The sequence below is a fragment of the Cyanistes caeruleus genome, unplaced genomic scaffold (assembly GCF_971803275.1).
Source record: "Cyanistes caeruleus unplaced genomic scaffold, bCyaCae1.hap1.1 HAP1_SCAFFOLD_96, whole genome shotgun sequence".
In the NCBI taxonomy this organism is placed as follows: Eukaryota; Metazoa; Chordata; class Aves; order Passeriformes; family Paridae; genus Cyanistes; species Cyanistes caeruleus.
The window spans coordinates 6,931-79,019 of record NW_028255898.1 but is presented as its reverse complement, the minus strand read 5'-3'; the positions used below and the strand labels follow the sequence as shown (position 1 = coordinate 79,019).

General features: G+C 41.6%; 1 protein-coding gene across 1 annotated transcript; it reads right to left on the bottom strand.

Annotated features, from left to right (window-relative positions):
* Positions 1-30,121: 30,121 nt before the first annotated feature.
* Positions 30,122-36,245, bottom strand: LOC147646464 (maestro heat-like repeat-containing protein family member 7). The gene is made up of 16 exons (XM_086873400.1): positions 35,615-36,245; positions 35,357-35,515; positions 35,023-35,087; positions 34,764-34,913; positions 34,426-34,574; positions 33,974-34,121; positions 33,537-33,724; positions 33,310-33,447; positions 32,916-33,030; positions 32,606-32,743; positions 32,216-32,392; positions 31,924-32,079; positions 31,664-31,765; positions 31,191-31,293; positions 30,854-30,910; positions 30,122-30,564 (listed from the first exon to the last, which is right to left on the bottom strand). The coding sequence occupies exons 1-16, from the start codon at positions 35,736-35,738 to the stop codon at positions 30,365-30,367; spliced, it is 2,169 nt and encodes a 722-aa protein (XP_086729526.1). The 5' UTR covers positions 35,739-36,245; the 3' UTR covers positions 30,122-30,364.
* Between the last annotated feature and the right edge of the window lie 35,844 nt (positions 36,246-72,089).

Genomic DNA, 72,089 nt, shown 5'->3' with positions numbered 1-72,089 from the left:
ATTCCCTCAAAATTCTTCAGGTCTCCACCAATTTCCACAAAATTCAAGAAAACTCCCACAAAATTCTTGAAAGCCCCTCAAAATTCTGGAAAATCCTCACAAAATTCCCTAAATCTTCTCCAAACATTACAAAATTCCAAAGACATCTCACAAAATCCCCACAAATTTCCACCAAATCTAAGAAAAATCCCTCAAAATTCTTCAAGTCTTCTCCAAATCTCACAGAATTTGAGAGAAATCCTCAAAATTCCAGGAAAATGCTACAAAATTCCTTGAATCATCTGAAAACCTGACCAAACTCCAGCCACATCCCACAAAATGTCCACAAATTGCCACAAAATTCAAGAAAAATACCTCAAAATTCCCTCAATCTTCTCAAAATCCCACAAACATCTCACAAAATCTCCTCAATATCCCACAAAATTCTAGAGAAATTCCACAAAATTCCAGGAAAAATCCCACAAAATTCCCTCAATCTTCTCAAAACACAACCAAATTCCTGCACCATCTCACAAAATCTCCAACAATTTCCAGAAAAATCTAAGAAAAATCCCTCAAAATTCTTCAAGTCTCCTCCAAATCGCACAAAATTCTGGAAAAGCCCCACACAATTCTCTAAATCTTCTCAAATTTCTACCAAATTCCTGCAACGTCTCACAAAATCTCCACAAATGTCCACAAAATTCAAGAAAAATCCCACTAAAATCACAAAATTTCCTCAATATCCCACAAAATTCCAGAACCATCTCACAAAAATCTCAACAAATTGCCACAAAATTCAAGAAAACTCCCACAAAATTCTTGAAAGCCTCTCAAAATTCCAGAAAAATCCCACACAATTCCCACAATCTTCCCAAAACATTACAAAATACCAGACATCTCAAAAAATCTCCACACATTTCCACAAAATCTATGAAAATTCCCTCAAAATTCTTCAGGTCTCCACCAATTTCCACAAAATTCAAGAAAACTGCCACAAAATTCTTGAACAGCTCCTCAAAATTCTAAAAAAAACCCACAAAATTCCCTAAACCTTCTCCAAACATTACAAAACTCCACAGACATCTCACAAAATGTCTACAAATTTCCACCAAATCTAAGAAAATTCCCTCAAAATTCTTCAAGTCTCCTCGAAATCCCACAAAATTCAAGAGAAATCCTCAAAATTCCAGGAAAATGGTTTAAAATTCCTTGGATCTTCTCAAAACCCTACCAAACTCCAGCCACATCCCACAAAATGTCCACAAATTGCCACAAAATTCAAGAAAAATCCCACAAAATTCTTCAAGTCTCCTCAAAATCCCACAAACATCCCACAAAATCCCACAAAATTGCAGAAAAATCTCAAAAATTCCCCAAATTTACTCAAAACCCAACCATATTCCTGCAATATCCCACAAAATCTCCACAAATGTCTAGAAAATCTAAAAAAATTCCCCCACAATTCTTCAAGTCTCCTCAAAATCCCACAAACATCCCACAAAATCCCACAAAATCTCCTCAATATCCCACAAAATTCTAGAGAAATTCCACAAAATTCCCGCAACATCCCACAAAATTCCCTGAATCTTCTCAAAACCCAACCAAATTCCTGCAACATCTCACAAAATCTCCACCAATTTCCACAAAATCTAGGAAAAATCCCACAAAATTCTTCAAGTCTCCTCCAAATCCTAGAAAAATCCCACAAAATTCCAGAAACATCCCACAAAATCTCCTCAATATCACAGAAAATTCTAGAGAAATTCCACAAAATTGCAGAAAAATGCCACAAAATTCCCTAAATCTTCTCCAAACATTACAAAATTCCAGAGACGTCTCACAAAACCTCCACCAATTTTCACATTATCAAAGAAAAATCCCACAAAATTCTGGAAAAGCCCCACACAATTCCCTAAATCTTCTGAAAACCTTACCAAATTCCTGTAACATCCCACAAAATGTCCATGAATGTCCACATAATTCAAGAAAAATCCCACAAAATTAACTAAATGTCCTCAATATCCCACAAAATTCCAGAACCATCTCACAAAAATCTCAACAAATTTCCACAAAATTCAAGAAAACTGCCACAAAATTCTTGAAAGCCCCTCAAAATTCTGGAAAATCCTCACAAAATTCCCTAAATCTTCTCCAAACATTACAAAATTCCAAAGACATCTCACAAAATCCCCACAAATTTCCACCAAATCTAAGAAAATTCCCTCAAAATTCTTCAAGTCTCCTCCAGATTCCAAGAAATTCAAGAGAAATCCTCAAAATTCCAGGAAAATGTTACAAAATTCCTTCAATCTTCTCAAAATCCTACCAAACTCCAGCAACATCCCACAAAATCTCCAACAATTTCCACCAAATCTACGAAAATTCCCTCAAAATTCTTCAGGTCTCCACCAATTTCCACAAAATTCAAGAAAACTCCCACAAAATTCTTGAAAGCCCCTCAAAATTCTGGAAAATCCTCACAAAATTCCCTAAATCTTCTCCAAACATTACAAAATTCCAAAGACATCTCACAAAATCCCCACAAATTTCCACCAAATCTAAGAAAAATCCCTCAAAATTCTTCAAGTCTTCTCCAAATCTCACAGAATTTGAGAGAAATCCTCAAAATTCCAGGAAAATGCTACAAAATTCCTTGAATCATCTGAAAACCTGACCAAACTCCAGCCACATCCCACAAAATGTCCACAAATTGCCACAAAATTCAAGAAAAATACCTCAAAATTCCCTCAATCTTCTCAAAATCCCACAAACATCTCACAAAATCTCCTCAATATCCCACAAAATTCTAGAGAAATTCCACAAAATTCCAGGAAAAATCCCACAAAATTCCCTCAATCTTCTCAAAACACAACCAAATTCCTGCACCATCTCACAAAATCTCCAACAATTTCCAGAAAAATCTAAGAAAAATCCCTCAAAATTCTTCAAGTCTCCTCCAAATCGCACAAAATTCTGGAAAAGCCCCACACAATTCTCTAAATCTTCTCAAATTTCTACCAAATTCCTGCAACGTCTCACAAAATCTCCACAAATGTCCACAAAATTCAAGAAAAATCCCACTAAAATCACAAAATTTCCTCAATATCCCACAAAATTCCAGAACCATCTCACAAAAATCTCAACAAATTGCCACAAAATTCAAGAAAACTCCCACAAAATTCTTGAAAGCCTCTCAAAATTCCAGAAAAATCCCACACAATTCCCACAATCTTCCCAAAACATTACAAAATACCAGACATCTCAAAAAATCTCCACACATTTCCACAAAATCTATGAAAATTCCCTCAAAATTCTTCAGGTCTCCACCAATTTCCACAAAATTCAAGAAAACTGCCACAAAATTCTTGAACAGCTCCTCAAAATTCTAAAAAAAACCCACAAAATTCCCTAAACCTTCTCCAAACATTACAAAACTCCACAGACATCTCACAAAATGTCTACAAATTTCCACCAAATCTAAGAAAATTCCCTCAAAATTCTTCAAGTCTCCTCGAAATCCCACAAAATTCAAGAGAAATCCTCAAAATTCCAGGAAAATGCTACAAAATTCCTTGGATCTTCTCAAAACCCTACCAAACTCCAGCCACATCCCACAAAATGTCCACAAATTGCCACAAAATTCAAGAAAAATCCCACAAAATTCTTCAAGTCTCCTCAAAATCCCACAAACATCCCACAAAATCCCACAAAATTGCAGAAAAATCTCAAAAATTCCCCAAATTTACTCAAAACCCAACCATATTCCTGCAATATCCCACAAAATCTCCACAAATGTCTAGAAAATCTAAAAAAATTCCCCCACAATTCTTCAAGTCTCCTCAAAATCCCACAAACATCCCACAAAATCCCACAAAATCTCCTCAATATCCCACAAAATTCTAGAGAAATTCCACAAAATTCCCGCAACATCCCACAAAATTCCCTGAATCTTCTCAAAACCCAACCAAATTCCTGCAACATCTCACAAAATCTCCACCAATTTCCACAAAATCTAGGAAAAATCCCACAAAATTCTTCAAGTCTCCTCCAAATCCTAGAAAAATCCCACAAAATTCCAGAAACATCCCACAAAATCTCCTCAATATCACAGAAAATTCTAGAGAAATTCCACAAAATTGCAGAAAAATGCCACAAAATTCCCTAAATCTTCTCCAAACATTACAAAATTCCAGAGACGTCTCACAAAACCTCCACCAATTTTCACATTATCAAAGAAAAATCCCACAAAATTCTGGAAAAGCCCCACACAATTCCCTAAATCTTCTGAAAACCTTACCAAATTCCTGTAACATCCCACAAAATGTCCATGAATGTCCACATAATTCAAGAAAAATCCCACAAAATTAACTAAATGTCCTCAATATCCCACAAAATTCCAGAACCATCTCACAAAAATCTCAACAAATTTCCACAAAATTCAAGAAAACTGCCACAAAATTCTTGAAAGCCCCTCAAAATTCTGGAAAATCCTCACAAAATTCCCTAAATCTTCTCCAAACATTACAAAATTCCAAAGACATCTCACAAAATCCCCACAAATTTCCACCAAATCTAAGAAAATTCCCTCAAAATTCTTCAAGTCTCCTCCAGATTCCAAGAAATTCAAGAGAAATCCTCAAAATTCCAGGAAAATGTTACAAAATTCCTTCAATCTTCTCAAAATCCTACCAAACTCCAGCAACATCCCACAAAATCTCCAACAATTTCCACCAAATCTACGAAAATTCCCTCAAAATTCTTCAGGTCTCCACCAATTTCCACAAAATTCAAGAAAACTCCCACAAAATTCTTGAAAGCCCCTCAAAATTCTGGAAAATCCTCACAAAATTCCCTAAATCTTCTCCAAACATTACAAAATTCCAAAGACATCTCACAAAATCCCCACAAATTTCCACCAAATCTAAGAAAAATCCCTCAAAATTCTTCAAGTCTTCTCCAAATCTCACAGAATTTGAGAGAAATCCTCAAAATTCCAGGAAAATGCTACAAAATTCCTTGAATCATCTGAAAACCTGACCAAACTCCAGCCACATCCCACAAAATGTCCACAAATTGCCACAAAATTCAAGAAAAATACCTCAAAATTCCCTCAATCTTCTCAAAATCCCACAAACATCTCACAAAATCTCCTCAATATCCCACAAAATTCTAGAGAAATTCCACAAAATTCCAGGAAAAATCTCACAAAATTCCCTCAATCTTCTCAAAACACAACCAAATTCCTGCACCATCTCACAAAATCTCCAACAATTTCCAGAAAAATCTAAGAAAAATCCCTCAAAATTCTTCAAGTCTCCTCCAAATCGCACAAAATTCTGGAAAAGCCCCACACAATTCTCTAAATCTTCTCAAATTTCTACCAAATTCCTGCAACATCTCACAAAATCTCCACAAATGTCCACAAAATTCAAGAAAAATCCCACTAAAATCACAAAATTTCCTCAATATCCCACAAAATTCCAGAACCATCTCACAAAAATCTCAACAAATTGCCACAAAATTCAAGAAAACTCCCACAAAATTCTTGAAAGCCTCTCAAAATTCCAGAAAAATCCCACACAATTCCCACAATCTTCCCAAAACATTACAAAATACCAGACATCTCAAAAAATCTCCACACATTTCCACAAAATCTATGAAAATTCCCTCAAAATTCTTCAGGTCTCCACCAATTTCCACAAAATTCAAGAAAACTGCCACAAAATTCTTGAACAGCTCCTCAAAATTCTAAAAAAACCCCACAAAATTCCCTAAACCTTCTCCAAACATTACAAAACTCCACAGACATCTCACAAAATGTCTACAAATTTCCACCAAATCTAAGAAAATTCCCTCAAAATTCTTCAAGTCTCCTCGAAATCCCACAAAATTCAAGAGAAATCCTCAAAATTCCAGGAAAATGGTTTAAAATTCCTTGGATCTTCTCAAAACCCTACCAAACTCCAGCCACATCCCACAAAATGTCCACAAATTGCCACAAAATTCAAGAAAAATCCCACAAAATTCTTCAAGTCTCCTCAAAATCCCACAAACATCCCACAAAATCCCACAAAATTGCAGAAAAATCTCAAAAATTCCCCAAATTTACTCAAAACCCAACCATATTCCTGCAATATCCCACAAAATCTCCACAAATGTCTAGAAAATCTAAAAAAATTCCCCCACAATTCTTCAAGTCTCCTCAAAATCCCACAAACATCCCACAAAATCCCACAAAATCTCCTCAATATCCCACAAAATTCTAGAGAAATTCCACAAAATTCCCACAACATCCCACAAAATTCCCTGAATCTTCTCAAAACCCAACCAAATTCCTGCAACATCTCACAAAATCTCCACCAATTTCCACAAAATCTAGGAAAAATCCCACAAAATTCTTCAAGTCTCCTCCAAATCCTAGAAAAATCCCACAAAATTCCAGAAACATCCCACAAAATCTCCTCAATATCACAGAAAATTCTAGAGAAATTCCACAAAATTGCAGAAAAATGCCACAAAATTCCCTAAATCTTCTCCAAACATTACAAAATTCCAGAGACGTCTCACAAAACCTCCACCAATTTTCACATTATCAAAGAAAAATCCCACAAAATTCTGGAAAAGCCCCACACAATTCCCTAAATCTTCTGAAAACCTTACCAAATTCCTGTAACATCCCACAAAATGTCCATGAATGTCCACATAATTCAAGAAAAATCCCACAAAATTAACTAAATGTCCTCAATATCCCACAAAATTCCAGAACCATCTCACAAAAATCTCAACAAATTTCCACAAAATTCAAGAAAACTGCCACAAAATTCTTGAAAGCCCCTCAAAATTCTGGAAAATCCTCACAAAATTCCCTAAATCTTCTCCAAACATTACAAAATTCCAAAGACATCTCACAAAATCCCCACAAATTTCCACCAAATCTAAGAAAATTCCCTCAAAATTCTTCAAGTCTCCTCCAGATTCCAAGAAATTCAAGAGAAATCCTCAAAATTCCAGGAAAATGTTACAAAATTCCTTCAATCTTCTCAAAATCCTACCAAACTCCAGCAACATCCCACAAAATCTCCAACAATTTCCACCAAATCTACGAAAATTCCCTCAAAATTCTTCAGGTCTCCACCAATTTCCACAAAATTCAAGAAAACTCCCACAAAATTCTTGAAAGCCCCTCAAAATTCTGGAAAATCCTCACAAAATTCCCTAAATCTTCTCCAAACATTACAAAATTCCAAAGACATCTCACAAAATCCCCACAAATTTCCACCAAATCTAAGAAAAATCCCTCAAAATTCTTCAAGTCTTCTCCAAATCTCACAGAATTTGAGAGAAATCCTCAAAATTCCAGGAAAATGCTACAAAATTCCTTGAATCATCTGAAAACCTGACCAAACTCCAGCCACATCCCACAAAATGTCCACAAATTGCCACAAAATTCAAGAAAAATACCTCAAAATTCCCTCAATCTTCTCAAAATCCCACAAACATCTCACAAAATCTCCTCAATATCCCACAAAATTCTAGAGAAATTCCACAAAATTCCAGGAAAAATCCCACAAAATTCCCTCAATCTTCTCAAAACACAACCAAATTCCTGCACCATCTCACAAAATCTCCAACAATTTCCAGAAAAATCTAAGAAAAATCCCTCAAAATTCTTCAAGTCTCCTCCAAATCGCACAAAATTCTGGAAAAGCCCCACACAATTCTCTAAATCTTCTCAAATTTCTACCAAATTCCTGCAACATCTCACAAAATCTCCACAAATGTCCACAAAATTCAAGAAAAATCCCACTAAAATCACAAAATTTCCTCAATATCCCACAAAATTCCAGAACCATCTCACAAAAATCTCAACAAATTGCCACAAAATTCAAGAAAACTCCCACAAAATTCTTGAAAGCCTCTCAAAATTCCAGAAAAATCCCACACAATTCCCACAATCTTCCCAAAACATTACAAAATACCAGACATCTCAAAAAATCTCCACACATTTCCACAAAATCTATGAAAATTCCCTCAAAATTCTTCAGGTCTCCACCAATTTCCACAAAATTCAAGAAAACTGCCACAAAATTCTTGAACAGCTCCTCAAAATTCTAAAAAAAACCCACAAAATTCCCTAAACCTTCTCCAAACATTACAAAACTCCACAGACATCTCACAAAATGTCTACAAATTTCCACCAAATCTAAGAAAATTCCCTCAAAATTCTTCAAGTCTCCTCGAAATCCCACAAAATTCAAGAGAAATCCTCAAAATTCCAGGAAAATGGTTTAAAATTCCTTGGATCTTCTCAAAACCCTACCAAACTCCAGCCACATCCCACAAAATGTCCACAAATTGCCACAAAATTCAAGAAAAATCCCACAAAATTCTTCAAGTCTCCTCAAAATCCCACAAACATCCCACAAAATCCCACAAAATTGCAGAAAAATCTCAAAAATTCCCCAAATTTACTCAAAACCCAACCATATTCCTGCAATATCCCACAAAATCTCCACAAATGTCTAGAAAATCTAAAAAAATTCCCCCACAATTCTTCAAGTCTCCTCAAAATCCCACAAACATCCCACAAAATCCCACAAAATCTCCTCAATATCCCACAAAATTCTAGTGAAATTCCACAAAATTCCCGCAACATCCCACAAAATTCCCTGAATCTTCTCAAAACCCAACCAAATTCCTGCAACATCTCACAAAATCTCCACCAATTTCCACAAAATCTAGGGAAAAATCCCACAAAATTCTTCAAGTCTCCTCCAAATCCTAGAAAAATCCCACAAAATTCCAGAAACATCCCACAAAATCTCCTCAATATCACAGAAAATTCTAGAGAAATTCCACAAAATTGCAGAAAAATGCCACAAAATTCCCTAAATCTTCTCCAAACATTACAAAATTCCAGAGACGTCTCACAAAACCTCCACCAATTTTCACATTATCAAAGAAAAATCCCACAAAATTCTGGAAAAGCCCCACACAATTCCCTAAATCTTCTGAAAACCTTACCAAATTCCTGTAACATCCCACAAAATGTCCATGAATGTCCACATAATTCAAGAAAAATCCCACAAAATTAACTAAATGTCCTCAATATCCCACAAAATTCCAGAACCATCTCACAAAAATCTCAACAAATTTCCACAAAATTCAAGAAAACTGCCACAAAATTCTTGAAAGCCCCTCAAAATTCTGGAAAATCCTCACAAAATTCCCTAAATCTTCTCAAAACATTACAAAATTCCAAAGACATCTCACAAAATCCCCACAAATTTCCACCAAATCTAAGAAAATTCCCTCAAAATTCTTCAAGTCTCCTCCAGATTCCAAGAAATTCAAGAGAAATCCTCAAAATTCCAGGAAAATGTTACAAAATTCCTTCAATCTTCTCAAAATCCTACCAAACTCCAGCAACATCCCACAAAATCTCCAACAATTTCCACCAAATCTAAGAAAATTCCCTCAAAATTCTTCAAGTCTCCTCCAAATCCCACAAACATCCCACAAACATCCCACAAAATCTCCTCAATATCCCACAAAATTCCAGGAAAATTTCCACAAAATTCCAGAAAAATCCCACAAAATTCCCTGAATCTTCTCAAAACACAACCAAATTCCTGCATCATCCTACAAAATCTCCACAAATGTCCACAAAATTCAAGAAAAATCCCACAAAAATCACTAAATTTCCTCAATATCCCACAAAATTCCACAGACATCTCACAAAATCTCCACAAATGTCCCACAAAATCTAAGAAAAATCCCTCAAAATTCTTCAAGTCTCCTCCAAATCTCACAGAATTTGAGAGAAATCCTCAAAATTCCAGGAAAATGCTACAAAATTCCTTGAATCATCTGAAAACCTGATCAAACTCCAGCCACATCCCACAAAATGTCCACAAATTCCCAAAAAATTCAAGAAAAATCCCACAAAATTCTTCAAGTCTCCTCGAAATCCCACAAACATCCCACAAAATCTCCTCAATATCCCACAAAATTCTAGAGAATTTCCACAAAATTCCAGGAAAAATCCCACAAAATTCCCTCAGTCTTCTCAAAACACAACCAAATTCCTGCACCATCTCACAAAATCTCCAACAATTTCCAGAAAAATCTAAGAAAAATCCCTCAAAATTCTTCAAGTCTCCTCCAAATCGCACAAAATTCTGGAAAAGCCCCACACAATTCTCTAAATCTTCTCAAATTTCTACCAAATTCCTGCAACATCTCACAAAATCTCCACAAATGTCCACAAAATTCAAGAAAAATCCCACTAAAATCACAAAATTTCCTCAATATCCCACAAAATTCCAGAACCATCTCACAAAAATCTCAACAAATTGCCACAAAATTCAAGAAAACTCCCACAAAATTCTTGAAAGCCTCTCAAAATTCCAGAAAAATCCCACACAATTCCCACAATCTTCCCAAAACATTACAAAATACCAGACATCTCAAAAAATCTCCACACATTTCCACAAAATCTATGAAAATTCCCTCAAAATTCTTCAGGTCTCCACCAATTTCCACAAAATTCAAGAAAACTGCCACAAAATTCTTGAACAGCTCCTCAAAATTCTAAAAAAAACCCACAAAATTCCCTAAACCTTCTCCAAACATTACAAAACTCCACAGACATCTCACAAAATGTCTACAAATTTCCACCAAATCTAAGAAAATTCCCTCAAAATTCTTCAAGTCTCCTCGAAATCCCACAAAATTCAAGAGAAATCCTCAAAATTCCAGGAAAATGGTTTAAAATTCCTTGGATCTTCTCAAAACCCTACCAAACTCCAGCCACATCCCACAAAATGTCCACAAATTGCCACAAAATTCAAGAAAAATCCCACAAAATTCTTCAAGTCTCCTCAAAATCCCACAAACATCCCACAAAATCCCACAAAATTGCAGAAAAATCTCAAAAATTCCCCAAATTTACTCAAAACCCAACCATATTCCTGCAATATCCCACAAAATCTCCACAAATGTCTAGAAAATCTAAAAAAATTCCCCCACAATTCTTCAAGTCTCCTCAAAATCCCACAAACATCCCACAAAATCCCACAAAATCTCCTCAATATCCCACAAAATTCTAGAGAAATTCCACAAAATTCCCGCAACATCCCACAAAATTCCCTGAATCTTCTCAAAACCCAACCAAATTCCTGCAACATCTCACAAAATCTCCACCAATTTCCACAAAATCTAGGGAAAAATCCCACAAAATTCTTCAAGTCTCCTCCAAATCCTAGAAAAATCCCACAAAATTCCAGAAACATCCCACAAAATCTCCTCAATATCACAGAAAATTCTAGAGAAATTCCACAAAATTGCAGAAAAATGCCACAAAATTCCCTAAATCTTCTCCAAACATTACAAAATTCCAGAGACGTCTCACAAAACCTCCACCAATTTTCACATTATCAAAGAAAAATCCCACAAAATTCTGGAAAAGCCCCACACAATTCCCTAAATCTTCTGAAAACCTTACCAAATTCCTGTAACATCCCACAAAATGTCCATGAATGTCCACATAATTCAAGAAAAATCCCACAAAATTAACTAAATGTCCTCAATATCCCACAAAATTCCAGAACCATCTCACAAAAATCTCAACAAATTTCCACAAAATTCAAGAAAACTGCCACAAAATTCTTGAAAGCCCCTCAAAATTCTGGAAAATCCTCACAAAATTCCCTAAATCTTCTCCAAACATTACAAAATTCCAAAGACATCTCACAAAATCCCCACAAATTTCCACCAAATCTAAGAAAATTCCCTCAAAATTCTTCAAGTCTCCTCCAGATTCCAAGAAATTCAAGAGAAATCCTCAAAATTCCAGGAAAATGTTACAAAATTCCTTCAATCTTCTCAAAATCCTACCAAACTCCAGCAACATCCCACAAAATCTCCAACAATTTCCACCAAATCTAAGAAAATTCCCTCAAAATTCTTCAAGTCTCCTCCAAATCCCACAAACATCCCACAAACATCCCACAAAATCTCCTCAATATCCCACAAAATTCCAGGAAAATTTCCACAAAATTCCAGAAAAATCCCACAAAATTCCCTGAATCTTCTCAAAACACAACCAAATTCCTGCATCATCCTACAAAATCTCCACAAATGTCCACAAAATTCAAGAAAAATCCCACAAAAATCACTAAATTTCCTCAATATCCCACAAAATTCCACAGACATCTCACAAAATCTCCACAAATGTCCCACAAAATCTAAGAAAAATCCCTCAAAATTCTTCAAGTCTCCTCCAAATCTCACAGAATTTGAGAGAAATCCTCAAAATTCCAGGAAAATGCTACAAAATTCCTTGAATCATCTGAAAACCTGATCAAACTCCAGCCACATCCCACAAAATGTCCACAAATTCCCAAAAAATTCAAGAAAAATACCACAAAATTCTTCAAGTCTCCTCGAAATCCCACAAACATCCCACAAAATCTCCTCAATATCCCACAAAATTCTAGAGAATTTCCACAAAATTCCAGGAAAAATCCCACAAAATTCCCTCAGTCTTCTCAAAACACAACCAAATTCCTGCACCATCTCACAAAATCTCCAACAATTTCCAGAAAAATCTAAGAAAAATCCCTCAAAATTCTTCAAGTCTCCTCCAAATCGCACAAAATTCTGGAAAAGCCCCACACAATTCTCTAAATCTTCTCAAATTTCTACCAAATTCCTGCAACATCTCACAAAATCTCCACAAATGTCCACAAAATTCAAGAAAAATCCCACTAAAATCACAAAATTTCCTCAATATCCCACAAAATTCCAGAACCATCTCACAAAAATCTCAACAAATTGCCACAAAATTCAAGAAAACTCCCACAAAATTCTTGAAAGCCTCTCAAAATTCCAGAAAAATCCCACACAATTCCCACAATCTTCCCAAAACATTACAAAATACCAGACATCTCAAAAAATCTCCACACATTTCCACAAAATCTATGAAAATTCCCTCAAAATTCTTCAGGTCTCCACCAATTTCCACAAAATTCAAGAAAACTGCCACAAAATTCTTGAACAGCTCCTCAAAATTCTAAAAAAAACCCACAAAATTCCCTAAACCTTCTCCAAACATTACAAAACTCCACAGACATCTCACAAAATGTCTACAAATTTCCACCAAATCTAAGAAAATTCCCTCAAAATTCTTCAAGTCTCCTCGAAATCCCACAAAATTCAAGAGAAATCCTCAAAATTCCAGGAAAATGGTTTAAAATTCCTTGGATCTTCTCAAAACCCTACCAAACTCCAGCCACATCCCACAAAATGTCCACAAATTGCCACAAAATTCAAGAAAAATCCCACAAAATTCTTCAAGTCTCCTCAAAATCCCACAAACATCCCACAAAATCCCACAAAATTGCAGAAAAATCTCAAAAATTCCCCAAATTTACTCAAAACCCAACCATATTCCTGCAATATCCCACAAAATCTCCACAAATGTCTAGAAAATCTAAAAAAATTCCCCCACAATTCTTCAAGTCTCCTCAAAATCCCACAAACATCCCACAAAATCCCACAAAATCTCCTCAATATCCCACAAAATTCTAGTGAAATTCCACAAAATTCCCGCAACATCCCACAAAATTCCCTGAATCTTCTCAAAACCCAACCAAATTCCTGCAACATCTCACAAAATCTCCACCAATTTCCACAAAATCTAGGGAAAAATCCCACAAAATTCTTCAAGTCTCCTCCAAATCCTAGAAAAATCCCACAAAATTCCAGAAACATCCCACAAAATCTCCTCAATATCACAGAAAATTCTAGAGAAATTCCACAAAATTGCAGAAAAATGCCACAAAATTCCCTAAATCTTCTCCAAACATTACAAAATTCCAGAGACGTCTCACAAAACCTCCACCAATTTTCACATTATCAAAGAAAAATCCCACAAAATTCTGGAAAAGCCCCACACAATTCCCTAAATCTTCTGAAAACCTTACCAAATTCCTGTAACATCCCACAAAATGTCCACGAATGTCCACATAATTCAAGAAAAATCCCACAAAATTAACTAAATGTCCTCAATATCCCACAAAATTCCAGAACCATCTCACAAAAATCTCAACAAATTTCCACAAAATTCAAGAAAACTGCCACAAAATTCTTGAAAGCCCCTCAAAATTCTGGAAAATCCTCACAAAATTCCCTAAATCTTCTCCAAACATTACAAAATTCCAAAGACATCTCACAAAATCCCCACAAATTTCCACCAAATCTAAGAAAATTCCCTCAAAATTCTTCAAGTCTCCTCCAGATTCCAAGAAATTCAAGAGAAATCCTCAAAATTCCAGGAAAATGTTACAAAATTCCTTCAATCTTCTCAAAATCCTACCAAACTCCAGCAACATCCCACAAAATCTCCAACAATTTCCACCAAATCTACGAAAATTCCCTCAAAATTCTTCAGGTCTCCACCAATTTCCACAAAATTCAAGAAAACTCCCACAAAATTCTTGAAAGCCCCTCAAAATTCTGGAAAATCCTCACAAAATTCCCTAAATCTTCTCCAAACATTACAAAATTCCAAAGACATCTCACAAAATCCCCACAAATTTCCACCAAATCTAAGAAAAATCCCTCAAAATTCTTCAAGTCTTCTCCAAATCTCACAGAATTTGAGAGAAATCCTCAAAATTCCAGGAAAATGCTACAAAATTCCTTGAATCATCTGAAAACCTGACCAAACTCCAGCCACATCCCACAAAATGTCCACAAATTGCCACAAAATTCAAGAAAAATACCTCAAAATTCCCTCAATCTTCTCAAAATCCCACAAACATCTCACAAAATCTCCTCAATATCCCACAAAATTCTAGAGAAATTCCACAAAATTCCAGGAAAAATCCCACAAAATTCCCTCAATCTTCTCAAAACACAACCAAATTCCTGCACCATCTCACAAAATCTCCAACAATTTCCAGAAAAATCTAAGAAAAATCCCTCAAAATTCTTCAAGTCTCCTCCAAATCGCACAAAATTCTGGAAAAGCCCCACACAATTCTCTAAATCTTCTCAAATTTCTACCAAATTCCTGCAACATCTCACAAAATCTCCACAAATGTCCACAAAATTCAAGAAAAATCCCACTAAAATCACAAAATTTCCTCAATATCCCACAAAATTCCAGAACCATCTCACAAAAATCTCAACAAATTGCCACAAAATTCAAGAAAACTCCCACAAAATTCTTGAAAGCCTCTCAAAATTCCAGAAAAATCCCACACAATTCCCACAATCTTCCCAAAACATTACAAAATACCAGACATCTCAAAAAATCTCCACACATTTCCACAAAATCTATGAAAATTCCCTCAAAATTCTTCAGGTCTCCACCAATTTCCACAAAATTCAAGAAAACTGCCACAAAATTCTTGAACAGCTCCTCAAAATTCTAAAAAAAACCCACAAAATTCCCTAAACCTTCTCCAAACATTACAAAACTCCACAGACATCTCACAAAATGTCTACAAATTTCCACCAAATCTAAGAAAATTCCCTCAAAATTCTTCAAGTCTCCTCGAAATCCCACAAAATTCAAGAGAAATCCTCAAAATTCCAGGAAAATGGTTTAAAATTCCTTGGATCTTCTCAAAACCCTACCAAACTCCAGCCACATCCCACAAAATGTCCACAAATTGCCACAAAATTCAAGAAAAATCCCACAAAATTCTTCAAGTCTCCTCCAAATCCCACAAACATCCCACAAACATCCCACAAAATCTCCTCAATATCCCACAAAATTCCAGGAAAATTTCCACAAAATTCCAGAAAAATCCCACAAAATTCCCTGAATCTTCTCAAAACACAACCAAATTCCTGCATCATCCTACAAAATCTCCACAAATGTCCACAAAATTCAAGAAAAATCCCACAAAAATCACTAAATTTCCTCAATATCCCACAAAATTCCACAGACATCTCACAAAATCTCCACAAATGTCCCACAAAATCTAAGAAAAATCCCTCAAAATTCTTCAAGTCTCCTCCAAATCTCACAGAATTTGAGAGAAATCCTCAAAATTCCAGGAAAATGCTACAAAATTCCTTGAATCATCTGAAAACCTGATCAAACTCCAGCCACATCCCACAAAATGTCCACAAATTCCCAAAAAATTCAAGAAAAATACCACAAAATTCTTCAAGTCTCCTCGAAATCCCACAAACATCCCACAAAATCTCCTCAATATCCCACAAAATTCTAGAGAATTTCCACAAAATTCCAGGAAAAATCCCACAAAATTCCCTCAGTCTTCTCAAAACACAACCAAATTCCTGCACCATCTCACAAAATCTCCAACAATTTCCAGAAAAATCTAAGAAAAATCCCTCAAAATTCTTCAAGTCTCCTCCAAATCGCACAAAATTCTGGAAAAGCCCCACACAATTCTCTAAATCTTCTCAAATTTCTACCAAATTCCTGCAACATCTCACAAAATCTCCACAAATGTCCACAAAATTCAAGAAAAATCCCACTAAAATCACAAAATTTCCTCAATATCCCACAAAATTCCAGAACCATCTCACAAAAATCTCAACAAATTGCCACAAAATTCAAGAAAACTCCCACAAAATTCTTGAAAGCCTCTCAAAATTCCAGAAAAATCCCACACAATTCCCACAATCTTCCCAAAACATTACAAAATACCAGACATCTCAAAAAATCTCCACACATTTCCACAAAATCTATGAAAATTCCCTCAAAATTCTTCAGGTCTCCACCAATTTCCACAAAATTCAAGAAAACTGCCACAAAATTCTTGAACAGCTCCTCAAAATTCTAAAAAAAACCCACAAAATTCCCTAAACCTTCTCCAAACATTACAAAACTCCACAGACATCTCACAAAATGTCTACAAATTTCCACCAAATCTAAGAAAATTCCCTCAAAATTCTTCAAGTCTCCTCGAAATCCCACAAAATTCAAGAGAAATCCTCAAAATTCCAGGAAAATGGTTTAAAATTCCTTGGATCTTCTCAAAACCCTACCAAACTCCAGCCACATCCCACAAAATGTCCACAAATTGCCACAAAATTCAAGAAAAATCCCACAAAATTCTTCAAGTCTCCTCAAAATCCCACAAACATCCCACAAAATCCCACAAAATTGCAGAAAAATCTCAAAAATTCCCCAAATTTACTCAAAACCCAACCATATTCCTGCAATATCCCACAAAATCTCCACAAATGTCTAGAAAATCTAAAAAAATTCCCCCACAATTCTTCAAGTCTCCTCAAAATCCCACAAACATCCCACAAAATCCCACAAAATCTCCTCAATATCCCACAAAATTCTAGTGAAATTCCACAAAATTCCCGCAACATCCCACAAAATTCCCTGAATCTTCTCAAAACCCAACCAAATTCCTGCAACATCTCACAAAATCTCCACCAATTTCCACAAAATCTAGGGAAAAATCCCACAAAATTCTTCAAGTCTCCTCCAAATCCTAGAAAAATCCCACAAAATTCCAGAAACATCCCACAAAATCTCCTCAATATCACAGAAAATTCTAGAGAAATTCCACAAAATTGCAGAAAAATGCCACAAAATTCCCTAAATCTTCTCCAAACATTACAAAATTCCAGAGACGTCTCACAAAACCTCCACCAATTTTCACATTATCAAAGAAAAATCCCACAAAATTCTGGAAAAGCCCCACACAATTCCCTAAATCTTCTGAAAACCTTACCAAATTCCTGTAACATCCCACAAAATGTCCACGAATGTCCACATAATTCAAGAAAAATCCCACAAAATTAACTAAATGTCCTCAATATCCCACAAAATTCCAGAACCATCTCACAAAAATCTCAACAAATTTCCACAAAATTCAAGAAAACTGCCACAAAATTCTTGAAAGCCCCTCAAAATTCTGGAAAATCCTCACAAAATTCCCTAAATCTTCTCCAAACATTACAAAATTCCAAAGACATCTCACAAAATCCCCACAAATTTCCACCAAATCTAAGAAAATTCCCTCAAAATTCTTCAAGTCTCCTCCAGATTCCAAGAAATTCAAGAGAAATCCTCAAAATTCCAGGAAAATGTTACAAAATTCCTTCAATCTTCTCAAAATCCTACCAAACTCCAGCAACATCCCACAAAATCTCCAACAATTTCCACCAAATCTAAGAAAATTCCCTCAAAATTCTTCAAGTCTCCTCCAAATCCCACAAACATCCCACAAACATCCCACAAAATCTCCTCAATATCCCACAAAATTCCAGGAAAATTTCCACAAAATTCCAGAAAAATCCCACAAAATTCCCTGAATCTTCTCAAAACACAACCAAATTCCTGCATCATCCTACAAAATCTCCACAAATGTCCACAAAATTCAAGAAAAATCCCACAAAAATCACTAAATTTCCTCAATATCCCACAAAATTCCACAGACATCTCACAAAATCTCCACAAATGTCCCACAAAATCTAAGAAAAATCCCTCAAAATTCTTCAAGTCTCCTCCAAATCTCACAGAATTTGAGAGAAATCCTCAAAATTCCAGGAAAATGCTACAAAATTCCTTGAATCATCTGAAAACCTGATCAAACTCCAGCTACATCCCACAAAATGTCCACAAATTCCCAAAAAATTCAAGAAAAATACCACAAAATTCTTCAAGTCTCCTCGAAATCCCACAAACATCCCACAAAATCTCCTCAATATCCCACAAAATTCTAGAGAATTTCCACAAAATTCCAGGAAAAATCCCACAAAATTCCCTCAGTCTTCTCAAAACACAACCAAATTCCTGCACCATCTCACAAAATCTCCAACAATTTCCAGAAAAATCTAAGAAAAATCCCTCAAAATTCTTCAAGTCTCCTCCAAATCGCACAAAATTCTGGAAAAGCCCCACACAATTCTCTAAATCTTCTCAAATTTCTACCAAATTCCTGCAACATCTCACAAAATCTCCACAAATGTCCACAAAATTCAAGAAAAATCCCACTAAAATCACAAAATTTCCTCAATATCCCACAAAATTCCAGAACCATCTCACAAAAATCTCAACAAATTTCCACAAAATTCAAAAAAACTCCCACAAAATTCTTGAAAGCCTCTCAAAATTCCAGAAAAATCCCACACAATTCCCACAATCTTCCCAAAACATTACAAAATACCAGACTTCTCAAAAAATCTCCACACATTTCCACAAAATCTACGAAAATTCCCTCAAAATTCTTCAGGTCTCCACCAATTTCCACAAAATTCAAGAAAACTGCCACAAAATTCTTGAAAAGCTCCTCAAAATTCTAAAAAAATCCCACAACTTTCCCTAAACCTTCTCCAAACATGACAAAATTCCACAGACATCTCACAAAATGTCTACAAATTTCCACAAAATCTAAGAAAATTCCCTCAAAATTCTTCAAATCTCCTCCAAATCCCACAAAATTCAAGAGAAATCCTCAAAATTCCAGGAAAATGTTACAAAATTCCTTGAATCTTCTCAAAACCCTACCAAACTCCAGCCACATCCCACAAAATGTCCACAAATTGCCATAAAATTCAAGAAAATTCCCTCAAAATTCTTCAAGTCTCCTCGAAATCCCACAAAATTCAAGAGAAATCCTCAAAATTCCAGGAAAATGTTACAAAATTCCTTCAATATTCTCAAAACCCTACCAAACTCCAGCCACATCCCACAAAATCTCCACAAATGTCCACAAAATTCAAGAAAAATCCCACAAAATTCTTCAAGTCTCCTCAAAATCCCACAAACATCCCACAAAATCCCACAAAATTGCAGAAAAATCTCAAAAATTCCCCAAATTTACTCAAAACCCAACCATATTCCTGCAATATCCCACAAAATCTCCACAAATGTCTAGAAAATCTAAAAAAATTCCCCCACAATTCTTCAAGTCTCCTCAAAATCCCACAAACATCCCACAAAATCCCACAAAATCTCCTCAATATCCCACAAAATTCTAGAGAAATTCCACAAAATTCCCGCAACATCCCACAAAATTCCCTGAATCTTCTCAAAACCCAACCAAATTCCTGCAACATCTCACAAAATCTCCACCAATTTCCTCAAAATCTCCACAAAAATCCCACAAAATTCTTCAAGTCTCCTCCAAACCCTAGAAAAATCCCACAAAATTCCAGAAACATCCCACAAAATCTCCTCAATATCACAGAAAATTCTAGAGAAATTCCACAAAATTGCAGAAAAATGCCACAAAATTCCCTAAATCTTCTCCAAACATTACAAAATTCCAGAGACGTCTCACAAAATCTCCACCAATTTTCACATTATCAAAGAAAAATCCCACAAAATTCTGGAAAAGCCCCACACAATTCCCTAAATCTTCTGAAAACCTTACCAAATTCCTGCAACATCTCACAAAATCTCCACGAATGTCCACAAAATTCAAGAAAAATCCCACTAAAATGACTAAATTTCCTCAATATCCCACAAAATTCCAGAACTATCTCACAAAAATCTCAACAAATTTCCACAAAATTCAAGAAAACTCCCACAAAATTCTTGAAAGCCTCTCAAAATTCCAGAAAAATCCCACACAATTCCCACAATCTTCCCAAAACATTACAAAATACCAGACATCTCAAAAAATCTCCACGCATTTCCACAAAATCTACGAAAATTCCCTCAAAATTCTTCAGGTCTCCACCAATTTCCACAAAATTCAAGAAAACTGCCACAAAATTCTTGAAAAGCTCCTCAAAATTCTAAAAAAATCCCACAAAATTCCCTAAACCTTCTCCAAACATTACAAAATTCCACAGACATCTCACAAAATGTCTACAAATTTCCACCAAATCTAAGAAAATTCCCTCAAAATTCTTCAAGTCTCCTCGAAATCCCACAAAATTCAAGAGAAATCCTCAAAATTCCAGGAAAATGTTACAAAATTCCTTGGATCTTCTCAAAACCCTACCAAACTCCAGCAACATCCCACAAAATGTCCACAAAATTCAAGAAAAATCCCACAAAATTCTTCAAGTCTCCTCAAAATCCCACAAACATCCCACAAAATCCCACAAAATTGCAGAAAAATCTCAAAAATTCCCCAAATTTACTCAAAACCCAACCATATTCCTGCAATATCCCACAAAATCTCCACAAATGTCTAGAAAATCTAAAAAAATTCCCCCATAATTCTTCAAGTCTCCTCAAAATCCCACAAACATCCCACAAAATGTCCACGAATGTCCACATCATTCAAGAAAAATCCCACAAAATTAACTAAATTTCCTCAATATCCCACAAAATTCCAGAACCATCTCACAAAAATCTCAACAAATTTCCACAAAATTCAAGAAAACTCCCACAAAATTCTTGAAAGCCCCTCAAAATTCTGGAAAATCCTCACAAAATTCCCTAAATCTTCTCCAAATATTACAAAATTCCAAAGACATCTCACAAAATCCCCACAAATTTCCACCAAATCTAAGAAAATTCCCTCAAAATTCTTCAAGTCTCCTCCAAATCCCACAAAATTCAAGAGAAATCCTCAAAATTCCAGGAAAATGTTACAAAATTCCTTCAATCTTCTCAAAACCTGACCAAACTCCAGAAACATCCCACAAAATGTCCACAAATGTCCGCAAAATTCAAGAAAAATCCCTCAAAAATTCTTCAAGTCTCCTCAAAATCCCACAAACATCTCACAAAATCTCCTCAATATCCCACCAAATTCTAGAGAAATTCCACAAAATTCCAGGAAAATCCCACAAAATTCCCTCAATCTTCTCAAAACACAACCAAATTCCTGCAACATCTCACTAAATCTCCAACAATTTCAAAAAAAATCTAAGAAAAATCCTCCAAGATTATTCATGTCTCGTACAAATCCCACAAAAATCCCACAAAATTCCAGAAACATCCCACAAAATCTCCTCAATATCGCAAAAAATTCTGGGAGAGCCCCACAAAATTGCATAAAATGCAACAAACTTCCCTAAATCTTCTCAAAACATTACAAAATTCCAGAGACATCGCAAAAAAATCTCCACAAACTTCCACATTATCTAGGAAAAATCCCTCAAAATTCTTCAAGTCTCCTCCAAATCCCACAAAATTCTGGAAAAGCCCCACACAATTCCTTAAATCTTCTCCAATTTCTACCAAATTCCTGCAACATCCCACAAAATCTACACGAATGTCCACAAAATTCAAGAAGAATTTCTCAAAAATCACTAAATTTCCTCAATATCCCACAAAATTCCAGGACCATCTCACAAAATCTCCACAAATGTCCACACAATTTGAGAAAAATCCCACGAAATTTATAAGCCCCACAAATTTCCAGAGAAATCTCACAAATCCCCTAAATCTTCTCAAAACCCAACCAAATTCCTGAAACATCCCACAAAATCTCCATCAATTCACAGAAAATCTAAGAAAAATCCCTCAAAATTCTTCAAGTTACCTCAAAATCCCAGAAAATCTCACAAAAATCACTAACTTTTTTCAAAACCCTACCAAATTCCACCAACATCCTACAAAATGTCCTCAAATATAAGAAAAATTCATGAAAAATCCCACAAAATTCCCTAAATCTTCTCAAAACCTTAACAAATTCCAGAAACATCCAACAAAATCTACACAAAGGTCCACAAAATTCCAGAAAAATCACACGAAATTCCCTAAATCTCCTCAATTTCCCACAAAATTCCATGAAAATCCCACGAAATTCCCTAAATTGTCTCAAAACTCAAAACATTTAGCAAATGCCCCAATTTCTCATCTCCTATTGAATATATTTGTTTTGGAGGCAAATTAAATTGAGATACATTAACTTTTAAAGATATCAATGCCATTGTTCTTTGCCCTTTTCGAGCAATCTGTCGAGCTCAAGTCTGCTTTTCCATTTTCTTCACAAATTTTGGAGTTTCCTGATTGGTGTCCTTTGCAGTGCATAATTGCTACTTGTTCAGGTTTTGTATTGCTTTTATCAATTGCAGGACTGCATCTTGATGTTTAATGTGTGTGCCTTGAGCAGACAGCAGTCTTCTTTCTTTCCACAGCACTCTGTGGACATGCACTACTCCAAAGCATACTCTGAGCCAGTCCAGATGTTTCCCCTTTTCCCTTTACTCAATTCTAGTGCTCTGCTTAAGGCAACCAGTTCTGCCCTCTGGGCAGATGGATTTGCTGATAATGCTTTTGCCTCCACCATTGCACTGACTGTTGTTACCGCATATCCAGCGTATCTGGTCCCGTTCTCCACCAAGCTGCTTCCATCTGTGAATAGCTCTCACTCTGCTTGCTCCAGTGGGATGTCTTTCAGGTCTTCTCTTGCCAAATAGGTGTCCTCTATAACTTCTACACAGTCATGCTCTAATGGGCCTTCTTCAGTTGTGGTACCCAGGAACAGAGCTGCATTCAAGAGGTCAGTTGTCTTTAGTGTGACATCATCCTGCTCAGTCAGGATTACCTGGAATTTCATCATCCTGCTTGGAGATAGACAATGGCCCCTCTTTTGTTCTAAAACAGTGCTCACCATGTGTGGCACAGAGACATCTATGTGTCTACCCATGGTGAGTTTCCTGGCTTCTTGTGGCAGCATCACGCTGGCTGCAACTGCCCGCAGGCATGAAGGCCATCCAGCACTCCCCTTGTCAAGCTGTTTGGAAAAGCAGCCTACCGGCCTTTCCCAGCTTCCCAAACCTTGGCTCAGCACTCCCAGTGCTAGGTGTAGTCTTTCATGCACAAACAGCTGGAAATCTTTGGACAAATCTGGCAATCCGAACGCCGGAGCAGTTGTCAATGCCTCCTTCAGTTTGAGGAAGGCCTCCTTCTGTGCTCTGCCCCAGGTAAACGGCTGCGTCTTCTGGGCCTCATCCAGGGCTTTTGCAATTAGTCCATAGTCCATGATCCACAGGCAGCACCACCCTGTCGTCCCAAGGAAGATTCACAGCTCATGCACGTTCTGGGGTTCTGGAATAGCACAAATAGCTTGAATACAATTAGTACCCAGCTTACATTGCCCGTGTGAGATTTCACATCCCAGGGAAATCACACTCTGCCAGGCAATTTGTGCCTTTTCTTTAGACTCCTTATATCCTCCCATTCCCAGCTGATTTCAAATTTCAATTGGTACCTTTATGCAGGTTGTTTTCTCTTCTGTAGCTATCAGTACACCATCAATATACTGTAACAGCAGGTATTGTTTTCTCAGTACTTGCCCGTTCTCGGTCCAAATCTCCAGCTCCTTCCCCAGCTGGCTTCCAAATAGGGTTGGACTGTTCTTGTGTCCTTGTGGGAGTCATGTTCAGGTGAGCTGAGTTTTCCTTCCATTTTCTGGATTTTCCCATTCAAAGGCAAACAGTTTCCTACTTTTTTTGTCAAGGGGTGTGCAGAAAAAGGCATCTTTTAAATCAAGTACAGTAAACTATTTATATTTCTCTTTCACGGATGTTAAAAATGTGTAAGGATTAGCTACCACTGGGTAAATATCTTTAGTTCTTCCATTTATCGCTCTCAAATCCTGTACTAGTCTGTACTCACCATTTGGTTTCTTCACTGGAGATATTGGTGCATTAAATTCGGATTCACATTCTTCTAAAATTTGCTACTTCAAAAACTTTTCAATAATCTTTACTATTCCTTGCCGTGCTTCTGCCTTTATAGGATACTGTTTAACCTGGAAGGATTTTTTTTGCTCCTTCTTTTAATTCCACATGTACTGGTTGTGCCAATTTAGATTTTCCTGGTATGTCTGTTTCCCATACTGAGGGAATCACTGCATCCTCTACTTTCCAAGGGATAGCAGGGACTGGTTTTTCTTTTATCATTAAAAATTGTCCTGTCTTTGATTTGCGTATTTTCATTAAAAGTTCTCCGGTCTCAAAAGTTATCACTGCATCAAGTTTTACTAATAAATCTTGTCTTAAAAGTGGAATTGGACACTCAGGCATATATCAAAATTCATGTGTCAAAACTTTGTTTCCAAAACACAAATCCAGGGGTTGCAGGAATGGCCGATTCTCTTCCTTCCCTGTGGCCCCAACTCTTGTTGTTGTTTGGTCCCAAATTTGCCCTTTCAGGTAATTTAATACAGAATATGGAGCTCCCGTATCCACCAGGAATTTTACTTCTTTATCTCCCAATTGTAGAGTTACTAAAGGTTCCTGTACTGACTTTTGTTCCGATTCTAGTCAGCTCCTGTACTCTCCCAGTACCAGAGCCTTGGCAACATCTCCCTGCGGGGAACTGATTGCCCTGGTTAAACCGGTTCTTCGCGTTGTTTGGGCATTCTTTTTTCCAATGCCCCTCCTGCTTGCAATATGCACATTGGTTTAACCCTGATCTTGGCAAAACCGATCCCCCTCGTCCTCTGCCGAGTCCGCCCCTCCCCAATCCACGACCACCCCTGCCGCGTCCTGGATTCTCTCTTCCTTGTATCACTGCCAAGAGATTTTGCTGCTGCTTCTTACTAGCTTCCCTTTCCCTGCTATTGTATACCTTCCACGCCACCTCAAGTAATTTATCCAAATTCCTTAATTCCTCTCCTTCTAACTTCTGTCATTTTCTCCTGATATCATCTTGCCACTGCCCAAGGAAAATAAGAGCAAGCTGAACTTTTGCCGGTTCTGTTTCTGTTTGCAGATCTGTACATTTTCTCACGGCTTCTCTGAGCCTTTCCAAAAACACAGTGGGGGATTCTTTCTTTTCCTGCCTTATCTCACACAATTTAGACCAATTCACAGTCTTAGGCACAGCATTCTGAACCCTTATCTGAACCCATTCTTGATATCTCTTCAGCCTCCGAATATCCCTAAATACATTAGGGTCCCACCCTGGATCCTCGGTCGGAAAGTTCTCATCTAAAGTCCCCGTCACCACCCCAGTCCTGAGATCTTCTCTCGCTCTCTCCTTGGCTCCTCTAAGCACCATCTCTTTTTCAACAGAATCCATTAAAGTATCTAATATTACTTGTATATCATCCCAACCCACATTCTGAGTTTTCATAACCATTTTTACCACCCTTGCCACTTGGTCAGGATTCTCTCTATAAGTTCCAGCTGATTGTTTCCAAATTACCAAATCCGCAGGAGAGAAAGGTACCTTTACAAACACCGGCCCCTCTGCTCCTACTCCTTGTCTCAAGGGGGCAATCACAGTCTGCTTTTGCCTGTCCAAGCCTTTTTCCATTTTATACAGGACTGGGGCAAGCTTGGACCGTGTCCGGTGAGATACCAGTGTTACTATATAATAATGATTTATTATCATTACACCCACTACTGCTATTTTCCCCCCAGCATTTTTCACATTTCCTTGTATTAAAGTTAAATTTTGATCATCTCCTGGGGAAGAAGGATCTGGTGTAGGCGGGAGAGGAGGGTAAAGAGGGAAGGGTGAAGGAGGATTAAGTGGACTAGAATTAGGTGTAATAGGGTTAGGTGGAATAAGATTGGGTGAAGTGGGGGCAGACAAAACAGAGTCAGGTTCTTTTGGTTCTCTTAAAGCCACCTGTAAATCAACATCCATATCGTTCGTTGCCCCAACACAAACTTTCTTTAGTGCCAGGTGTTTTAAACATTTCTATTTTACACAAACCTCACACTTATCATTCGCAAATGCTTTAACCACCATCAATCCACACTCAGCCCGCCATTCTGGCTTATCTCACAGATAGAAAAACAAGTCAACATACGGAACGTTCATCCCATTTTCCCTCTCGCTTACAAAACAACATCAACTATAAAACAGTATTATATTGCAAAGATCCATTCTTCGGCCGCTTTTCTCCACTATCCAGGGCATATCCTGGCCACCATGTATTACAATAATCAATCAACTTAGCCTTATGTAATTCTTCCCCAAAGTGACCTTGTTTCCAATGTGCTAAGAAGCACCCCAAAGGAGAAGTACCTGCTATGAGAGCATTGCTGCCCAAAACCCCTTTAAGCTTCTCCATGTCACAACTACAATACACCACAAATGCCGAACCTGCAACGCTTTCGCAGTCGTCTGACGGACGGCGCCCAGGCAATCCCAACAGGAATTCCTTTAGCCCAACCAAGCGCAGCTTTTGCTGCGTCTTATTGGCAGGCACCCAAACCAAAGTGAAAGCTCCTTACCTCTTCTCCTGGGGACGCTGTGAGCAGCACAGACGGTCGCGGCCGATGGGCTCCCCGAGAATCCCTCGGTGCCGGCTGGAGCAGGATCGGGTCGTGAGCTCGCTCAGCAGCACTCACAAGGTCCCATCTGGGTCACCAAAATGTTAGAGTTCAGGCACACACATCATCACACAATGATTATATGCAGGTGCTTTATTGAAGAGCTCTGGGTGTCAGGGGTACACAGACCCAAATCTGACCCGATTTGTTTTTGAGTTGAACATGTTTTATACTCTATCGTTATACAAATTACATATTAATTATGAAACTTACACTGTTCTACTGTATGCATTGTTTTTACCCTAGCATGGATTTCTCGTGATCCCACCTCAGCCCCCTAACATTGTTCCTCATGTTCTTTAAACAATAATTATATCTAATCACATCTAACAATTCTATCATTTATCATATATTGATTACACAGGTGCAGTTTCACATGATCTTTAGCAAGCACAAGGCCTAACATTTCCCTGGGCCTACTTTTCCCAGGGCTTGCCAAGCCTAAATTCTTTCTGAGTTCCTGAATTTCCTAAGATTTTAAAGCATCTTACGATCACCTCCAGACACAAAGAGTCTTGCCTGAACAGTCAGAGAGCTACATCTATTTTTAACTGTAACTTTTATAAATTTTTCCAGAGCCTGCTGGCTGTGTTCAAGGTTTTCTCCCTATTTCCTCCCTAGTGCACATTCTCCAGAAACTCTGCTTTTACATCCTTTTGCATTGATTAAAGTTACCTGCAATGACGAGTCAATCCAAACCCTGGGAAAACTCGAACTTAAATGTGTACCTAGGCAAAATATTTACCTCCCACATCTGAAGCCATGAGCTGCCAAGTACTGTCCCCACTGTCATACCCTGTCCCCTGGGGCTCTGCTGATGCCATTTCAAAGGGGTTGCCAATGAAAACAAGTTTGAATATTTTGGTAATTTCCACATTGGCATTCAAATCCTTGACTAGATAAATCACAAGTCAAGATTTCTAGGATTCTTCCATGCCAAAGCTGTGATTCTCACCCTGGATTTTAGAGTGTCTGAGCAGTCAGACAAGGTTTTAGTTTTAGACCCTACAGACAAAGTCCCTGCTGTTCAGCGATCCCATTCCATCAGCATATAGTCCTGATGATTCCTTTAGGCAGGAGCAGCAAAGGCAAGAATGAGCCAAACAAGCTGTTCCTGTGTTCTCATGTCCTGCACAGCAGTAACTGGGAATTCAAGAATGGATTCGGGAGACAGTGGGTGCACAGGGAGCCACCAAGACTTTGGGATGCTGAAATGGACCAGCCTGGTGCCTGTGCCCGGGCTGCACCGCGCTGAGCTCCAACTGGACAATCTAACAATGGTTGAATGGACACACCATGGGCCACTGGAGACTCCTACTCCTAGTTCTGTGAGCTACACTATTCACCTGTCATTCACCAGATGATTTTTTCATCTTTGCTTGAAATCCAGGAGAGGAAAAGGTCAACATGGAAAAGTGTTCTCCCAGTTCTAGTGACAGCTGTGCCTGCACACCACCTGTGCCCATGGAAGTGTGCTTGGAGACTGGATGATGTTGATGCTACTTTGCAACACCAAGTGCTCAGGGATTCTGGGATTGCCCAAGTGGAGAGCAAAACTGAGCCGTGTAAGTCCCTGCTTTTTTTCAGCGCATGCTGCTTCTTCCTTTGTTCCAAGCAAGTCCAGGATTTGGTTTCATGTATCTTTAAGGTGCCTGGACAGAAGAGAGGGAGGGCAGCTGCAGCACAGGCCTCCTGCCCCATCAGACTCTCTCTCTCTATCTCTCTCTCTCTCTCTCTCTCTCTCTCTTTCTCAGGATGGCGCCAATGCCGCTGCCTTGGGACACCTCAGTGTGGAAGGCGAGCTCGGCCTCAAGCACGGCCATCCAAGTCAGTCACGGGCACAGGCTGCAGCTGAAACTGGCAAGCGTTGTTGTAAGGCTGCAAGTGAAGAGAAAGCCATTGTGGCCAACTCTGCTGAAGCCTTTTGCCAAAGCAAAGGCAATTGTGCCCACAGCCTCCCCCTGTTTGGCACCCGGCTGCTGCGGACGCCTCAGTGCACAGGTGCCGACGTTGGGGCTGCTGCTGTTCCTGGGCACACTCTGCTGCTGTTTCTGTGGGCTCCAGAGCCGCTTGGGCAGCAGCCACTGGGCAGCCCTACCGGAGGAGACATCGCCACCCTCCCCATGGTGGCAGCAGCTCTGTGGGCCCCGAGCTCTGTGTCAGGGGGGCCTCGGTCACAGCAGCGTGGCCTGGGCAGCCGCGAGGGCCCGGGTTGGCCGCCAGCCCTGCCTCTGCCCACTGCCCCTTCCTGGAGGCACCCAGTGGCCGTGGCCTGGCAGCACCCCCTGCCCTCCATGTCCCCAGCCAGCCCAGCCTGGGCACCTCGGGCTGTCCCCACCCTCCTGCTGGGGTGGTGTCCCAGCCTCCAGGCCTTCTGCTGCAGGCCTGGGGGACATTTTGGGGCAGCACCGGAGCAGCCGGGTGTCAGGGACCAGGCGGCTGCCCGGGGGCTGCTTATGGCCTCTGACACCCAATTCCTCAGGGCTTCCCACCACCCCGGCTCCTCCAGGGCCTTCTGTCCCCTTGGAACCTCCTGCCACCCACTCCCTCACACATCCCCCTCGTGCCTTCCCACTGCCTTGTCCCGTCTGGGACTCCGCAGCCCCTCATCCCTTCACAGCCTCCCAGCACCCCGTGCCCTCAGGGGCTCCCCCAGCCTGGCCCGGCAGCAGCGCCGCAGCCCCACAGGAGCTCCAGCAGCTCCTCAGCCATCACGGCAGCAACACACGGGCAGCAGGACACAGATGGCGCTTCCTGCCTGCCACAGGGCTTGTGGCTTCAGCACAACCACCAAAGGCCAAGGGGCTTCTGGCCATTTCCCCTGCACACTGCATGCCCCGGCAGGTTGCTGAACACAAGAACCCTTTTCTCTCTCTTCCCCTATGCCCCACACAACCTGGGCAGCAAAAGAAAGGTCTTGGGACTCTTGTGGTTTATAACATATCCTATATTATTTACATACTAGATGGAAACGAAACGAAGAAAAGAATAATCTCTATGAAAAAAAAAATAACAGATGGCCCATGTGGCCCCAGAAGATAGAGCCTCTCAGCCCTAACATATCCTATATTATTTACATACTAAAAAGAAGAGAAAATAGGAAAATAACAACCCTTATGAAATAAACAATCCTGGCTGGCCCATGTGGCCCCAGAAGACAGAGCCTCTCAGGTCAGCGCTGACCACATCTCCAGCAGCGCAGCCAGCCCAAGCCCGACAGACGAGGCCGTGTCCTCCATGCCCTGAGGATTTGGTCTTGCATCCTCTGCAGGATGGAATATCGGGCACTCTGGATGGCCCGGAGGACATACAGCGTTTCAAGTGCCAGGTCTGACACGGCACAGCTTCTGTCCTCCGTCAGGCGTTCGAGGGCTGCAAGAGAGACGAACAGAGGCACGGTCAGACCCCAGAGCTGTGGGGGCCCAGCGAGAGCCCCCTGCCAGGGCCATGCCAGCCGGCTCTTGCCTTGGCCAGGAGGGAGCAGGGACCAAGGGGGTCAGCCCGAAGCTGCTGGCCACAAATGCCCCACGTGGCCCTGAAATCTCACTGTGCTCTGCCCACGCCGCCCCTCATCGGGACAGGGAGCAGAGCCCTCCACAGCCTGGCCAGGGCTGCAGCTGCCCCCGACAGCCAACACTGTCAGCCTGCTGCCGTGGCTCACCTCTGCACAACACCTGGAGCTCTGCCTGCTGCCCCCTCAGCTGCTCCCCGGCCATCCCTGAGAACACAGAGCCTGTCAGGGTCCCAGCAGCACAGCTCCCTGCCAGCGGCGCTGCCAGCCCTGTGGCCACACGGCCTCCTGCCCCGGCAGGGCTCAGCCCGGGCCCTTGCCGCACCCTGACTCAGCCCAAGGGCACGGCTGCCAGAGGCCGGCAGCAGCAGCCCCGAGGGCAGCCGGGGCTCCAGGGCGCCGGGCCCGGGTGCCGCTGCCGGGGCAGCAGCCGGGGCTGGGGCCGAGCTGCGGCGGGGCGGGGAGGGAGCCCGGGCTCGGGACTCACCGATGACCCTGATGGCCGCCGCTCTCAGGGTCTCCTGTGGGTCCTGCAGGTACTGCAGGGCCCGACGCAGGTGCTCGGCCAAGGGGATCCTGTGGTCTGCCAGCTGGAGAGAGCGGCAGGAGGGAAGGGTTGGCGCGGGCTCTGCCCCTCGGCGGGGCGCTGCTGCCTGCGGCTAGCCCCGGCCTCCCGTGCCCGGCCAGCCCTGAGGCCCGGCCAGCAGCCGCTGGCGCCGGGCTCTGGAGGGGGCAGAGGGCCGGCTGCTGCCCGGGGAGCCGCGGTGCCGGCCCGGCCCGCAGCCCCGCTGGGCCGGGGCTCCATCGGCACCCGGCTCGGGGCCACAGGGGGCTGGAGAAGAAGCCGTGCGGACCCCGGCTGCAGCAGTGGGCAGGGGCACAGCTGCCAGCCCCACACACTGAGCACCGGGGCCAGGGGGCTTCTGTAGCTTGAGGCTGGGACTTCCAGGCTGTCCTTACCACGAGCTTGGCAAACTTCCACAGCTTCTCCTTCCTGACAGCTTTTTCCAGGTCTGGCCTCTTCAGAAAGCCAGCCGCGCGAAGGAGCGTTGTCCGAGAGGCCTGGGGAGCAGCAGAGAGCAGCAAATGGCCCCACAAGGCAGGGCACAGGAGTGTCCCAGTGCCAAGGGCTGGAGGAGGCTGCAGCCTGCAAGCCTGCGTCAGGGCAGGAGGCAGCTGAGCCCCCTGCCAAGGCGCAGCAGCAGCCCAGGAGTCCTCACCTCTGCCACATGCCGATTCTCATCTTGGCAGTGGAAAAAGAGTGGGAGCAGGCTCTGGTACACTCGTTCCTTCAGGGGCTTTCTTCCTTCTTCTTCTGCTGAAGACATCACTCTTCGAAGGAGAGACATGGAGAGCAGCTGCACCTGGCTATCAGGCTGTATGAAAGGAAGGAAGGAAAAATGACCTTATCATTGGCTTCTTATGGCCCACATCGGCACAGGTCTGCAAATGCACAGGGCACAAAGTGTCCGGGCAGCAGGCAGTGGCTGTGGCTGGGGCACAGAGCCTTACATTGTCCAGGAGTTTCAGGAGCGGCTCAGCCAGCTGCAGGGCCCTGCGCCAGGATATTGGGATGTCTTCTTTCAGGAAAATATGGCTCAGAAGAGCAGTGCTCATCCTGGCCACGTCACTGTCCAAGTCCCACAGGAGGTGCACTAGTCTTCCTGTCAGGCTCTGAATTCTTTCGGCCTGTGCAGAACACAAGTGTGTGAAAGCCCGGGCAGCTGCCGCAGGGCCCAGAGGCCAAAGGGCTGTCCCAAAGCACTCGGGCAGCTGAAGCAGGAGGCAGGAGAGCTGGGAGGAGCTGCCTCAGCGCCCAAGGCAAAGGCCAGCCAAGGCCAAGTGACAGCATTGCCCAGCCTCATGCTGCCCACACGGCCTCAGCTGCTGCCCCCTTCTCACCATGGAGGGACGGTCCTTTAGCAGGAGGAGAGCCCTGAGAACCTGGTGATGCATCTCTGTGGAATTGTACCACAGGTACTTATACAAGATCTCCATTAGGCTGTCACCACAGTCACTCAAGTCCAGGCAATCTAGGAGCTGAAAGGCACAGGGCAGTGAGAGGGGAGCCGGCCGGCAGGAGCCTGGAAGTGCGCAGGGCTGGGCCCAGGCAGCAGCACAGGGCGCGGGTGCCATCCCAGGCAGCTGTGGCTGTGCCAGGGGACAGGGCTGGCAGGGAGCTGAGCGAGGTAGTGCTGGCCATCAGGCTCACCTCCACAAGGAATGCCATGGCAGAGACATCCCAGAGTGGCAACGGTTTGCTGAGCACCTCAAGCAGGTAGCTTAAGATGCCTTTACACAAGTGGCCAGATGCACGGCGCATTACCCTGGAAGGCGGAAAATGGCAGAAAGAGTCTCAGCAAGGGTGCGAAAAGCCTCTCCCAGGACTGACTGACACAGTTGTCCTATTGCCCCAGCACCCTGTGAGGCGATTTGGGCCCTTGAGATGTGGCTGCTCCTGGACAGGTTCCTCTCGCAGCCTTTTGCAGTCTCCTTGGCCATCCCTCGGTGACGAGGCCCTCAGGCCCATGGCCACGGGGACTGTGGGGGGGCATCCCGGGCAGGGGGCACAAATGCCAGAGGCAGTGGGGAGAAGGGGGTCTCACCTGGCCAGCAGACCCACGGCATAGTGGTGGGTGTCAGCACAGAGCAGCGTGTCCCAGCCACGCTTGCGTTCCATTGCCACCACCACATGCTCCAAGTGGAGACTGCAGAGCAGGGCCTTCAGGGTCTGCACTGCAAACCTGTGTGCACAGCAAAGCCCAGGTGACGCTGGGAGCGCTGGCTCCGAGGCTGGGGAAGTGGCAGGGACAAGAGGAGTGGCATGGAGCACCTGTTGGGGCTGGTGGAGAGGCCGTGTTGCTCCTGGCATTCCTTCCAGAAGGTATGGACGTCCTCTGTCATATACAAAATACTGAAGTACGTTTGGAAGAGGAGATGCACGAAGAGGCGGGGGAAATAGACTGTGAGGATCTGTGGGCAACAGGGCCCCTGGAGGATCTTCCACATCACCAGAGTTGCCTGCAGAGGACAAAGCAGCCCGAGACAGCGCTCAGTGCCGGGGCGTCCGTGTGGCAGGGCCTGAGCGTGGCAGGGAGAGGCCGGGGCAGACGCAGGGGGAGCAGCGGGCCTGGTGGCCCTGAAGCTGCCCCTAGGCCAGGTTTGTGGCCAGTGCCTGAAGCAGGGAGATGCAGTGGGGGAAGGAGGCAACAGAGCTGCTGGAGAGGCGGCCGGCCTTGCGGTGAGCAAAGGCCAGCTCCAGAAACTCACAGTCAGGGAAAAGACAGCCGTCTTGTCCCCATCAGAGGTGCCCAGGTTTTTCTGCGGCCAGCTCCCCACCACATTGATGAGGAGCGGTGTCACTTCCTCTGAAATCCAGGGCGAGAGCAAGATGGTCGTCCACATGGCCATAGCAGCTCTGCGGGGTCAGACACAGCACCGTGGGCTGGGCAGCAGCGGGGAGCTGAGCTGGCCGCCAGCTCTGCCTGTGCCCACTGGCCCTGAGCGGCAGCAGCAGCCAGGCAGCCCAGCCCTGTGGGGACAGGCCCCTGAGGGGCAGGATGGCAGCACGGCAGCGGGCTCGGGGGCCAACTTTGTAGCAGGGCTGGCAAAGGGAGCAGCCAGAGGGCCCTGGAAGTCTGTGTTGCTCACAGCCCTGGGCCGGGCTCTACAGGGTGATGGGCTGGGGAGCCCTGAGGCCTCGGGGCAGCTGGGCCCCATACCTGTCACACGTTGGGGCCACCCGCAGGAGAGTGATGGCCACATCATCGGGCTCTGCCTCGGCCACTTGCATCAGGGCCCAGTCCATCCTGTGCTCAGCAGCCTCATTGGCCATGAGCCACTGGTGGATGTACCTCACCACGCCGGGCACCTGGAGAAGGCACAGGGAAACTTGGAATGCTAGCAGAGGGAGTCAGCAATGTGCCCAGCTTCTTCCCCAGACAAGTGCTTCTCTTCCAGCATGCTGCCATGGCCTCAAAAGCTTCAAGTGAGCAGCAGGCGTGGCTTGGGAAAGCCAAGCAATTGCTGGAGGATCAAAGGCTGGCCACAGGCTGCTTACTTGCTCTGGATTGAAAAGAGCCGTCTCTACAAGCAGATCCAGCTGGGCAGCGCTGCTCTGTTCTACCAAGACCTCTGAGGATGCTTTGACCTCAGTGTCCATAGGTCTGGTGTCTTCCTTGCCAATTCTCTTGATGTATTGGTAAAGAAACTGTAGGAGAAGGGCAGGAAGGCAGGGAAGTTGCATGGAGTGCTCCAAGTGCGGTGCTGGGCTGAGCAGTGCCAGCAGGCCCAGCGCAGGTGGGGATGGCTGCAGGTACCTGCGCTGCTCTGCGGAAGCGGCCACGGGCGGTGTCCTGCTCTTGTGTGCCGTCCATGGCTGCATCTGGCAAAGAGCAGCCAGAGCTGAGGGGCTGCAGGAGAGGCCGGAGAGCACAGCCCAGCCCTGCGTTCCCCAGGCAGGGACAGTCCCGGGATGCCCCAGGGAATGCAGCACGGCCACTGCTGCGGGGGCAGCCCCAGCCCCTTTTTTGTGCTGTCCATGGGTGTGTCTCCACAGGACAGTGTGGGATGGGATGAGATGGGATGCAATGGGATGGGATGGGGCCAAGATGGCCGCAGGCACCAGCCCTGTGGCCCAGCTCTGCCACTCACCCTCCTCCAGCGGCTGCAACTGCTGCACCTCTTCGGTCTCTGGTGCTGGGGCAGCTCCAGGGCCTTCTTCCTCGACCTCCTCCTCCTCCTCCTCCACCCAGGCCAGCTTGGGGACTCTTGGGGGTCGCTGCTCCCTATCTTCTTTCGGACTCTCCAATCCTTTCCATAGGAACAGCACCAGGGGATGGCATGGCATGTAATGGGATGGGGCCAAGCTGGCAACAGGCACTAGCCCTAAGGCCGAGCTCTGCAACTCACCCTCCTGTGGTGCCTGGAAGTCCTGCACCTCTTCAGACTCCTGTGCCAGGACAGCTCCAGAGCCTTCTTCTTCCTCCTCCTCAAGCCAGGCCAACTTGGGCACTCTTGGGGGTCGCTGCTCCATGGCAGTGACTGGATTTATGGCTACTTGCAGGAGAGATGGCTCGGAAAAGCTCGGAGTCAGCAAGTCCTGCAGTCGTGCCTGGAAGGCACCTGCAAGACTCAAGTCCTGGCAAGATTGCAAGACAGCGAGTCCTGCACTTGGGTCTTGAGGGCTCCTGCCACAAGGACAGGAGGCTCCTCGACAGGGATTGTGGTCTGGTCTCAAGGGCAGAGACTGCAGGGATGGGCGACACCTCGGAAAAGCTCCGGGTCACCAAGTCCCACGGTCTGCCCTCAAGAGAACCTTAAGAAGGAAGGCTCAGCAAGGCCACAGGTCAGCAAGACCTGTGGTCTGGCCTCGAGGTCACCTGTAGGAACAGTGCTTCAGAAAAGCTCCAGGTCCGACACAAAGGAGTGCGCTGTGCGGGGGCTCCTCACAGCACCGCTCTGGCGCGTCCTGACCCGTCGCGTGCACCGAGCACTGTGGCGTGGCCCTGTCACCGCCAGCTCCTATGGCAGCACGTGTCACAAAGGGCCCTTTGACATCTGCTCCCGTTGCCACCATCCCACGGTGACCGTGCTGCAGCGTGTCACAAAGGGCCCTTGCACACCCTGCCCTCTGCCCTGGGGCCGCCCCCATCCCCCCCCCAAGTGGCCCAGCTTGGAAGGAATCCCTTGCCCAAAGTGTCTAAGACAGCCTGATGGGATCTTTAGGAACAGCTTGTTAGAAATGAAATGGAGGCAAATTTATCAATAGGAATTTTATTGAAAACTTTGTAAAATTTACTCATGGAAATGTCTCGGTGTTGAGAGACAGGTGTCTGCTAGGGAGGGCAGGAGCCTCCCTTGGAATGAAAAATGTAGACCCCCCTCCCTCCAAATTATGATAATCCTGAAATCAAGGGGCTCTCAGGCAGAGATCTGGGGATAGGAATAACAGTTCTTTACTAATATTTATAACCAGGCAAACAAACAACAATAACTACAGCGTTTGCAAGAAAACAGAACCAGGGACCCTGTGACAGCTTTCTGGGCTGAGACGGGAAAGGATGGAGGAGAGGCTTTGTTTCACAAACCCCCTCAGGTTGGCAGTCAGTGCTGGTGCTCCTGCAGGGCTCTGAGGAACACTCAGCTGGAACAGCAGGGATGAGCTGAGATCCCGGGCCAGTGGCTGAGGTGGATCAGCAGCTCCGTGGTGGTGGCTGGCACTGCCACACGTCCCGGCAGGACAGGGGGTGCGAGGCCACCAACGAAGAGGGAAGAAGGAGAAGAAGCAGCAGCTCCATCTGGGTGATGGCGAAATTCCCATCTCCCCACCACAACAGCTCTGTACCCAAAGTGTTCTTCTCCGAAGCTGAAGAAGACACCAAACTGTCCCCACCCTCCCCTTTTCCTGCCCCCTTCCCCCCCTGGGCCCAGCCAAACTCTTTATCTTTCCTCAAGCACACACCAGGTACCCGCAGTTAAGTTTTCCCTGCAAGTCATGAGTAAAAATTCCACAGGCAAGCCAGAACTAAATAGAAAATAAAGGACACCGAACCCCCAACACCTGTAAGTTGTATCTTGAGAGTCAGCCAGGATCTTTGTTTGCCAGAAACACCTCTGAAGTTTAATCAAGGCATTAGTCATCAAAATTATTTTGAAAATTTAAAGATCAAAGTAGCCAAAATACTCAATGTAACTAATTGCTGGGTATGTTCTCAGCTCAGGTTGGGAGGAATGGGGTTCCCTCGGAGGGCTCACCCTGTGGGGTGGCCAAAACTCTGTCAATGGGCTCTGACTTGTAACGGATCCAGTGCAGGGACACTGACAGAAAACTGTGCTGTGGAACACAGGAATGCAATTATCAGTTTTACAGGATTGACTGAGATTTCCCTTCCGGAGAAACCAAGCCCTGTTCTAGCTGGAGGCCACAATGTGAAAGGATTTCTGTGCTTTACCATCACAAGCTTACTCCTTCTTTTTCCTCACTCTCATTCATGTTAGGAACAATAATTCTGTTGTCCATGGAGCTGGCACCTTTTGAATTCCAGAATAATGTCCCCAAGGTCCTTTGCTGTTCAGCTTTACCGCGCTGTCTGTGGCTAACAAGGCTTGCTGGGGTCCTTTTCCCTTCGGCTGGAGAGGTGCCGGGTCCCAGTCCCTGCGGGACAGCCAGGCTCCTGGCTGGAATTGGTGTGGAAGTCCCTCAGGGTCACATCAGCCTTCACATGGAGCCCCGTGGATCTGAGCATTTTCCAAAGGGGCCGTTGGGGCAAACAGGGAGATTTGGTCTGGCAGGGTCTGTAAAACAATATCCCATCCCATCGACTTGTTCTGGCAGAGAACACTTGGCTGCAGGGACATATTCCCATTGTTCCTGCCCAGGTCTCAGGATTCAAACAGTGTAGTCTTTGCCCAGAGCTGTTCCTTCAGCTGGCTTGGGAGGGCCATTTGGCCTCTGGACCCACACTCTGGCTCCTTTATTAGGACTGCTGGGTCCAAACTCTTTTTATCCACAAATGGAGGCAATTTGAAGTGGATATTCTTTCTTCACAATTATTTTTTCAATTGCGATATCAATATTTCTTCTACCTTGTCATGGGGTTGAACAATCAAATCTTGTTCACTATTGTTTAACAGACTTACTTCAATTTCTCCTTGATAATCTGCATCAATTCCTCCTCCCGTGACATGAACCCTTTGCAAGGCCAAGCTCCAGTGAGCAGTTATCAAACCAAAGTGTCCTGGAGGAATCTTAATTCTTATTCCTGTATTGTAAACTGTCATTTGCTTCTGATTTCTCCTAATGAATTCCAGTGCATGAAGGTCCAGCCCTGCAGCCTCTGGGGTGGCCCTGGCAGGGGCCATCACACCCAGAACAATTTCCCAGGCAGTCCAAGTCTCACTGTCCATGGCTGTGTTTGCAAATTGGGTGCAGCCGTGCACACCCAGGGGTTTCCATTTCCCAGTGGGCCCATTGTTAAGGGCATGGAGCCCATCTGGGAGATGGGTTCTCCACTGGGACAGGTTCCCATCTCCTCATTTTATCAGCTGCTCTTTTAACAATTGTTCAACCAATCCTGTAGCTTGTAGATCGTGTGGTACGTGAAAAACCCAGCAGTCTTAATGACTGTGTTTTTCCCAGGAACAGACAAAGCATTCCACATCACAGCATTGCCAAACCCTATAAAAATTGCCAGTTTTATCCCTTCCTCCTTTATTCCTTGTATACAGTTCACAAAGTTTACCATTGACATTCGGGTCTTTGCTAGTCCTTTTTTGTAGGGTATTTTAGTGTTACAGTGAGCAGCCAAAGGTAATGTCATGGGGTAGCTTTACCTTTAAGACAGCTTAGAGGGAGAGAAAGTTGAAGCTGCTGGTGGCTGATGGGAGTTTTTCCTCCCGATCAATTATCAGTCATTTCCAAGAATTGACAGCAGATCTGACTATTAAAAAGTGAATTCCACTTGTAAACACCCCCTTAAGAAGTTGTAAGAGACGGTCCAAAGATTCCCTCATCTGTCTCACAACCGTCTCAAGGACAGAGACTGAGACCCTGAATATCACAAGGGACTTGGTTTGGGGGTTTGGGCCTAGCTGAGATGGATGTTTGCTCAGTGATTGTTTGCAGGAGGTTGCACGGTACACTGCTCTCGTTCCTGCTGGTGAGCAGAGGCTTGGTAACCTGCGCAACGGGTTTTCCACGACTCATGGCTCTCATTCCTGCTGGTGAGCAGAGGCTTGTGCCTGGTACCCTGTGCAATGGGTTTTCCACAACACCTTGTCCTTGTTCCTGCTGGTGAGCAAAGACTTGCAAGACATGGATCGCTCTGTACCCTACACCTGCTCCCTGCGCAATGGAATTTCATTACAATGATCATCAATCTCATCTGGTTTTGGCCCTGCGCCCCTCGCTTTGCAAAAGACTATAAAATTATACCCCAAACTCACCTTCCTTTGAGATCTCCCCAACGGACAGAAGACTCTGCGTCGTTGGACGGCTGAGTGGACTTCAACGTTGGTAGCTATAATCCCCTTACTCTCTTTTCCTTATGCTTTGCTTTCTCTTTTCTTTCCCTCTATCGCATATTAGTGCTGATGAGCACTCAATAAACTGTGTTTTCTTGTTTAAGTCCTTGGTTTGCTGATAATCTTTTGTACTCTAAGACCGGCTAAAAGAACCACATCACGAATCCCACCTTGCGGATCGTGACATAAATTGGCGTCACGGACAGGATTCTGAGAGACAGAAGGGGTTGCAGGTTGTTGTGCAGTCTGTATCAGGGGAAGGACGTTTCGCTTCAGCCGCACCTAGCCTGCCACGCTGGTGAGCAGTGTCTAGAAAGCAAGGGAGGCGACTCGAATTTCTCACAAACTGCACACGCCCAGGTGAAAAGCACCCCTACACTCATTTGAAGGCTCTGTCTTCAGAATTTTACACGGGATCTTTGAGTACAAAAGGTGGGACTTACTGGTTTTTTATATTTTGACTGCTTGGTGTAGCGGAGAGTCTGAATTTTAACATAAAGGTGTGCCTCCCAAGCAGATTTGGTCTCTCCACCCACGACAGGGGGGAACGCAGCGTTGGCTGCGTCTGATGTAGTGTAACTGAGTTTTACCTCCCTGTAGTGGTTCTGTGTACTGTTACGTGTTTTTGATGAATTTTGACTGCTTGGTGTAGCGGAGAGTCTGAATTTTAACATAAAGGTGTGCCTCCCAAGCAGATTTGGTCTCTCCACCCACGGCAGGGGGGAACGCAGCGTTGGCTGCGTCTGATGTAGTGTGAGTTTTACCTCCCTGTAGTGGTTCTGTGTACTGTTATGTGTTTTTGATGAATTTTGACTGCTTGGTGTAGTAAAGAGACAACTTGAATTTTAACATAAAGGGGTGCCTCCCAAGCAGATTTTGTCTCTTCATCCATACAGGGACGCGAAGGGTGACGTGGCAAAGGCTGCGTCTGTGCGTAACTTAAGTCTTACCTCCCTGTAGTGGTACTGAACCCTTCACACACACAAACATGAGTGAACACTCTGAAAACTCTAGTATAAAAGATAAAGCTGCATTCATTGCTTTGTTAGCAAAACACAATGCTAAGCCCTCCCCAGCTGGGGAAGAATGGGCTCAAAATAATTGGTTTAACCTGGAAAATGTAACTGATAGAATTTGCTCCCTGCAACATGAGGCAAAATTCAAATTTGGCCGTAATAAAACCATAATTTGTTCTGTATTGGGAGCTTGCCTTACGTCAGCTGTAGAGGCTCGCACGAGACGAAGGCAGGAAGAAAATGCAATTATTGAATCCCTACAAAATTTAGTTGAAAGTTTGCAAAATGAAAATAATTTGTTACGAACTGCTCTGAGTGAGGAGTGTGCCAAAAATTCACAGTGTGCTGATTCCTTTAAGGAGTCGCTGGAAAAAGAAACTCCTCAGATAAATCACAAATATTCTCAAGCAGAATTACATTTGGTAAAAAACTGTGGTGAAAACTGTTGCTCCCAAATAAGACCTTTGATTAAAACAGAATATAACTATATCAATGATGAAGATCTTGATCCACATATAACCACTAAAGAAATCCCGTACACTGCTACTGAATTGGCTAAGTTAAAAAAGGAGTATGGGCGTCTCCCTCACGAGTCAGAGACAGAATATGTATTTCGAGTGTCTCTCACAGGGGGAGATCAAATTCGATTATCTGAACAAGAAGCAAGTGGTTACTGGGGACATGGTGTTTTCATAACAACAGGAGATAACCACAACCCATGGTCCCTAACACAGCGAGCTGCATATTGGGCAGGGGGACTTAACCCCCTGGAAAGGGGAGATCCTGTAGCTCTAACCGGCTCCCCAGACCAAATTCTCAAAAACATGCATAAGGCAGCTTGTCTACAACTGATTTATGAAAGAAAATTAATTGTTGGTTATGAATCACCAATTTTGTTACCTGTGAAAGCTGAAATTATGACCCCTTTAATTTGTGGTCTTTCAGAATCACTGAAACCTACAGCAATTCTCCTCCAAACAACCATAGATGATATCCTTGTGGGAGGAGATGAAAAAGAAGTAATAAAAAATAAAGATGCTGAAAAGAGGTGCACTACCTGGGAAAAGGGATTGTTGGTAGTTAATCCAGCTCTCATAGAAGTAGAAAAAATTACACAACAACAACCAATTGCATTAAAAGGCCCTTTTGAAATTACTAAGACAGCCACTGCTGGGACTCTCCACCCTGACGGGGTGGCCCAGAGGGCCACAGTGAGGAAGTGGTATGCCCAGATTGAACATGACTCTAACATCTTCTCAATAACAGAAGGAGCTGTAAAAAATCAAGTGATACAAAAAACGGAGAGCTTAAGTAGCAGCCATGACAAACCTGACTTGATAATTAAAGAAACCCCTCCCAACATAAAAACAGAAAAAGGTAGGCTGATTTCTAGCCTACAGTATTGGTGGAACTTGGGGGTGAAGAAAGGGGTACCGAAGGGTTTAATGGTTAACCTGCCGCTTAAAAAATTAAGTAAATTGGTCTCTCAGTGGCAGGATTCCATCCCCATTGTACCAAGCGCTCCACCTCACCCTCAACTGATTCTGGGCAGTGGGCCAAAGCAACACCACTCACAGGTTCTGGACAGTGAGCAAAAACAATCAGCAAACTCTTGGTTCACTGATACCTCTGCCAAACGAGAGGGAGAGGTGTGGAGGTGTGGGGCAGTAGCCCTCCACCTTTCCTCTGCTGAACAAATCGCTACTGAGGAAGAAAGCAGCACTCAGGCTGCAGAGCTGATAGCTGTTTGGAGTGTTTTCCAACATGAGGTACAGAATACCTCCCTTGTCTGTATTTACACTAACTCCTCTGCTATGTTCAAGGGATATACTGAGTGGCTTCCTTTTTGGCAACAAAAGGACTGGGAAGTAAACAGAATTTCAGTATGGCAGAAGGAAAAGTGGCAAGAAATTCTACGCTTTCTGCTGGTAAGAGTGGGGATTATATCTTGGTTAGTCCAAACTGAAACTTTTAAAAGAACTACAGGAGAATATTCATGGGTAACCTCCGATGCCCTGGGGATAGAGCATTGGATAAACACCCACTGGATAATTCCATCATTTTAATCTCCTGCCCCTATGTGGCAGACTCTGTTTTGTTTATTTTCTACAGAAGAACACCGAGGGACATGAAGATCAGATAAACCATGAACTTATAGATTTAAAATAAATGCTGTAACAAAGCCTATATTAAGTGTGATAATCACATACCGTGGTGTAAATACCCCTTTTGTGCTGAATGGTAAAACTAACGTTTTCCCTTCTTTTCTGTTAACTCAAGGTGATGATGTTTCAATACGCTGCAGACTGAGTACCGGATCCCACACTGAGCCTGTACACAGTCAAGTTGCCGGATCTCATGGCCAGGTTATATCTTGTGACACTCGGAATCAAGATTGTTGGCTGAATTTAACGGCTGTACAATTACCTATCACACAACCACCAATTAGACTGACTCCAAAAATTTCTGAAATTGGACCCTATGTAATCAGGAAAACTGGCCAACAACAAATGCTATTTAATCCAGCATGGTCTATCAAACAAGTTAAATTACTAATGCAAAACAATGTCTCAGAGATTCAGCCAGCTTGTTCACCTTTTTTGCAAAATTCCTTTGAGGGGTGGACAACCTGGTTGCGAAAGTGAAATTCTTTTCACAAACGGATGACAAGAGATATAACCGGTGTCGTGGGATCAGGACTAGGAATTTTGAATAGTATTGATTCAGAAGTATTGATGAATAAATTGGCTGTTGCAACTAAAGATTTGACCAAAATACAACAACCACTGAGGTCATCTTTAACTGCTTTGGGAACCCAACAGTGGTTGCTATTAAACATATTACCAAATTGGGAAAGGGTAGATGTAGATGATCACAAATTAATAATTGATGCACTCAGTGCTACCCAAAACAATGTTTCTCTGGCTCTTAGCTGTATTCAAGCCCAGTTGTGGATGCAGTCAGTTGCTGCATCAATTATCAGAGAGGGTGAAGAAGGCACCTTTCCCACTGAGATTCGGAAAATAGTCTGGGACAATGCCAATGATTTTGAAAAGGAATTTCAATCTTGGTGGAATTTGGTAAATTTTACCTACGATCCCACCACAAACACAGCCACAGCTTTTGTGTTGACAATACGTAATGCTTCAGTACATTCAATCTTTCCTATCATTGCACTGGGGCTGAATCATGACGGAGCTGTTCTCTATCCTTTAGAGCATAGGGAATGGGCCCGTCAGATTGGTGGGAAATGGCAAACTGTTGGTTTAGAAAATTATATTGTCCAGGAACAACAAGGGTTTATCTGTGAAAGTAATGCAATCAAAGCTCAAGACATTTGTTTAGACACAGAACAGAATATCTGTCATTTTGAAATCCATCCTAATGACACTTCTGAAACAGTGCTTGTGTATGTAGGCAATGGATGTGTATGCTTGAGAACTGCTTGTGATAGTATGCTTGTAGAAAACATAGTAGTGGATACTAAGAATCATTCAAATTTTTGTGTATGCAATTTTACTGAGATTATAGGTTGTGACTTTTCTTATTTAGCTCCAGTTACTTCATATTATCTTTTGCAGTATAATTACACTTTGATTCATCGTTTAGTGCCTGCTCCAATTGGAATGAACTTTACTCTGGTAAGGCAATTGTTGCTTCACCAGGATTTAATCGAAATTTTGGAAAAGATCAAAAAGGATGGACAAAAGACCTTAGTTACGGTTCACCACAATGTGAAAGGAATACATCGTGTTCTGGAAAGAGTAAGGAAAGGTGCTGAACACAAGTGGTGGGACACTCTTTTTGGGTGGTCACCAACTGCTACAGGTGTTTTGAACAAATTGTGTCATCCCATCATCGTCCTCTTGGTTTTAGTTTTACTTGGTTTTGTTCTATCAACAATCTTGTACATCCTGAATTGGAGAATGATGAAGAGGTTGACACAATTGACTTCCATAATGGATGCACACAACATGATTGGTACTTTACATGTTGCTGATACCCCTAAGGTTATCGATACTCGATGAATTATGCAGGCACTACAATAAATAATTTGACATTGTGACTATGAGGTTAATCATTTTATCATGGTGTATTTTAGAATATAATTTATTGTTTGTTTTAAGATAAGAAACCAATATGTAAGTCTTAGTCGAAATTATATATATGGAATAGTTTTTCTTTGAAATCAGCATATTGATTTACTTATTGTTTTTGTTTTCTCTTTTTCCTTTTTCTGTCCCTTATCTTTTCCCTACTACCTGTCTCTGTTTTTTCTGGGATATACTACCAACTGTAACGAGTCCTGAAGACTTCAGAGAAGAATTCTGCAGCAGCACTACAACATCGTGCAGAAAGACCTCGACGATTGTGAGCCACGGGGTGGTGTAAGAGACGGTCCGAAGATTCCCTCATCTGTCTCACAACCGTCTCAAGGACAGAGACTGAGACCCTGAATATCACAAGGGACTTGGTTTGGGGGTTTGGGCCTAGCTGAGATGGATGTTTGCTCAGTGATTGTATGCAGGAGGTTGCACGGTACACTGCTCTCGTTCCTGCTGGTGAGCAGAGGCTTGGTAACCTGCGCAACGGGTTTTCCACGACTCATGGCTCTCATTCCTGCTGGTGAGCAGAGGCTTGTGCCTGGTACCCTGTGCAATGGGTTTTCCACAACACCTTGTCCTTGTTCCTGCTGGTGAGCAAAGACTTGCAAGACATGGATCGCTCTGTACCCTACACCTGCTCCCTGCGCAATGGAATTTCATTACAATGATCATCAATCTCATCTGGTTTTGGCCCTGCGCCCCTCGCTTTGCAAAAGACTATAAAATTATACCCCAAACTCACCTTCCTTTGAGATCTCCCCAACGGACAGAAGACTCTGCGTCGTTGGACGGCTGAGTGGACTTCAACGTTGGTAGCTATAATCCCCTTACTCTCTTTTCCTTATGCTTTGCTTTCTCTTTTCTTTCCCTCTATCGCATATTAGTGCTGATGAGCACTCAATAAACTGTGTTTTCTTGTTTAAGTCCTTGGTTTGCTGATAATCTTTTGTACTCTAAGACCGGCTAAAAGAACCACATCACGAATCCCACCTTGCGGATCGTGACAGAAGTACAGACAGAATTCTCTTGCTCTCTTTGTTTTCCGGCTTCTGAGGAGGTAGCGGGCTCTGTCTCGGCCTCCTCCCCCCTCTCCAGGCCGACAAGGCCGCGGGGTGGAGGAGGGGAGGGGGAAGAGAAGCAGCGCTCGTCAGCCGAGCTTGGTTTTCAGTTTTTGTTGGTAGACTGAAACTTAACACCATGAACTCTTGCAGTTTTCTTAAAGCTTTTAATTTTTTTGCTACCTGGATAAACATACAGATTACTCCTTTTGTCAGAAAGACAGAGAGAGAGACAATCAACATAGAGGAGACATCATAGAACCACCAAAAACAGTGAAGAAAAGAGTTAAGTTTAAATAAGAAAGAGAGAATAAGATGATGCTTTACAGCTGAAATATCTTTCTGTTAAAGCTATGGAGATAGACAATAATAGTATAAAAAGACTCCTTTAATTCATGATAAGAGTATTAGGAGGAATGAGATATTCAAAGTGTAACTTTTGAGCAGAAGAAAGAGAGAGTACTTGTGATACTGTGAGTTGCTGGAATTGAGTTGAGTGAAGATTTTGAAGCTTTGAGAGGCAAAGAGAAAACTGTTTTCCAGGAAGGCTCACAGAGACAAATAAAGAAGACTTCTGCCTTTGAATAACTTATCCTTAAAAATAAGATTCCTAAACTCTGTGACCCATACACACCTCGGAGATGTGAAATGGGAGGAGAAGATTTAATGACAGATTTCCGGGCAGCTGGCATTAGAGAAATAGAAAACTATGATGAAAAATAGTTTTCTTGTGAGAAACTCCGTAAGCTAACAGAAAGAGACTTCTGGTTCTCTACAAAGACTGATGAAAGACTGTAGCAAGAATTAAGACTGTTTTTCACCACTAGAGTCCTAAAGTTATTTGTCTCTATGTTGTCATGTGTACAGAGAAATAGTGAAGATGTGGAAGATAAGGAGGTTTTCTGAAAGTTTATTCTGGTATTCTTATTCTTGTAGTTTGTTAATAAACTGTCTTTATTCCCTTTAAGTCTTAAGCCTGTTTTGCTCTTGTTCTAATCCATATCTCACAACAAGAAATAAGTAGTTTTTAGTTACTGGTTTAAAACCACAACAAATTGGAATTGTCAGCATTATTTCACATTATCGATTTTTAGTTATATATATAAATATATATTATTATGTTGTTATTATTATTGTTATTGCTATTGTTATTATTATTTTACTTGGACAAACAAACCTGAGCTAAAGACTAAGTGACTTCTTCTGTCACTCCACGTGGGAGCATTCCGAAAACAATTGTTCCTTCTGTTGGTGCTGTTAACAAAATCCCTCCTTGTCTTCCCAAACCCATAAGTTCTTTTCCTTTTCCATATGCAATGTTTGGATGCATTTTAAGACATCCAGCGGTTCAGCCTCTTTTAACCGACTGCCCCACTGCTCGCACGGTGCTCCGACCTCAGCCCCACTCCAGAGCCAGCGAACTCTGGGGAGAGCTTCCCTTCTGGGAATTACAGATGGGACTGATTCCTTACATTTACATTTTAAAAGTGACATTTTGTTGTGATCTGGCTAGACTTTGCCAGTTTTGTTTCAGCAGCGGGCAGAGTCAGCACCAAAGGCACAAACACCACCTGAAGGAATCAGTGTCACTTACTGCAGCTCCAAGCAGCAAAGGATGACAAAAGGAGCAGCTCAGCAATGAATCCAATCATCAGTGCCAAAGATTGCCTGCAGGGATTAACAAAGATCCAGCACCAGTTCCCCTCAGACTTTGCCATCCCCAGATCCACCCATCAGCTGGGGAAGCTGTCACAGCCAAGGGCTGGAGAGCCACTCCAGACACTGGGAATTGCTGCAGGTGCCTCCAGCCACAGGTGAGGCTCCAACCCCGCTGTGAGAGAGGGCCCAGCTTTGATAGTGCTGAATAAACAAACTGACAGCACTTCTGGTGTGGGAATATCTGATTTCATCCTCCTGTTGCGTCCCTACCAAAGCCTGGCCAGGGCTCAAGGAGGAACCAAGGGAGTCAACCCTGACCATACACCCCAAACAAGGCCAGATGTTGGATTTCATGGCCTTGTCTGGCTTTTAAACACAGAAAGGTCAATCCATGTTTCATTGATGAGTGGATACATCTATCACAGTGTTCATGACCATGCATATTTCAGTAATGAGCAGATGGACAGATAACCTTTGGCTGGAAGGTTCATCCAGAGATCACCTTTGGCTCAGGGCCTGTTGTTCAGGCCTCACTCAGGGCCTGTTGTGCAGACCTTGGCACTTCAGAAACGAGGGTTAGTGGGGGGCTTGACACTGCTGGGTGACTGGCTGGACTGGATGAGCTCAGAGGTCTTTTCCAGCAGAATGGATTCTATAATACCAGGATTCTATCTGCTGCATTCAGCTAGGTCCATTACTTAGCAGCATTACTTTAGTCCAAAAGCCCCCTCTTGCTCAGCTCTTGTGGCCTGAGACTTCAGCTCCTTCAGCTCCCGGTGCTGAGCTGCTCAAGCTGAAGGAGACCACTGGGAGAGAAGAATAAGTTCATTCAATTCCTTCTGGGACACGGAGAGGGGAAATGTGAAAACAGGAGCATTGTTTGGTGTGGCCTCCTCTCTGCCCTTCACACCTTTCAGTGCTTTGACCCAGCCAAGAGCTTTCTCCAGGATTCAATGAAGCAGCTGTTCCTGCTCCCAGCTCTGGCTCTTCCCAGTCTCTGACCTTGACTGGTTTTGTCCCTCTTGCTGTGCCCTCTGTTCCGCCAGGGGGCTGCCCCAGACTGAGGGATCAGATCCAGGCACTGCTGCTGCTCCCTCGGGACCAGCCCCAGTTTGGTTGTTGCTGTCAGTGCCAGCAGAAGCCGTGGCTGGAGCAGCGGGTGCTGACAGTGCCACAAGGCCGGGGGCTGGAGGGGTCCCTGGGCTGGGGCTGGGAGGGAGCTGCCCCTTGTTCTCCCTCTGCCTCCCGCAGAGCTGGGCCGGGCACAAGTGGGGCAGCAGAGCCAACAGGGAGCCTGCGAGTCTCTTGCAGCCGTGCCTGCTCAGAGTTTGGCCTTGGAGCTTCAGGTGGGCAAAGGCAGCTGCTCTGCTCCCTCTGCGTGTGCCCGTGTTCAGCACTGCTGCTCCATCAGTCTGTGCCCAGCAACGGGGAAAAGCCTCAGCCCTGCAGGGCCAGGAGCTGCCGGGCTCTGCCTGAGCAGCTCAGCCAGCGGGAAGGGAGCTGCTCCACACGGGAACCAGGAGCAAAGGACATGCCTTTTCTAGGACATGTTTTCTGTAAAAAAAACCAACAAAAACAACAAAAGCAAGCAAAAAAACCCCCCCCAAAAATATGAAAGATAAAAATTACCCCCAAATGTGTAGTGAAAAATCTTCTATAACACTGGAGTAAGACAGAGGTAACTGATCTTTTGAAAAAGAGAACTCAGCTTTGATTTTAGTTCCTTAGTTTGTTCACGTGCTAGTGAAAAGGATCCATTAGCTGCCTTCCTTGAGAGATTTTATCGATGTTTTCCAATATTAAGATATTTTACACTGCAGTTAAAGGAATAGAAAATTGAAATACATGTTCTTCATGACTGTGTCTTGAGTGTAAAAATTTGCAGTTTGGAACTTGGACCTAAATGATGAGTTCGGCGGGAGAAGTGCAGCACTCAATATGAATGATCAGCAAGTCTCATTTATTGGTAACTCTAAAACCACTTATATAGCATCAATAATTAGGCTCATACAAAGTGTAAAAACAAGCTCATTATTGGATATTTTTATTTAAGGTCAACTCCACCTAATTCCACATTCCTGTGATTGTTCTTCTATGCTGAATTCACATTCTTCTGATCACAGCGTCCTGTTCTCTGTTAACAGTTATCACTAAGACCTTCCTGACCTTGCAACATCTCACACCAACTGTACTCTATTGTCTCATTCTTTCCCAGCTAACTGCTGCATGGGAACATGACCTTTGCTCTCTAGCCATTCCTCTACAATTCCCCTGTTTTCATTTTGTACTAACAAAACTGTAGAAGTAGCCCTTTTCATCATGTTTTGCAAGCATTGCAGTATGCAAGGAATAAACAGTAACACAATCACAATGATCAATATAACAACAATTGCCATTTGTGCCAAATATTTTAACCATCCTGTGAGACCTAGGGATTGAAACCATTCCTCTAATGGATTTGTTTCCATGGTTAATATTTTCATATTGTTCTGTAGTTGTCGGAGATGAGCATGAATAGACACTGAATGGTCAGAAATATTCATGCAACACATTCCATCAAAGTCCTCACAGCCATGGCCCTGTGCTAATAGTAAAAAATCAATAGCAGCTCTATTCTGCAATACAGCATGCCTAACACTCTTCATATCCAAAAGCAAATCAGAGAAAACCTTTGATGTAATATTAAACTGTTTTCCTGTCCAACATGCCAGTCGTCGTAACTGTGTTAAGGCTTGAGCACTAGATACTCCAGGTGTAAAAAGAGATGACACAATCACTGTAGGACGTTCCCAAAGTTCAACCTGATCCTTGCATTCTGGCCCCAATTGGAACACACTTCTCTTTGTTCGTAACCTGATTCTATTGGCTCCTCATAGTTGCTGTATAGTGGGTGCAAACAATGTCAATTTCCCAAAATAACAAGGCCCTCCATAAATGTTTGCTGGCAGTCCTTGCCATGCACGATGTCCACAGATTAGAAAAATACCAGGTGGTAATTGCAGAGGTGAACTGCTAGAATTTACCTTGTGAGACCAATTGCCACAGTATGCATCATTATTCTGCAAATACAGCAAATTTTGTGGAGAAATATTTGTACCATTTGGCCCATGAGACTTTTTTGCATGATTGTTCCTAGCCCAATTGACAAAAGTTAAACAATAATTCCTAGGGGCTGAGCCCAACAGTCTTAACTCTCGTGGCTCTGACCCGGTAACATTTAAACCTGTAGCAATGTACCAAATTTGAGCACCAATGGGATTTGCTGGGATTAAACCTGTGTCACAAATATTGATCGTGAATTTACCTGATGGGATTTCACATAATGTTTTGTTTGCTTCCTTGGGCATTTTCCAATTCTTTGTCCATTTTTTAAACATTGTGGCATTGAGTGAATCATCTAAAGGTGCGCCCCCTAAACAAGTTCGAAAAGGATCTGAAGGGGTGGCCATTGAAAGGCAATAATTATCCTGTCTAGTTTGATTAGCCCACGTTATCCACGTATTTTGTCTCTCTTCCATGTCAATCAAAAACCCTTCATTTCCCTTTATCATGGTAAACCACCATAACAACCTGATCAGAGGTAGTCCTTTAAGAACCTTAAAAAGATTGTGGCATTTCAGCCAGCATCTTGGCTGGATCCCATGGGAGATCTTGCTTCCCTTTTCTTTTACCCCTCTGCCTTGCGGGTCGATTCGGTTGCTTCGAACCACGGGCTGTTCCATCTTCTCAGCAGCAGGGATAACTTTCAGGGAAAGACCCTTTCTCTCGAGACTGCCGTTTTAAGAATTGCTCCCAATTTTTATTTTTTACCCCTGGAATATCACACCTGACCTGTGTAAGTGTTTTATGACAGTGTATTGTGGTTATTTCAATAATATACGGCAAAGGGGTATTCGGATGATAACAATAATTTTCTGGATTTATCACAAAAGCAAAAATCTCTCACCATCTATCAGATCCTTTTCAAATTGTCCTGTTTGCACATCTTCCTGTAATGCAACCTCAGTGAAATTTCTTTCAAAGTTGTAACACTCTGTACAAATCCCTCTTGGGGATCGACCCCACTTAGAATGTGCCCACCACTTTTCTTTACACACTTTACAAATGTAACATACAAAAGGATAACATTCACACTCTGGTACTGTATACAAGATTTGCATGTGAGAGTTCATCAGATCCCGTCTCTATGTTGATGGTAGAGAGCGAGAAGTATCTGCAGAATTTTCTGGATCAGCTGAAGGTAAATCCCTGGGATCAGCAGGTTTAGTCCATCGGCTCGGCACCCAGACAGGCCCTGTGGGGGTAGACACACAAAGATAACCACGTCCCCAGTACAGTACCTTGCTGGGACATCCCCACAGTCCTGTTTTTGGATCTTTATAGACCAATCGGTTTGCCCTAGCATTTCTTTCTCCTAAACCCACATCCCATTTGTGACTACAAATATGGATAATAGCAAAGGCAGCAGTCCTCAACTTTACTGCTCTTTGAAGCTGCAAAAACAGTTCATATAAACGAGGATTTTTTACTTCCTTTATGTCTGCTTTTTCAATACGTTCACTCCCTCCTGCAACATATAAAGAATCAGTTACCACATTAACAGGACCCTTAAACTGCACCAAAACCCAAACAACAGCGACTAATTCCAGAGTTTGTAATGTGTCCTCCTTTTGAGCTGGAATAATATGATGATTCCATTGTCCTTCCGAATCTTGCCATGTAGCAGCAGCTGTGCGAGATTTCTTTCCAGCATCAGTGAACACCGTTGATGCCCCTGGTAACGGCACAAATGATCGTTTGGGCTTTTCAATCCAATTCTGCTGGCCTATCCATCGTAGTGGTATTCGAGGCACCTCCTCAGTGCTGACCACACTGCTGTTGTCAAGCAATGCTTCTTGCAGTGTGGAGCTGTGAATTAAATACCAGTCTAAAGTGTCCTTTTTTATTGGTATCTGAATTACAGCTGGATCTGCACCCATAATTTGTCACAATCGCTTCTACCTTTGTTTTATTAAATCTGTTAAAATTTCAATTTTTTGAATTAAGGTATGTCTCTGCTGTAGTGGTGGTAACAACCACTCTAATACCCATATCTTCCCTGTTTTCTTTTGTTGCTGTATTAAAGCACCGATGAGATGTTGAAGTCCAAACCATACAGTAAGGTTGATGTCCAAGTCTGGATCTCGCCTACGAACAACACCTGTCTGGATACAGTCCATTATTTTATTGAGAGCTTCTTGTTGTTCACTGGTGACCTGTATAGGTGCTGTAGGATCAGTACCTTTTAACAAAGGTCATAAGGATTGTGAAAGTTCATTAGGAATACCCACAACAGGTTTAAGGCATTGCAAATCCCCCAGCAATCGCTGAGCATCATGAACAGTATGAAGTGACATGTTCAATGACAGTTTCTGAGGGGCAACATACTGCTCAGTTAAAGTCTCCCCGAGATATTTCCATGGGGATGACTGCTCTATTTTCTCAGGTGCAACAGTCAGTCCATTCTGAAGTAGTTGTGTTTGAATGTCCTTAACTTGTTTATCTGCAAAAGGTTGTGACTGAGCAAAAAGAATATCATCCATATAGTGATAAATAATGGTTGTAGGCCATCGAACACGTAGTGGCTGCAAAGCATTATCAACATAAAGCTGGCACAAGGTAGGAGAATTACGCATACCCTGTGGTAAAACTGTCCATTCAAATCTCTTGTCTGGTTCTGCTCGATTTAATGAGGGCAAGGTAAAAGCAAATCTGCAAGTATTCTGTTCATGCAGTGAGATAGTCAAAAACAGTCCTCTAAATCAATTATTAACAAGGGCCAATCTCTTGGCAACATTGCAGGATTGGGCAAAGCAGATTGCAGTGCCCCCATTGGCTCCATTTGTTCATTTACTGCGCATAAGTCGTGCAGAAATCGATATTTTCCAGATTTCTTTTTAATTACAAAAATAGAGGCATTCCAAGGACTTGTTGACAACTTCAAATGTCCTTGTTGATATTGTTCCAGCACTAATTGATGAGCTTGCTGCAGACTTTCCCTTTTTAAAGGCCACTGTTCAACCCATACTGGTTCCTGAATTATCCATTTAAATGGGAGTGGGAAAGTCCAAACAATGGCCTCTACTCTAAATGGTGCTCATTGGTCAAAGTAACACCAAGTTGTGACAAAATATCTCGCCCTATTAGACATTGAACCTTGTCTGGTAATGGAACAATTGACAAAACAGAATTGATGACCTTCCCATCTAATTGAATCTGGAATTGTGGAGACCTTTTTGCTAAAGTTAAGCCTCCCACCCCTGTAACAGTAACCATACTGGATAACAAAGGCCATTCCTGGGGCCAATACTGTGGAGCAACAATACTTGAGTCTGCCCCAGTATCCAATAGTCCTTTTAATTGGTGGGATTCTCCGTTATAATTGGGAACAACTTTTCGTTTGGGTCGAGTGTTTAAGCCCAGGGTAAGCAATGTAAGTCCTCCTGTAGAACCAAATCCACCTGTACCCTGTAATTGATTTTTCAGTGGTGTCAATTGATGGGTATATTGTGGTAGTGGCACCAGTTGTGCAATTCGCTGTCCCTTATCAATTCTGGCTGGTGGTGCCAGTGTATATGCCATGATATATATTTCACCAGAATAGTCCACATCAATTACTCCAGGTAAAATAAACAGTCCCATTAGACTAGCAGATGAATGTCCCAACACTATTGCACCCATAGCTTTTCCATTTATTATCACTGGTCCCATAATTCCCATGGGAATCTTGTAGGGCTGAGATGTCAATAAATCCACAGTCACTGAGGCTGCCAGGTGTCGTGGTTTTAAACCAGTAAGTAAAAAATTACTTATTTCTTGTTGTGAGATATGGATTAGAACAAGAGCAAAACAGGCTTAAAACAAGGAATAAAGACAGTTTATTAACAAACTACAAGAATAAGAACACCAGAATAAACTTTCAGAAAACCCCCTTATCTTCCACATCTTAACTATTCTTCTGTACACATGACAACATAGAGACAAATAACTTCAGGACTTTGGTGGTTAAAAACAGTCTTAATTCTTGCTACAGTCTTTTCATCAGTCTTTGTAGAGAAACAGAAGTCTCTTTCTGTTAACTTACGGAGTTTCTCACAAGAAAACTATTTTTTGTCATAGTTTTCTATTTCTCTAATGCCTGCTGCCCAGAAATCTGTCATTAGATCTTCTCCTCCCATTTCACATCTCTCCGAGGTGTGTATGGGTCACAGAGTTTAGGAATTTTATTTTTAAGGATAAGTCATTCAAAGGCAGAAGTCTTCTTCATCTGTCTCTGTGAGCCTTCCTGGAAAACAGTTTTCTTTTTGCCCCTCAAAGCTTCAAAATCTTCACTCAACTCAATTCCAGCAACTCACAGTATCACAAGTACTCTCTCTCTCTTCTGCTCAAAAGTTACACTTTGAATATCTCATTCCTCCTAATACTCTTATCATGAATTAAAGGAGTCTTTTTATATTATTATTGTCCATCTCCATAGCTTTAACAGAAAGATATTTCAGCTGTAAAGCATCTCCTTATTCTCTCCTTCTTATTTAAACTTAACTCTTTTCTTCACTGTTTTTGGTGGTTCTATGATGTCTTCTCTATGTTGATTGTCTCTCTCTCTCTGTCTTTCTGAGAAAAGGAGTAATCTGTATGTTTATCCAAGTAATAAAGAAATTAAAAGCTTTAGGAAAACTGCAAGAGTTCATGGTGTTAAGTTTCAGTCTAGCAGCTAAAACTGAAAACCAAGCTCGGCTGACCAGCGCTGCTTCTCTTCCCCCTCCCCCCCGCCAGTCCACCGCAGCGTTGTCGGCCTGGAGAGGGGGGAGGAGGCTGAGACAGAGCCTTGTTACCTCCTCAGAAGCCGGAAACCAAAGAGAGCAAGAGAATTCTGTCTGTACTTCTTAAGGGGGTGTTTACAAGTTGAATTCACTTTTTAATAGTCAGATCAGCTGTCAATTCTTGGAAATGACTCATAATTGGTCAGGAGGAAAAACTCCCATCAGCCACTAGCAGCTTCAACTTCCTCTCCCTCCAAGCTGTCTTAAAAGTAAAGCTACCCCATGACATGTAGTGGTTTTCCCTTTGTAAAAATGACTGAAAAGGGCAGTGCAGAAGTTAAAGCTGCATTTTATGCTCTGTTAGCAAAACACAATGCCAGACCTTCTCCGGGAGGGGAAAAGTGGGCCCTTAGTTACTGGTTTAATTTGGAAAATGTGATTGATAGAGTGTGTTCTTTACAAGATGAAAGAAAATTTAAACTGGTCAAAAATCAAACTATACTCTGCTCAGTTTTGGGAGCTTGTTTTACAGCAGCTCCAAAAACTGGCTTTAAGCAAAGAAGTAAGGAAAGAACTAGAATAGACTCCCTCCAAAACCTAGTTGAAATTTTGCAAAAACAATTCAATGAAGAAAAGAGTAAGATCAATCTGTTGCGAGCAGCCCTCCATGATGAAAATTCAAAAATGCTGACTCGCTAAAAGAAACAGAAGAGGGGGAAACCCCCTCTCCTGAATCAAATTTACCCTCCAAAAGAGCTAATTCATTCCAGTAGAAATGATGGACCTGTAAAAATGGCAGAAGAAAAATCAGAGAAAGCAAAGGTGTTAGATGCATTGGTTCTCTTAAGGAAAACCCAGACAAGAGAAAAGAAATCTCTCACTGCCAGTATTGGTGGTCACTGGAGATAAAGAAGGGGGTCCCCAGCAAGGTAATAGATGGCTTCTCACTTCAAAGTTGAGTGAAGTTGTTTCTAATTGGCACTGTCCCAAGTTCATTGTATGGAATGCCCCATTGGATAACCCAGCACAGCTCCACAGGCTCTGGGCTGTGAGCCAAAGCCGTCTCCTTCTCAGCTTCTGGGAGTGGAGCCCAAAGAGCCTCAGAATCAGGGAAACTGGGAACTCTGCCTCTCCTGGGTGAGCAGAGAGGCAGAGGTTGCTTTTATTTCAAATGCTCACGAGAAATAACAAAACTGGAGACATACTGATTACAGCAATAGTGTGTAGAGAATATTTGAACAGAAGGTGGGCATGATATTTTAGTAAAGGCCTGTCTGCACAAACCAGCCTTTGGTATAAGTTGTGATATTAAAGGCTCATGTCCTTGAAACTTTCCTGAAGCAGAGAGAATGAAGCAAAACAACATCCTTGCGTATAAGAGAAAAAATGTAAACCTGTGTGGATTAACCAAGAGTAACTTGCTTAGCCCGGGAACCCTGTAAAACCCTATAAAAGTGTGCTGAAGATAGAAATAAACGGTGTTCTCCATACTTCTGTGAAGACTAGGCTGAATAGTCTGAGCGGTTTCTCAATAACAGTGGGTCCTATACATCCACTTTTTACTTTTGTAGTTAACACTGGAGCCCAAATTTCTGTGTTGACCAATAAAGACTAGTGCAGGATTTGAGAGTAATAAATGGAATAACTAAAGATATTTACCCAGTGGGAGCTAATCCTTGCACATTGTTAACATCTATAAAAGAGAAATAGAAATGGTTTACTGTACTTGATTTAAAAGATGCCTTTTTCTGCATACCCCTTGACAAAAAAAGTAGGTAACTGTTTGTCTTTGAGTGGGAAAATCCAGAAAATAGAAGGAAAATTCAGCTCACTTGGACACGACTCCCACAAGGACACAAGAACAGTCCAACCCTATTTGGAAGCCATCTGGGGAAGGAGCTGGAGATTTGGACCGAGAACGGGCAAGTACTGAGAAAACAATACCTGCTGTTACAGTATGTTGATGGTGTACTGATAGCTACAGAAGAGAAAACAACCTGCATAAAGGTACCAATTGAAATTTGAAATCAGCTGGGAATGGGAGGATATAAGGAGTCTAAAGAAAAGGCACAAATTGCCTGGCAGAGTGTGATTTCCCTGGGATGTGAAATCTCACACGGGCAATGTAAGCTGGGTACTAATTGTGTTCAAGCTATTTGTGCTATTCCAGAACCCCAGAACGTGCATGAGCTGCGAGTCTTCCTTGGGACGACAGGGTGGTGCTGCCTGTGGATCATGGACTATGGACTAATTGCAAAAGCCCTGGATGAGGCCCAGAAGACGCAGCCGTTTACCTGGGGCAGAGCACAGAAGGAGGCCTTCCTCAAACTGAAGGAGGCATTGACAACTGCTCCGGCGTTCGGATTGCCAGATTTGTCCAAAGATTTCCAGCTGTTTGTGCATGAAAGACTACACCTAGCACTGGGAGTGCTGAGCCAAGGTTTGGGAAGCTGGGAAAGGCCGGTAGGCTGCTTTTCCAAACAGCTTGACAAGGGGAGTGCTGGATGGCCTTCATGCCTGCGGGCAGTTGCAGCCAGCGTGATGCTGCCACAAGAAGCCAGGAAACTCACCATGGGTAGACACATAGATGTCTCTGTGCCACACATGGTGAGCACTGTTTTAGAACAAAAGAGGGGCCATTGTCTATCTCCAAGCAGGATGATGAAATTCCAGGTAATCCTGACTGAGCAGGATGATGTCACACTAAAGACAACTGACCTCTTGAATGCAGCTCTGTTCCTGGGTACCACAACTGAAGAAGGCCCATTAGAGCATGACTGTGTAGAAGTAATAGAGGACACCAGGCAAGAGAAGACCTGAAAGACATCCCACTGGAGCACCCAGAGTGAGAGCTATTCACAGATGGAAGCAGCTTGGTGGAGAACGGGACCAGATACGCTGGATATGCGGTAACAACAGTCAGTGCAATAGTGGAGGCAAAAGCATTATCAGCAAATCCATCTGCCCAGAGGACAGAACTGGTTGCCTTAAGCAGAGCACTAGAATTGAGTAAAGGGAAAAGGGGAAACATCTGGACTGGCTCAGAGTGTGCTTTGGAGTAGTGCATGTCCACAGAGTGCTGTGGAAAGAAAGAAGACTGCTGTCTGCTCAAGGCACACACATTAAACATCAAGATGCAGTCCTGCAATTGATAAAAGCAATACAAAACCTGAACAAGTAGCAATTGTGCACTGCAAAGGACACCAATCAGGAAACTCCAAAATTTGTGAAGGGAATCGAAAGGCAGACTGGACAGCTCGACAGATTGCTTGAGAAGTGCAAAGAACAATGGCATTGATATCTTTAAAAGTTAATGTATCTCAATTTAATTTGCCTCCAAAACAAATATATTCAATAGGAGATGAGAAATTGGGGCATTCGCTAAATGTTCTGAGTTTTGAGACAATTTAGGGAATTTTGTGGGATTTTCATGGAAGTTGTGAGAAATTGAGGAGATTTAGGGAATTTCGTGTGATTTTTCTGGAATTTTGTGGACCTTTGTGTAGATTTTGTTGGATGTTTCTGGAATTTGTTAAGGTTTTGAGGAGATTTAGGGAATTTTGTGGGATTTTTCATGAATTTTTTTTATATTTGAGGATATTTTGTAGGATGTTGGTGGAATTTGGTAGGGTTTTGAAAAAAGTCAGGGATTTTTGTGAGATTTTCTGGGATTTTGAGGTAACTTGAAGAATTTTGAGGGAATTTTCTTAGATTTTCTGTGAATTGATGGAGATTTTGTGGGATGTTTCAGGAAATTGGTTGGGTTTTGAGAAGATTTAGGGGATTTGTGAGATTTCTCTGGAAATTTTGAGAGGCTTATCATAAATTTTGTGGGATTTTTCTTAAATTTTGTGGAAATTTGTGGAGATTTTGTGAGATGGTCCTGGAAATCTGTAGGATATTGGGGAAATTTAGTGATTTTTGAGGGATTTTTCTTGAATTTTTTGGACATTCGTGTAGATTTTGTGGGATGTTGCAGGAATTTGGTAGAAATTTGAGAAGATTTAGGGAATTGTGTGGGGCTTTTCCAGAATTTTGTGGGATTTGGAGGAGACTTGAAGAATTTTGAGGGATTTTTCCTAGATAATGTGGAAGTTTGTGGAGATTTTTTTGCGACGTCTCTGGAATTTTGTAATGTTTTGAGAAGATTTAGGGAAGTTTGTTGCATTTTATGCAATTTTGTGGGGCTTTCCCAGAATTTTTTGCGATATTGAGGAGATTTTGTGGGATGTTTCTGGAATTTTGTGGGATTTTTGTGCGATTTGTATGAGACATGAAGAATTTTTTGGGATTTTACTTAGATTTTTCTGGAAATTGTTGGAGATTTTGTGAGATGGTGCAGGAATTTGGTTGTGTTTTGAGAAGATTGAGGGAATTTTGTGTGATTTTCCTGGAATTTTGTGGAATTTCTCTAGAATTTTGTGGGATATTGAGGAGATTTTGTGGGATGTTTGTGGGATTTTGAGGAGACTTGAAGAATTTTGTGGTATTTTTCTTGAATTTTGTGGCAATTTGTGGACATTTTGTGGGATGTGGCTGGAGTTTGGTAGGGTTTTGAGAAGATTCAAGGAATTTTGTAGCATTTTCCTGGAATTTTGAGGATTTCTCTTGAATTCTGTGAGATTTGGAGAAGACTTGAAGAATTTTAAGGGAATTTTCTTAGATTTTGTGGGACATTTGTGGAGATTTTTTGAGATGTCTGTGGAATTTTGTGGGATATTGAGGAAATTTAGTGATTTTTGAGGGATTTTTCTTGAATTTTGTGGACATTTGTGGAGATTTTGTAGGACGATGCAGGAATTTGGTTGTGTTTTGAGAAGATTTAGGGAATTTTGTGGGATTTTTCTGGAATTTTGTGGAATTTCTCTAGAATTTTGTGGGATATTGAGGAGATTTTGTGGGATGTTTGTGGGATGTTTGTGGAATTTTGAGGAGACTTGAGGAATTTTGAGGGATTTTTCCTAGATTTTGTGGAAATTGTTGGAGATTTTGTGGGATGTTGCTGGAGTTTGGTAGGATTTTGAGAAGATTGAAGGAATTTTGTAACATTTTCCTGGAATTTTGAGGATTTCTCTTGAATTTCTTGGAATCTGGAGGAGACTTGAAGAATTTTGAGGGAATTTTCTTAGATTTGGTGGAAATTTGTGGGGATTTTGTGAGATGTCTTTGGAATTTTGTAATGTTTGGAGAAGATTTAGGGAATTTTGTGAGGATTTTCCAGAATTTTGAGGGGCTTTCAAGAATTTTGTGGGAGTTTTCTTGAATTTTGTGGAAATTTGTTGAGATTTTTGTGAGATGGTTCTGGAATTTTGTGGGATATTGAGGAAATTTAGTTAATTTTGTGGGATTTTTCTTGAATGATGTGGACATTTGTGGACATTTTGTGGGATGTTACAGGAATTTGGTAAGGTTTTCAGAAGATTTAGGGAATTGTGTGGGGCTTTTCCAGAATTTTGTGGGATTTTTCTTTGATAATGTGAAAATTGGTGGAGATTTTGTGAGACGTCTCTGGAATTTTGTAATGTTTGGAGAAGATTTAGGGAATTTTGTGGCATTTTTCTGCAATTTTGTGGACTTTCTCTAGAATTTTCTGTGATATTGAGGAGATTTTGTGGGATGTTTCTGGAATTTTGTGGGATTTTTCTAGGGTTTGGAGGAGACTTGAAGAATTTTGTGGGATTTTTCCTAGATTTTGTGGAAATTGGTGGAGATTTTGTAGGATGATGCAGGAATTTGGTTGTGTTTTGAGAAGATTCAGGGAATTTTGTGGGATGTTGCTGGAATTTTGTGGAATTTCTCTAGAATTTTGTGGGATATTGAGGAGATTTTGTGGGATTTTGTGGGATGTTTGTGGGATTTTGAGGAGACTTGAAGAATTTTGAGAGATTTTTCCTAGATTTTGTGGAAATTGTTGGAGATTTTGTGGGATGTTGCTGGAGTTTGGTAGGATTTTGAGAAGATTGAAGGAATTTTGTAACATTTTCCTGGAATTTTGAGGATTTCTCTTGAATTTCTTGGAATCTGGAGGAGACTTGAAGAATTTTGAGGGAATTTTCTTAGATTTGGTGGAAATTTGTGGGGATTTTGTGAGATGTCTTTGGAATTTTGTAATGTTTGGAGAAGATTTAGGGAATTTTGTGAGGATTTTCCAGAATTTTGAGGGGCTTTCAAGAATTTTGTGGGAGTTTTCTTGAATTTTGTGGAAATTTGTTGAGATTTTTGTGAGATGGTTCTGGAATTTTGTGGGATATTGAGGAAATTTAGTTAATTTTGTGGGATTTTTCTTGAATGATGTGGACATTTGTGGACATTTTGTGGGATGTTACAGGAATTTGGTAAGGTTTTCAGAAGATTTAGGGAATTGTGTGGGGCTTTTCCAGAATTTTGTGGGATTTTTCTTTGATAATGTGAAAATTGGTGGAGATTTTGTGAGACGTCTCTGGAATTTTGTAATGTTTGGAGAAGATTTAGGGAATTTTGTGGCATTTTTCTGCAATTTTGTGGACTTTCTCTAGAATTTTCTGTGATATTGAGGAGATTTTGTGGGATGTTTCTGGAATTTTGTGGGATTTTTCTAGGGTTTGGAGGAGACTTGAAGAATTTTGTGGGATTTTTCCTAGATTTTGTGGAAATTGGTGGAGATTTTGTAGGATGATGCAGGAATTTGGTTGTGTTTTGAGAAGATTCAGGGAATTTTGTGGGATGTTGCTGGAATTTTGTGGAATTTCTCTAGAATTTTGTGGGATATTGAGGAGATTTTGTGGGATTTTGTGGGATGTTTGTGGGATTTTGAGGAGACTTGAAGAATTTTGAGAGATTTTTCCTAGATTTTGTGGAAATTGTTGGAGATTTTGTGGGATGTTGCTGGAGTTTGGTAGGATTTTGAGAAGATTGAAGGAATTTTGTAACATTTTCCTGGAATTTTGAGGATTTCTCTTGAATTTCTTGGAATCTGGAGGAGACTTGAAGAATTTTGAGGGAATTTTCTTAGATTTGGTGGAAATTTGTGGGGATTTTGTGAGATATATTTGGAATTTTGTAATGTTTTGGGAAGATTGTGGGAATTGTGTGGAATTTTTCTGGAATTTTGGAGGCTTTCAAGAATTTTGTGGCAGTTTTCTTGAATTTTGTGGAAATTTGTTGAGATTTTGTGAGATGGTTCTGGAATTTTGTGGGATATTGAGGAAATTTAGTGATTTTTGTGGGATTTTTCTTGAATTATGTGGACATTTGTGGACATTTTGTGGGATGTTACAGGAATTTGGTAAGGTTTTCAGAAGATTTAGGGAATTGTGTGGGGCTTTTCCAGAATTTTGTGGGATTTTTCTTTGATAATGTGAAAATTGGTGGAGATTTTGTGAGACGTCTCTGGAATTTTGTAATGTTTGGAGAAGATTTAGGGAATTTTGTGGCATTTTTCTGCAATTTTGTGGACTTTCTCTAGAATTTTCTGTGATATTGAGGAGATTTTGTGGGATGTTTCTGGAATTTTGTGGGATTTTTCTAGGGTTTGGAGGAGACTTGAAGAATTTTGTGGGATTTTTCCTAGATTTTGTGGAAATTGGTGGAGATTTTGTAGGATGATGCAGGAATTTGGTTGTGTTTTGAGAAGATTCAGGGAATTTTGTGGGATGTTGCTGGAATTTTGTGGAATTTCTCTAGAATTTTGTGGGATATTGAGGAGATTTTGTGGGATTTTGTGGGATGTTTGTGGGATTTTGAGGAGACTTGAAGAATTTTGAGAGATTTTTCCTAGATTTTGTGGAAATTGTTGGAGATTTTGTGGGATGTTGCTGGAGTTTGGTAGGATTTTGAGAAGATTGAAGGAATTTTGTAACATTTTCCTGGAATTTTGAGGATTTCTCTTGAATTTCTTGGAATCTGGAGGAGACTTGAAGAATTTTGAGGGAATTTTCTTAGATTTGGTGGAAATTTGTGGGGATTTTGTGAGATATATTTGGAATTTTGTAATGTTTTGGGAAGATTGTGGGAATTGTGTGGAATTTTTCTGGAATTTTGGAGGCTTTCAAGAATTTTGTGGCAGTTTTCTTGAATTTTGTGGAAATTTGTTGAGATTTTGTGAGATGGTTCTGGAATTTTGTGGGATATTGAGGAAATTTAGTGATTTTTGTGGGATTTTTCTTGAATTATGTGGACATTTGTGGACATTTTGTGGGATGTTACAGGAATTTGGTAAGGTTTTCAGAAGATTTAGGGAATTGTGTGGGGCTTTTCCAGAATTTTGTGGGATTTTTCTTTGATAATGTGAAAATTGGTGGAGATTTTGTGAGACGTCTCTGGAATTTTGTAATGTTTGGAGAAGATTTAGGGAATTTTGTGGCATTTTTCTGCAATTTTGTGGACTTTCTCTAGAATTTTCTGTGATATTGAGGAGATTTTGTGGGATGTTTCTGGAATTTTGTGGGATTTTTCTAGGGTTTGGAGGAGACTTGAAGAATTTTGTGGGATTTTTCCTAGATTTTGTGGAAATTGGTGGAGATTTTGTAGGATGATGCAGGAATTTGGTTGTGTTTTGAGAAGATTCAGGGAATTTTGTGGGATGTTGCTGGAATTTTGTGGAATTTCTCTAGAATTTTGTGGGATATTGAGGAGATTTTGTGGGATTTTGTGGGATGTTTGTGGGATTTTGAGGAGACTTGAAGAATTTTGAGAGATTTTTCCTAGATTTTGTGGAAATTGTTGGAGATTTTGTGGGATGTTGCTGGAGTTTGGTAGGATTTTGAGAAGATTGAAGGAATTTTGTAACATTTTCCTGGAATTTTGAGGATTTCTCTTGAATTTCTTGGAATCTGGAGGAGACTTGAAGAATTTTGAGGGAATTTTCTTAGATTTGGTGGAAATTTGTGGGGATTTTGTGAGATATATTTGGAATTTTGTAATGTTTTGGGAAGATTGTGGGAATTGTGTGGAATTTTTCTGGAATTTTGGAGGCTTTCAAGAATTTTGTGGCAGTTTTCTTGAATTTTGTGGAAATTTGTTGAGATTTTGTGAGATGGTTCTGGAATTTTGTGGGATATTGAGGAAATTTAGTGATTTTTGTGGGATTTTTCTTGAATTATGTGGACATTCGTGGACATTTTGTGGGATGTTACAGGAATTTGGTAAGGTTTTCAGAAGATTTAGGGAATTGTGTGGTGCTTTTCCAGAATTTTGTGGGATTTTTCTTTGATAATGTGAAAATTGGTGGAGATTTTGTGAGACGTCTTTGGAATTTTGTAATGTTTGGAGAAGATTTAGGGAATTTTGTGGCATTTTTCTGCAATTTTGTGGAATTTCTCTAGAATTTTCTGTGATATTGAGGAGATTTTGTGGGATGTTTCTGGAATTTTGTGGGATTTTTGTGGAGATTTTGTGGAAATTGGTGGAGATTTTGTGAGATGTTGCAGGAATTTGGTTGGGTTTGGAGAAGATTCAGGGAATTTTTAGGATGTTGCTGGAATTTTGTGGAATTTCTCTAGAATTTTGTGGGATATTGAGGAGATTTTGAGATGTTTGTGGGATTTTGAGGAGACTTGAAGAATTTTGTGAGATTTTTCTTGAGTTTTGTGGACATTTGTGGACATTTTGTGGGATGTGGCTGGAGTTTGGTAGGTTTTTGAGAAGATTGAAGGAATTTTGTAACATTTTCCTGGAATTTTGAGGATTTCTCTTGAATTTTGTGGGATTTGGAGGAGACTTGAAGAATTTTGAGGGAATTTTCTTAGATTTGGTGGAAATTTGTGGGGATTTTGTGAGATGTCTGTGTAATTTTGTAATGTTTGGAGAAGGTTTAGGGAATTTTGTGGGATTTTTTTAGAATTTTGAGGAGCTTTTCAAGAATTTTGTGGCAGTTTTCTTGAATTTTGTGGAAATTGGTGGAGACCTGAAGAATTTTGAGGGAATTTTCTTAGATTTGGTGGAAATTTGTGGGGATTTTGTGAGATGTCTTTGGAATTTTGTAATGTTTTGAGAAGATTTTGGGAATTTTGTGAGGATTTTCCAGAATTTTGAGGGGCTTTCAAGAATTTTGTGGGAGTTTTCTTGAATTTTGTGGAAATTTGTTGAGATTTTGTGAGATGGTTCTGGAATTTTGTGGGATATTGAGGAAATTTAGTTAATTTTGTGGGATTTTTCTTGAATTATGTGGACATTCGTGGACATTTTGTGGGATGTTACAGGAATTTGGTTGGGTTTTGAGAAGATTTAGGGAATTGTGTGGGGCTTTTCCAGAATTTTGTGGGATTTTTCTTTGATAATGTGAAAATTGGTGGAGGTTTTGTGAGACGTCTCTGGAATTTTGTAATGTTTGGATAAGATTTAGGGAATTTTGTGACATTTTTCTGCAATTTTGTGGACTTTCTCTAGAATTTTCTGTGATATTGAGGAGATTTTGTGGGATGTTTCTGGAATTTCGTGGGATTTTTCTAGGGTTTGGAAGAGACTTGAAGAATTTTTTGGGATTTTTCCTAGATTTTGTGGAAATTGGTGGAGATTTTGTAGGATGATGCAGGAATTTGGTTGTGTTTTGAGAAGATTCAGGGAATTTTGTGGGATGTTGCTGGAATTTTGTGGAATTTCTCTAGAATTTTGTGGGATTTTGTGGGATGTTTGTGGGATTTTGAGGAGACTTGAAAAATCATGGGGGAATTTTTTTAGATTTTCTAGACATTTGTGGAGATTTTGTGGGATATTGCAGGAATATGGTTGGGTTTTGAGTAAATTTGGGGAATTTTTGAGATTTTTCTGCAATTTTGTGGGATTTTGTGGGATGTTTGTGGGATTTTGAGGAGACTTGAAGAATTTTGTGGGATTTTTCTTGAATCTTGTGGACATTTGTGGACATTTTGTGGGATGTGGCTGGAGTTTGGTAGGGTTTTGAGAAGATTGAAGGAATTTTGTAACATTTTCCTGGAATTTTGAGGATTTCTCTTGAATTTTGTGGGATTTGGAGGAGACTTGAAGAATTTTGAGGGAATTTTCTTAGATTTGGTGGAAATTTGTGGGGATTTTGTGAGATGTCTGTGGAATTTTGTAATGTTTGGAGAAGGTTTAGGGAATTTTGTGGGATTTTTCTGGAATTTTGGAGGCTTTCAAGAATTTTGTGGCAGTTTTCTTGAATTTTGTGGAAATTTGTTGAGATTTTGTGAGATGGTTCTGGAATTTTGTGGGATATTGAGGAAATTTAGTGATTTTTGTGGGATTTTTCTTGAATTATGTGGACATTTGTGGACATTTTGTGGGATGTTACAGGAATTTGGTAAGGTTTTCAGAAGATTTAGGGAATTGTGTGGGGCTTTTCCAGAATTTTGTGGGATTTTTCTTTGATAATGTGAAAATTGGTGGAGATTTTGTGAGACGTCTCTGGAATTTTGTAATGTTTGGAGAAGATTTAGGGAATTTTGTGGCATTTTTCTGCAATTTTGTGGACTTTCTCTAGAATTTTCTGTGATATTGAGGAGATTTTGTGGGATGTTTCTGGAATTTTGTGGGATTTTTCTAGGGTTTGGAGGAGACTTGAAGAATTTTGTGGGATTTTTCCTAGATTTTGTGGAAATTGGTGGAGATTTTGTAGGATGATGCAGGAATTTGGTTGTGTTTTGAGAAGATTCAGGGAATTTTGTGGGATGTTGCTGGAGTTTGGTAGGATTTTGAGAAGATTGAAGGAATTTTGTAACATTTTCCTGGAATTTTGAGGATTTCTCTTGAATTTCTTGGAATCTGGAGGAGACTTGAAGAATTTTGAGGGAATTTTCTTAGATTTGGTGGAAATTTGTGGGGATTTTGTGAGATATATTTGGAATTTTGTAATGTTTTGGGAAGATTGTGGGAATTGTGTGGAATTTTTCTGGAATTTTGGAGGCTTTCAAGAATTTTGTGGCAGTTTTCTTGAATTTTGTGGAAATTTGTTGAGATTTTGTGAGATGGTTCTGGAATTTTGTGGGATATTGAGGAAATTTAGTGATTTTTGTGGGATTTTTCTTGAATTATGTGGACATTCGTGGACATTTTGTGGGATGTTACAGGAATTTGGTAAGGTTTTCAGAAGATTTAGGGAATTGTGTGGTGCTTTTCCAGAATTTTGTGGGATTTTTCTTTGATAATGTGAAAATTGGTGGAGATTTTGTGAGACGTCTTTGGAATTTTGTAATGTTTGGAGAAGATTTAGGGAATTTTGTGGCATTTTTCTGCAATTTTGTGGAATTTCTCTAGAATTTTCTGTGATATTGAGGAGATTTTGTGGGATGTTTCTGGAATTTTGTGGGATTTTTGTGGAGATTTTGTGGAAATTGGTGGAGATTTTGTGAGATGTTGCAGGAATTTGGTTGGGTTTGGAGAAGATTCAGGGAATTTTTAGGATGTTGCTGGAATTTTGTGGAATTTCTCTAGAATTTTGTGGGATATTGAGGAGATTTTGAGATGTTTGTGGGATTTTGAGGAGACTTGAAGAATTTTGTGAGATTTTTCTTGAGTTTTGTGGACATTTGTGGACATTTTGTGGGATGTGGCTGGAGTTTGGTAGGTTTTTGAGAAGATTGAAGGAATTTTGTAACATTTTCCTGGAATTTTGAGGATTTCTCTTGAATTTTGTGGGATTTGGAGGAGACTTGAAGAATTTTGAGGGAATTTTCTTAGATTTGGTGGAAATTTGTGGGGATTTTGTGAGATGTCTGTGTAATTTTGTAATGTTTGGAGAAGGTTTAGGGAATTTTGTGGGATTTTTTTAGAATTTTGAGGAGCTTTTCAAGAATTTTGTGGCAGTTTTCTTGAATTTTGTGGAAATTGGTGGAGACCTGAAGAATTTTGAGGGAATTTTCTTAGATTTGGTGGAAATTTGTGGGGATTTTGTGAGATGTCTTTGGAATTTTGTAATGTTTTGAGAAGATTTTGGGAATTTTGTGAGGATTTTCCAGAATTTTGAGGGGCTTTCAAGAATTTTGTGGGAGTTTTCTTGAATTTTGTGGAAATTTGTTGAGATTTTGTGAGATGGTTCTGGAATTTTGTGGGATATTGAGGAAATTTAGTTAATTTTGTGGGATTTTTCTTGAATTATGTGGACATTCGTGGACATTTTGTGGGATGTTACAGGAATTTGGTTGGGTTTTGAGAAGATTTAGGGAATTGTGTGGGGCTTTTCCAGAATTTTGTGGGATTTTTCTTTGATAATGTGAAAATTGGTGGAGGTTTTGTGAGACGTCTCTGGAATTTTGTAATGTTTGGATAAGATTTAGGGAATTTTGTGACATTTTTCTGCAATTTTGTGGACTTTCTCTAGAATTTTCTGTGATATTGAGGAGATTTTGTGGGATGTTTCTGGAATTTCGTGGGATTTTTCTAGGGTTTGGAAGAGACTTGAAGAATTTTTTGGGATTTTTCCTAGATTTTGTGGAAATTGGTGGAGATTTTGTAGGATGATGCAGGAATTTGGTTGTGTTTTGAGAAGATTCAGGGAATTTTGTGGGATGTTGCTGGAATTTTGTGGAATTTCTCTAGAATTTTGTGGGATTTTGTGGGATGTTTGTGGGATTTTGAGGAGACTTGAAAAATCATGGGGGAATTTTTTTAGATTTTCTAGACATTTGTGGAGATTTTGTGGGATATTGCAGGAATATGGTTGGGTTTTGAGTAAATTTGGGGAATTTTTGAGATTTTTCTGCAATTTTGTGGGATTTTGTGGGATGTTTGTGGGATTTTGAGGAGACTTGAAGAATTTTGTGGGATTTTTCTTGAATCTTGTGGACATTTGTGGACATTTTGTGGGATGTGGCTGGAGTTTGGTAGGGTTTTGAGAAGATTGAAGGAATTTTGTAACATTTTCCTGGAATTTTGAGGATTTCTCTTGAATTTTGTGGGATTTGGAGGAGACTTGAAGAATTTTGAGGGAATTTTCTTAGATTTGGTGGAAATTTGTGGGGATTTTGTGAGATGTCTGTGGAATTTTGTAATGTTTGGAGAAGGTTTAGGGAATTTTGTGGGATTTTTTTAGAATTTTGAGGAACTTTTCAAGAATTTTGTGGCAGTTTTCTTGAATTTTGTGGAAATTGGTGGAGACCTGAAGAATTTTGAGGGAATTTTCGTAGATTTTGTGGAAATGTGTGGAGATTTTTTGAGATGTCTGGTATTTTGTAATGTTTTGAGAAGATTGTGGGAATTGTGTGGGATTTTTCTGGAATTTTAGAGGCTTTCAAGAATTTTGTGGGAGTTTTCTTGAATTTTGTGGAAATTTGTTGAGATTTTTGTGAGATGGTTCTGGAATTTTGTGGAATATTGAGGAAATTTAGTGATTTTAGTGGGATTTTTCTTGAATTTTGTGGACATTTGTGGAGATTTTGTGAGATGTTGCAGGAATTTGGTAGAAATTTGAGAAGATTGAGGGAATTGTGAGGGGCTTTTCCAGAATTTTATGCGATTTGGAGGAGACTTGAAGAATTTTGAGGGATTTTTCTTAGATTTTTCTGGAAATTGTTGGAGATTTTGTGAGATGGTGCAGGAATTTGGTTGTGTTTTTAGAAGATTGAGGGAATTTTGTGGGATTTTTCCTGGAATTTTTTGGAATTTCTCTTGAATTTTGTGGGATATTGAGGAGATTTTGTGAGATGTTAGTGGGATTTTGAGGAGACTTGAAGAATTTTGTGGTATTTTTCTTGAATTTTGTGGCAATTTGTGGACATTTTGTGGGATGTGGCTGGAGTTTGGTCAGGTTTTGAGAAGATTCAAGGAATTTTGTAGCATTTTCCTGGAATTTTGAGGATTTCTCTCGAATTCTGTGAGATTTGGAGGAGACTTGAAGAATTTTGAGGGAATTTTCTTAGATTTTGTGGGACATTTGTGGAGATTTTGTAGGATGATGCAGGAATTTGGTTGTGTTTTGAGAAGATTTAGGGAATTTTGTGGGATTTTTCCTGGAATTTTGTGGAATTTCTCTAGAATTTTGTGGGATTTGGAGGAGACTTGACAAATTTTGAGGGATTTTTCTTAGATTTTGAGGAAATTGGTGGAGATTTTGTGAGGCGTCTCTGGAATTTGATAATGTTTGGAGAAGATTGAGGGAATTTTGTGGCATTTTTCTGCAATTTTGTGGACTTTCTCTAGAATTTTCTGTGATATTGAGGAGATTTTGTGGGATGTTTCTGGAATTTTGTGGGATTTTTCCGGGATTTGGAGGAGAGTCGGAAAATTGTGAGGGATTTTTCCCTAGATTTTGTGGAAATTGTTGGAGATTTTGTGAGATGTTGCAGGAATTTGGTTGGGTTTTGAAAAAATTTAGGGGATTTTGTGGGCTTTTTCTTAAATTTTTTGGGAATTTGTGGAGATTTTATCAAATGTTTCTGGAATTTGGTTGGGGTTTGAGAAGTTTCAGGGAATTTTTGGTATTTTTCTGCAATTTCCTGGGATTTTTCTTGAATTTTGTGTATGTTGAGAAAACGTGAAGAATTTTGTGGTGTTTCACTGGATTTTTTTCTGGAATATTTCTGGAGTTTTTTCAAATTTGATTTTTGGGATATTTTTGGAATTTAGTGGAATTCTGTGTAATTGCTTCAGATTTTTCTGTAATTTTTGGGGGTTTTGTGGATTTTTGTGAATTTTTAAAGAATTTTGTGGGATATTTAAAAGCTTTAGGGATTTTTGTGGGATATTTCTATAATTTTGTGAGATATTTCTGGAATTTTCAGGATTTTGAATCTGTTTGGTGAATTTGGTGGTATTTTTCTGGAATTTTGTGGGAATTTCAGGAAGTTTTGTGTGATTTTTGTGGAATTTTGTGGAGTTTTTCTGGAATTTTGTAGGATTTTGAGAACATTTGGGGCAATTTTTATGAAGATTTTGATAAAAAAGCTGGGAAAAGAATTGTTAAATCTGCTGAAATTTCAATAAACAAAGGAGAAAAGCAAAATCATATAAAGGGACCTAAACTGCGCGCTAAATCCGCATAGTTTGGCCTAACATCAGCCAAATGGGATTAAAATCATCCCAAGGAGTCCAAAGTGCAACCACCAGGGCATAAAAATGCCCAAAGCGGTGTCAAACCCACTCCAAATGGCCTAAAATCACCCTGGGATCTCCCAAATGGGTGCAAGGTCCACCCTGAAAGTCGCTGGTTTTGCCTCAAATCACCCAAAGGGCCCCAACATCAGCCAAAGTGGCCTGAAACGCCCAAAAGGGACCTGAAATCACCCGAAAAGGGCTCGGTTCCAGCGGCACCGGGACTGGGAGCGAGACCCAGATGGAGACCGAGACCGAGACTGAGGCCTAGAGCGGGCCTGAGACTGGGACTGAATCCGGCACCGGCACCGAGAGCGGCACCGCTCCGGGACCGGGACTGAGACCGGGACCGGCACCGCTGCGCCATTGAGATCGACACCGGGACCGGAATCGGCTCCGGGAGTGCCCCGGGACTGCTCCGAGACTGAGAGCGAGGCCAGCACAGGGACTGGGATCAACACCAGGAGCGCTCTGAGACCGAGACTGAGACCAGAACCGGGATCACTCCAGGATCAGCACTGGGATCAGCACCAGGAACGCTCCAGGAGCAGCACTGGGATCAGCACCGGGATCACTCCAGGACCAGCACTGGGATCAGCACCGGGATCACTCCAGGACCAGCACTGGGATCAGCACCGGGATCACTCCAGGACCAGCACTGGGATCAACACCAGGATCACTCCAGGACCAGCACTGGCACTGGACAGGAACCGCTCCGAGGCCAAGACTGAGACCAGGAC

Bases quoted from the DNA above. Each gene is read 5' to 3' on its own strand.
- LOC147646464 (XM_086873400.1), bottom strand. From the start codon at position 35,738: ATGGAGCAGCGACCCCCAAGAGTGCCCAAGTTGGCCTGGCTTGAGGAG. The intron at 34,914-35,022 runs GTACCTGCAGCC...CTTCTCCTACAG, and splicing joins GCTTCCGCAGAGCAGCGCAG to TTTCTTTACCAATACATCAA. The intron at 33,725-33,973 runs GTGAGTTTCTGG...TGTCCTCTGCAG, and splicing joins CGGCTGTCTTTTCCCTGACT to GCAACTCTGGTGATGTGGAA.